Source organism: Arachis hypogaea, chromosome 9 (assembly GCF_003086295.3).
Source record: "Arachis hypogaea cultivar Tifrunner chromosome 9, arahy.Tifrunner.gnm2.J5K5, whole genome shotgun sequence".
NCBI lineage: Eukaryota > Viridiplantae > Streptophyta > Magnoliopsida > Fabales > Fabaceae > Arachis > Arachis hypogaea.
The window spans coordinates 717,313-771,097 of NC_092044.1; the positions used below are offsets into that span (position 1 = coordinate 717,313).

General features: G+C 30.7%; 6 protein-coding genes and 1 pseudogene across 12 annotated transcripts; 4 read left to right on the plus strand and 3 right to left on the minus strand.

The window, feature by feature from the left end:
* Positions 1-8,709: 8,709 nt before the first annotated feature.
* On the minus strand, positions 8,710-16,165 carry LOC112709744 (sister chromatid cohesion protein PDS5 homolog D). Of its 5 annotated transcripts, none has more exons than XR_003156527.3 (15): positions 15,882-16,165; positions 15,391-15,542; positions 14,462-14,665; positions 14,152-14,333; positions 13,923-14,049; positions 13,627-13,824; positions 13,107-13,412; positions 11,852-12,973; positions 11,268-11,357; positions 10,814-10,887; positions 10,330-10,381; positions 10,046-10,117; positions 9,910-9,953; positions 9,384-9,474; positions 8,710-9,306 (listed from the first exon to the last, which is right to left on the minus strand). XR_003156527.3 is itself a non-coding variant. In XM_025761653.3 (15 exons), exons 1-15 carry the CDS (start codon positions 15,982-15,984, stop codon positions 9,126-9,128), a joined length of 2,982 nt encoding a protein of 993 aa, XP_025617438.1. In that variant the 5' UTR covers positions 15,985-16,165; the 3' UTR covers positions 8,710-9,125. The 5 variants fall into 5 exon arrangements, 1 of the variants encoding a protein (XP_025617438.1); XR_011866169.1 differs by having other exon boundaries at positions 9,384-9,458; positions 10,275-10,381; XR_011866170.1 differs by having other exon boundaries at positions 10,275-10,381.
* Positions 16,166-18,598: 2,433 nt separating this feature from the next.
* LOC112709745 (small ribosomal subunit protein eS12) lies at positions 18,599-20,571 on the minus strand. 2 transcript variants are annotated; one of them, XM_025761656.2, is made up of 5 exons: positions 20,293-20,571; positions 19,999-20,042; positions 19,172-19,463; positions 18,977-19,042; positions 18,599-18,891 (listed from the first exon to the last, which is right to left on the minus strand). In XM_025761656.2, the coding sequence occupies exons 2-5, from the start codon at positions 20,004-20,006 to the stop codon at positions 18,832-18,834; spliced, it is 426 nt and encodes a 141-aa protein (XP_025617441.1). In that variant the 5' UTR covers positions 20,007-20,042; positions 20,293-20,571; the 3' UTR covers positions 18,599-18,831. The 2 variants fall into 2 exon arrangements, with proteins under 2 accessions (XP_025617441.1, XP_025617442.1); XM_025761657.3 differs by having other exon boundaries at positions 20,215-20,314.
* Positions 20,572-21,406: 835 nt separating this feature from the next.
* Positions 21,407-23,204, plus strand: LOC112709747 (probable CCR4-associated factor 1 homolog 7). The gene has a single exon (XM_025761661.3). The coding sequence runs from the start codon at positions 22,086-22,088 to the stop codon at positions 22,941-22,943; it is 858 nt and encodes a 285-aa protein (XP_025617446.1). The 5' UTR covers positions 21,407-22,085; the 3' UTR covers positions 22,944-23,204.
* A 1,106-nt stretch (positions 23,205-24,310) lies between these two features.
* Positions 24,311-29,967, minus strand: LOC112709746 (factor of DNA methylation 1). The gene is made up of 8 exons (XM_025761659.3): positions 29,574-29,967; positions 28,253-29,140; positions 27,854-28,035; positions 26,902-26,991; positions 26,160-26,447; positions 25,658-25,882; positions 25,183-25,423; positions 24,311-24,594 (listed from the first exon to the last, which is right to left on the minus strand). The coding sequence occupies exons 2-7, from the start codon at positions 29,133-29,135 to the stop codon at positions 25,190-25,192; spliced, it is 1,902 nt and encodes a 633-aa protein (XP_025617444.1). The 5' UTR covers positions 29,136-29,140; positions 29,574-29,967; the 3' UTR covers positions 24,311-24,594; positions 25,183-25,189.
* A 1,165-nt stretch (positions 29,968-31,132) lies between these two features.
* LOC112709749 (peptide deformylase 1B, chloroplastic-like) lies at positions 31,133-36,973 on the plus strand (annotated as a pseudogene).
* Positions 36,573-41,930, plus strand: LOC112709748 (cysteine-rich receptor-like protein kinase 46). 2 transcript variants are annotated; one of them, XM_029288813.2, is made up of 9 exons: positions 36,573-36,709; positions 37,453-38,061; positions 39,083-39,410; positions 39,612-39,737; positions 39,841-39,977; positions 40,379-40,589; positions 40,664-40,886; positions 41,048-41,201; positions 41,461-41,930. In XM_029288813.2, the coding sequence occupies exons 2-9, from the start codon at positions 37,612-37,614 to the stop codon at positions 41,776-41,778; spliced, it is 1,947 nt and encodes a 648-aa protein (XP_029144646.2). In that variant the 5' UTR covers positions 36,573-36,709; positions 37,453-37,611; the 3' UTR covers positions 41,779-41,930. The 2 variants fall into 2 exon arrangements, with proteins under 2 accessions (XP_029144646.2, XP_072059881.1); XM_072203780.1 differs by lacking the exon at positions 41,048-41,201.
* Positions 41,931-42,690: 760 nt separating this feature from the next.
* On the plus strand, positions 42,691-44,389 carry LOC112712822 (uncharacterized). The gene is made up of 4 exons (XM_025765734.3): positions 42,691-42,907; positions 42,984-43,043; positions 43,576-43,776; positions 44,215-44,389. Exons 1-4 carry the CDS (start codon positions 42,839-42,841, stop codon positions 44,254-44,256), a joined length of 372 nt encoding a protein of 123 aa, XP_025621519.1. The 5' UTR covers positions 42,691-42,838; the 3' UTR covers positions 44,257-44,389.
* Positions 44,390-53,785: the final 9,396 nt, after the last annotated feature.

Sequence of the window (53,785 nt, forward strand, 5' to 3'; positions counted from 1 at the left end):
GTATTAATACCTATATATATTTTATATTTGAGAAAAAGATATATCGATCCTGATTTTTCGGTTCTTGGATATTTAAGTTTTTTAAGATTTAAAAATATATTTAAGTCTTTAATCTTTTTAAAATCTGAATATATTGATTCTTAAGTCTAATTTGTCAAATTTTAAAAATTCTCACATGTGCATTCAAATCAACTAAGTTAGTATAATAGTGAGAGTTATATTTAATTTTTTTATTGAGTCTGACAGATTCAAGTAAACACGAAGAATCAATATGTCTGAATTTTAAAAAGGTCAAGAACTTAAATGTGTTTTTAAATTATCAAAAATTTAAATATCTACGAATTAAAAAATCAAAAACCTATTTATCATTTTTTTTATATTTTAGACTAACTACTCAAAATGCTTATTTATCTGACAAATTTTAGCTCAAATGTTTTCTTCTTTAATATATATATTTTTTTCTTCCAATTCTTCTATGTCTACATAATTTGTAGTAAATACTGTTTTTTGATATCAATATATTTTTTATAATTAATCATAGCTTTTCTTTGTTTTATTAATTAAAAGTTAATTTAATTACACAATTAATTAGTAATGATTATTTTTTTATACAAGTACCAAAAGTGTTTAATATATTAATAGTATTTTTTTTATTTTTATTATTCTAAAAATTCTGCAAATTATTATTCTTTTCAAATAAATTGCTTTATTTGTAGTTTTCACTAAAATTTTTAATATACAATATTGAAAAAATAAATCTTTAGATGAATTTATTATAACAAAGTAAGTATAAAAAAATATTATTATAATACAAATTAATAGCAATTCATCTCAAAAGACTTTTAAATAATAAAAATTTATTAAAAATAAAAAATATTTTATATTTTATTTTTTGTTGCTGTTTATTCAAGGAAAAAAGACTTATTGACAACGCAGAGTGGCGGCTAAACTCTAAATTATCAGATTAAGCTTAATTAGTGTTAAATAAATAATTTTTTGTTTTAATAATTAACAATAATTGATTAATTATTGAATAAGGGCCGGGGCCGCCCTACCGTGTTTGTGGAGAGAATATATGAATCTCGTGATTTAAAATTAAAGTATTTGTATTTCAAATTCAGAGTCTTATGAATCCACTTTTGAAATTTGAGTCAACCTACGCGTTGTGATAAATAGTAAGATCAAAAATAAAATAAAAAGATTAAATTGATTCAACTAGTAAGATTGTTTCCAAAAATAGTAATGATTATTAATTACTACGGATTATTTCCATAGACCATAGAAGAATCTACGGTAAGTCATGATTATTTCTATAATAAAAAAGGGTTTGACTATAACACATAGTTAAGGTTACATACTTACATCTAAAAAAATGGTGAAAGGTAAAAAAAATTTAGATAAATTCTAATGTATCCTTTATCAACCAGCTAGAGATCATGTTACTTATTTTTTTTTTTTAGTAAAGTATCGTTTTCGGCTCCAACATTTGAGAGTTTTAAAGTTATTCTTAATGTTTTAATTATTCTATTTAAGTATCTAATGTTTCAAAATTGACTCAATGTTGTCCTGCCGTTAGGAATCCGTTAATAGAATTGACGGCGGGACAAAATTGACACGATTTTAAAACTAGGGACTTAAATAGGACAAAAACATTACATAAAAATAAATTTTAATTTTATCCCTCAATAATATCAATTTTTTACTATACATAGTATTCAATTATTTTTTAATTATATCACTTTCATTTTAAATAAATTAATTTTTTTTTATGATTTTACTCTTAAAGATTTTTAGTCATCATGAAATGTTTGTAGAATGACTAGTATATAAATTTGTGAAAAAGAAAAAAATAATATATATACAATAAAATATAAATTATGCCTTTTGTCTCTAATGTATTAAAATTCTTTAAAATTATAAAAAAATAAATTTATTTAAAATGAAAGTAATGTGATTAAGTACACTTTACTTAGATATAATTAAAAAATAATTGAATACTATATACATTAAAAAATTGATATTATTAAAAGATAAAATTAAATTAAAATTTATTTTTATATATCATTTTTGTCTCCAACGTTTTCGTCCTATTTAAATTCCTAACGTTTCAAAATCGTCTCAATTTTATCCCACCGTCAATTCTGTTAACGGATTCCTAACAACTGGACAACATTGACTCAATTTTAAAACGTTAGAGACTTAAATAAGACGATTGAAACGTTAGGGATAACTTTAAAACTTACCCAAAACGTTAAAGACAAAAATGATATTTTACTCTTTTTTTTAATGCTATTTGTATATTAAAATTAGTCACTAAAATCAGTTACTAATATATTTATGTATAAATACATATATACACAATTTAATTTATTTTTAAATATATTTATATTTTAGCATATATTTTATACAAATAACTGACTTTTAGTAACTAATTTTAATATATACGTAGCATCACTCTTTGTTTTTAGCAACTCTCAATTTGATAAATTAAAAAATATACAATTCCCTTTGTTTTTTTCTTCTCTTTTATCATGCAATTGCCACGTCCCACGTTCTTTCTTATATTTAATAATAAACATATTTTCATAAGACGAACAATAATGTCTCTTAGACACAACACATGCATGATGAATCCAAAAATATCTAAGTACATTGATTTTAACATGAACAATATATTTAATTTGCTATTATTATCAGTTGAAAGTTGTTACAGAATATTGTCATCATCCTGGCTGCTAATTAAATATATAGTTAATTGGATTTAAAAGGAAAGCAGCCTTAACGGCTTAATTAATCAATCAATTATTATTATTATTTATCATTCTATAATAAAATAAATTATCATTTTTGGCCGCCTTATATAAATGCTAATATTTAAGAGCAAAATTAACATATATATGTACTTTAAAAACTAAATCTTAGTTGGAGACTACACCCAACAACTAGACATTTTTCTTCATTTTGAAGACATATAGTCAACAAATTTTCTGCACTTAATTACTTGATGAAGAGCTTGGATTATTAAACAAATTAAATTTTTCTTCTTTTTGAAGACTTTGTCAACAAAGTTTTATAAAGTTGAAAGAAATTATATTAGAATAATATTGAAGTAGTTGTTTTTATTAAAGAAAAACAATAATAAATATATAGAATAATATAATATTAAATGCAGTTATTGTTTGAACTATTGATGTTGAGAATTTTTTTTATATATCAAATTATATTGAGAAATTATTGTGCTACACAAGAATTAATTTTTAAATTTTAATATTAAAAAAATCATATTTGAGTAGAGGATGAATGAGATAGATGGGCTAATGGATGTTTGAAAATTACAAATAAATTTAAAATCATAAGTTTTGAAAGTTTAAAATTCTCATAAAATAGTTAATTTTTGTTATTAAACTGAAAATTTAGTTTGTGAAAATTTTAAATTATCGTAAAAATATGTAAAATTGCCACAAAAGGCAAAAAAAAAAAAATTATAAAAGAGCTCATATTTTTCTTAATTAATAACCGAAAGAATTGATTATAAAGGTTAATTTGATAGTATATGTAAATTGTTGGAATAGATACCTACAAATATGAAAATTGATTATTATAAAAATGTTATGTGTATATTAAAATTAATCACATTAAAAACAGTTAATTAATAAATATATATATTATTTAACTCAATTTTAATATATATTTTATATTTATGATTGATTTTAATAATTAATTTTAATATAAACCTAAAATAATTAGTTGATTATAAAGGGGGGATCAATGTATAGTATTAGATTTTTTTTGTCAAATGTAATAATAAATATTAGAATAATATAAGCTGAAATAAATGAATGTAATATTAAAATAAAATATTAAATGGAATTAATGCAAGTTACATATATATTTTTAGTATATCTTAGATCATATGATTAACCAAAAAAAAATGAAGAGAAGATGTAGGTATATCGTTTATAATAAATTGAAAAGAAGAGAAGCCTTGATGACATAATTACTATTGAGCACCTAATTATTTTAAACATTATAACTAGCTAATTTTCTTAAAATAAATATAGGTTAATTATTTGTTGAAGAAATCACATGAATCTTTCTATATCATATATTTAACATTCTTTCAGGCGGGATAATTAAAATTCTAAAGTACTCAAAAAAAAAAAAAGAAAGAAAAGAAAAAAGAAAAAATCTAATATCAAGTCAACCCTCTTAAAAAGTTATATATCCACCCAAACAAGTTAAAAACTCATACATGCTGCATGCTTAATAGCTAATACATCGAAATCTTTTTAACAACGTGAAAAGCATTTTTTATTTTATTTTAGGATGTTAATTGTTGAGCATGCATATATATATACATTCAACATTTTTGTGCCACAAAACTTTTCACACTCGTTTCCCATAAACAATAACTAATTAATTAGCATGTATATAATTTCAATTTGTCCCTTTTCAACTATACTTTAATAAACTTCAAAGGGGTGAATTTTTAATCATTTTTAAACGAAAATGGTTATAAAAATTCAATTTTTTTTATATATAACTGAAACGTGCTTTTCAAAAAAAAAAGGTAGCTTTTGGATAATAAAAAATAAAAACTTTCACATATTTATCATAGCATTTTCCCAAAATAAAAGTTAAAAAAATAGCTTTTCCACCTCCACCACCAAACCTTTTTCTTTATTGTTAATTTATTTATTGTTACTAGGGCTGACAATTTATATTCTATTCACGGGTATTTAATCTGAACTAACTCATTCAGATAGGGTTGTTTACTCTACCCGCTACAGATAGGGTAGGGTGCAGTATGAGTTAGCCTGCAAATAGGGTAGGATACGAGTTTAGGGTTTAGGGTATACCCTAACCTAACCTATCCTACCCGCACCCCTAATTATATATATATATATATATATATATATATATATATATATATATATATATATATATATATAAAAGTTATGTATATAGTGAAGAGAGTAATTGTTGAACTCACAATCTTTTTTCTTATAAAAACTTAAAATAACTACTAAACTATTTAATGATCATATTATTTGTAATTTTATGTTAGATTTTTTTAAGATTTTATATTTTTAATTTTAATTTAAACTTAGTTTTTTATTTTCTATTTTATTAATATGTATGAAATTTGAAATGGTTGAATTTTATATTTGTTTAAAATTTTTTTATTTTTCTGCGGGTAGGATCGGATAAGGTAGGATTTAAAACTTTAGAATGCGAGTAGATTTAGGGTTGAAAAATTCTCAATCTGCAGATAGAATAAAGTAAAATTTTAAAAAAAAAATTCAACCTATTTATAAAATTAGAGAGTAAAATCCAAACTCTAGCCTACGCTACTCGCTACTCATTACCAGGCCTAATTGTTACACTATAAACCACACACAATTTGTCATTAGGAAGAAAGAACCAAAAAACACAACTACTTGTCATTTGACTCATTTCTGTGTCTATAACAACCTCATATTCAATGAAGGGCTTAGATTTACCAAAAACAATGTCCATTGATCTAAATGTTTGTGATGGTGTACATGGGAAAGGAATCATGAGTTCTTGATTATTCTCTTTCACTCAAGTGGGAAACTACAAATATGCTTGGGTTTGGTGTATGGTGCATTAAAATTGAAGTTGAAATTCAACACAAAAAGTACAAGTGTACAACCATATATATACTAATTAAGATTCAAGTATTCAACCACCACAAACCATTCATTAGGAAGCTTCTTTCCTTCTTTCAATTAAGTCCACATCAACATTATATTATTTACATGAGTGTGTAAAAAGGAAGAAAAAATTAAAGAAAAGCATCTAGAATATCCATATATCACACCACTACAAGATGGAAAAACCACTATCGTTAATTGCTTTCGGAAAGTTAGTGAAAGACACTTTAATTTGAGAAATCTTTTTATGATTGTTTATTTCATCTGTGTTTATTTAATAGCACTTGAAATAATGCTATATATTTAAGATTTTTTTTTAAAACCAAGTTCAATTAAATTTAATATCAACAAAAATCAGGTAGGATAGCATTATTTTAAATTTTACTATATAATTTGATTAAATTTGATGGTGAAAATTCAGGTACAGTCGACTTCAGTCAAATTAGTCAATCAGTCAAATTATTTAACGTGAAGTTGATAGCTGAAAGCCGTTAGATGAAAATTTAGTCAATCAGTCAAATTATTTAACAACTCTCAAATATCAACTTTACGTGAAGTCAACTGCACCTGAGTTTCCACCAAACTTGATTAATAGAAAAACTTAAATGATGAAGTAGTGTAGCTATCACTTCAAATGTAATTTATATTTTATATACTAAGGTGATGTTACTGTTAGTCTTAGTCTTATATGACACCATTATATCAACAAAAGAAACATATATTATGTATATGGCTTAATCATATATTATAGATGACTTAATTTTTTGTGTGTTGGGTCACAACGGACCCACTTTAATTGAAAGACATATTTCAATTTACTCTTTTTTGTCTAAAATAGTTAACTATCAGTTTTCAAAATTCAATTTGGTATAAAATATAAAAAATGTTTAGTAACAAAAAATATTAGCTAAAATTTATTATTTTTGGCTTTATTTAATATAGCATATAATAAATAAATACTAAATAAAATAAGTGTGTTTTTTTCTAATAGTATTGATTTAAAAACATTAGGCAATAATAATGTTAATTAATTTCCCCTCCACTAATAACCTTATTTAATGAAAAAGAAAGTGAGTGAGTGAAAAGAGAAATAATTAAAATAATATATAATAAAAACATAACAATAATTAATAATAATAATAATAATATAAGTGTCAACAAACTATAATTTAAATAACAATTTTTTAATATTTATTTAAAAATTACGAATTTAAATTTCATCCTTAACTTAAAAAAAAATTAGTAACATAAGTATGATGGGAAAGTAACAAGTCAACCAATAAAAGAGAGACAACAACGACCGCCGTACAAAAATAGTGTTGCCTTAAATTCAAAGATTTCATTAGTGATCAGAATTCAACCTTCTTAAACATGATGATATAAGGTACAATATACATGGCGAGACTTCATTTGTAGCACATAACATTATTGTCAAAGTGTTGGTAAAGTTTAGTTTTATACAAATATGTATCACGAGATTATTTCAAAAAATCTAAGACTTCAATTCTTCTCTTGGCACTATCATTATCATTTTTAGAAACTAATGATATGATGGGTTGAATTATATTTCACCTAACACCGACACAAGTTTTATTCAATCCAAGCGAAATTGGAATTTCCTTGCATTGCATTGAAACTTTCATTATGTTTTCAAAGAATTTCTTTTCTATTTTTAAATAATGTGTATAGACACTAAAATAGATATAGTAATATCAATTTAAACAAAATTACGTGTGTTTTCAATTTATACTTATTTAATTATATAATATTAACTAGGAAGGGATTTACTCTATCAGTAAGTAAAGCTAATATGTTAATAAAAAATGTTATTTGTACATTAAAATTATTCATTAAAATTAGTTACTAATATATTTATATATATATATATATAATTTAATTTATTTTCAATGTGTATTTATATTTTAACATATATTTTATATTAGTGGCTGACTTTAGTAATTAATTTTGATATACACGTAACATAGTCGTATATTAATTCATCATCAACACACTTATTTAAACTGTAATAATCATTAGGTGTCTCAATCTAAGCATATTTAAAATTATATATACTTTAATTTTAATACACTATCAGTGTAATATAATTTTACACATATATTCAGTTATATAACACCATATTTACAAAAATAATTATCTTTTATATTAATCATATTAGTAGTTATTTAAAAAAATAAATATAATTATATAATTGTGTAAACTATTTTACACTATTAATATATCAAAATTAATATATATATAATTGATGTACTTAAAGAGTCATATGTATAATTTTTCAAAGTTGGTTGGGGAGTGGTTTGTTGTCATATGAGACCATTATGTTTGCCTTTGTAACTATAGATACCTTCCAAATTTTCAGTTTCTAATCTATAGTAGGAGTTGACTAAGGTCAAATTCCCATTTTATTTTATTTATTTATTTTAAAAGAAGATGACAATTTTACAAATGACAACCCTTACTCAAGAAAGTAATTTTTTCATCCATTATTTAAGAAACGTTTAATAATGATTATGCAAAAGATTTAATTATTCTACAAATTCCTATATTTTGAGTCATTAAACTCCTATAATATTTTTAATTTTTAATTATAACCTATATCAACTTTTAATTCATTAAACTTTCACATCAACCAATCCCTGCATAATACTACAATGTCAAACACAACAATTTATTCAATTCAATTAAAAAAGAGACACTTTACTATACAGATTGAAGTGGTATAGAGAAAGAAAATAAATTCTTTTTATAATTATTTTTTATTATTTTATTGTTATTTAAAGTGTGAATCCTACCTTTTTTCAATTTCTCTTTCATTCCATAAGAAGAGAGATCTGTAAACTTACTTCTTTACCATATAATTCACCTTAAAAAAAACTTCATTATTATTTGTCCTAGTAAGACTAGGATTAAAAAATTTTAAATAAAAAAAATCTAGCTGAAAAAATAGATCAAAATATAAATATTTCCAAACTAATTAACCTAATTAACCTTTAAGAAATAAGGCTATACTTCCTTCCAAAACAAACCCTTGAAGCATAAATTTCATGGCATGCTCAATTATCTATTAACTTAGCTATATTAGGCTCTTTGACTATTGTTGTAGCTCACCATATGTATTCTATGCCTCCTTATCCATACCTAGCTACCGACTATGGGACCCAACTATCATTGTTCACACATCACATGTGGATTGGTGGATTTCTCATAGTTGGTGCTGCTGCGCACGCAGCCATTTAGACATCATCATACTATACACATAAAAACATGTTTACATAAACCTCCCTCAAAATATGCTTAAACTATCTAGTTAGCAAGGTTAGTTCTTGAGATTGAATAAGAAGCAAAAAGAGACTTAACTTACAAATTTTACATAAACACTACATTATATCACATTAAGGCTTGTAACATTTTCTTGGCACATTTCCTACTTCAAAATTCAAGCATCTTGCGCTTCTTCCTGAGCTCAGAACCCATCTTTGATCGCTTGGCTTTTGTGTTCCCGGCAGGCGGATGGTCCGGGGCATCATCAGCCGAACTCGACTTGTCGAGTGCAGACAGAATCACTGATTTTACAGATTTCGATTTCGAGGTGCCGGCACAAGGTCTTCCCCTATTTGATCCATTAGAGTATTTCAGTAAGGATACAAATGAAGGAATGCTCCTTTTGTTAATCCCAAGTTGACTAACCTGGATTTTTTAGAGTTGACTTTTACACCCTTTGCCAACTCCAACTTTGATATTTCATTGTTGTTCATTTGTGTTCTGCACATTACGATAACTTCAACAGAATATGCTTAAGATATCAAGATTCAAATAACATAATGAAGAGATGGTAAATCAACAATAATCACAAAGCATCTAAGTTCACAAAGTCGTAGGCGCAAGAGCGCAACCGCATTATGCTAGCTTCCCTTCCGGAAACAGTATACCAGATATGAAGCACGGACACTGACACGAGATACATAGACGATACCAAGAAACAAAAACATTAAGAACATACCATATATCTATACAAATATTCTAAAATAATTAACATAAAACACAACTTATAACCAAAAGAGAAATGTAATCATGTGATACTCTAAATAAGTTTAAAAACAAGTATGAAAAATAATAAAGTGTAGCTAGAAATATGTAAAAGTATCTATGAAGTATCTTTTTTACACGACGAGTCTCTACTACAGATTCAACAGACAGACCGGATTATACTTACGTATCCGATGCCTCGGCGAGTCTCTGAAGCGCAAGTCCTTGTACCTGGTAGCATAATGTAACTATGCATGTATTAAATTGATGAAATCAAACATGTCGAAAAATAACTGAAAAAGGCACTGAAGCTTTATACACACCTCTGCAGAAGCAGCCACCCATTTCTCCTTTTTAAGGTTTAATCTTTCGGTTTCTCCATCGGTATACAAAACCTATTTAAAAGTCATAGCAACAATATAATCATGTCATCGAGCGCTAATCGCATACAAAATCTATCAATTTCAGTGAACATTCATTGAGGTTTAAAGAATAACAAGCATAGTGGATTCCAAACAAGCACATGGAAAATTGACAATGTATAAAGCTCACATCTGCAAAGAAGATGCATCAACAAAGAAAATAAGACCAATCGCAACCATCTCACCGTGTGCCTTTTTTTGACAGGATCATAAGATTCAACAACCCCCTCATAAAACCTGAAGAAAAGAATTTTATAAGAGCATCAATTATATGTATGGAAAATAAGAGAGCTTAGTGAAGAAGCTAAGACCTAGTAAGAAAAGGAATGAGATTGCACACAACAATTACACCCTACTTTTGTATAGTGTCTTCTTTTTCCATCAACAATAAACTGTATTTTTTCACTATCCATAGGAACTCCATGCCGAAGCCTTCGACAATTAATAGCATTTTTTGCTCTAAGTATTAGCATTATCCTAAATTGATAGTTCACAAGCATGGACATACTACAGCATCATAACTGTTGAGATGGAAGAGAGGATAGAGATTGCATGAATTTCATGTTTTCCCAAATTCTAACTCAAATTAACATAATTACATAGTATCTATTCAGATTCTAAAAAAACAGAAATAAAGGCCACAGTTGGTAAGAAGACTGAAATACGTACGTTTTGTCCGCTGGCCACCAGACCATGATCTTACTACCAGGCAATGGTTCGACAAGGTCAACTGTTTTCGATTCCTGAAGTAAAAAAGAATATAACAGCAATTGAAAGGAGATGAATAAGGAAACTTTGTTTTTTGTTAACACTGAAAATAAGTTTATGATTCAAACTATGATGACTAATATCATTAACTAATGGTATGGAGCCAGGAAGAAATTTTCGTTGCTGGTATTCAGCAATGTTAGTAATATAAAGGCAGTTTATATTAATTGTTGGAACTGGCACATATCCTTAACGAGTGTCGCTTTTTAAGGATCTTCCAGGACCAGGTTATGGCAAAAAAGAATATCAGGGTATAAAAGTTGAAGGAAATGGGACACCTCAAGACTTTTTAATGGAAAAAAAAAAGAAACTGAAATTTCGATTACTCCACTAGATTTCAATTACATGCATTTACCTTTCCTTTGGCATGCCTTCTTGTCAGCCTTGTTTGAGGGGTTTTTTCAACTCCATTTAATGTTTTACTTGCAAATCCTGTAATTAGCTCCTATAAAGTGGAGACAAGATGATCCCCCGAAAAGACAAAATATCTTAGGTTGGATATTATACTAGAATATTGTATTTTGTTATACAAGAATGTAAAAAAAGGCTAAGGCTATATTAGTGAAAGTCTTTATAGCTTCACTGTCACTCATTTTTTAATTAGGTCTTTATAGTTAAAAATCGTAATCGGATTAGTATATTTTATACGTGTTACATATATCTAATCAAGTGCCTATATCATAGAAGCATATCTTAACAAGATCCTTGAGTTTAAAATTTTGTAATCAAGCTCATGTAATGGTCATGGATGATAAATTACCATTTTCCTGAAAATTTTTGTACAGCATAAGATCTTGATTACGAAATTTTTACAAGAGAAGGATTTGGTTGAAAAATATTAGCATAGTATAAAGACTTTAGTCCAATATAAGATCTTACTTAAAAATGTTTAAACTGTAAGCATCACATCGAAAAAATGTTTAAAAATACTAGCAATACCTCATCAGCAGACGATTTGTCGAGATCCTTATTAGCAGTAGATTTAAGCTTCTTCCTTTTCTTAGCTTCTTTTTGGGATGGGGGTTTGTCCTCTTCTCTATTTTCCACCTCAACATTTACAGCAGACTTTTGTTTCTGATCATCTTCACAAGGAACCTTAGGTTCCATCCCAACAACTACTGATTTGGGAGCCGCAGCATTTTTCTTATCACTCTTCATAGTAAATTTGATTTTCCTAATTGAAGTATGAGGTTTTACTTCAGAATCTTTCCTTACTTTAGATTCCTTTTTCAAGTTATCATTAGGAGATTCTGAAGAATTTCCCTCGGGCTGAGGACTTGAATTGTCTTTCATTGACTTTGACAAACAATTTGGATCAACATCTTGATTCCCTGTGCTAACTTTTTTCCTTGGTCGGCCCCTTTTCCGGCGGCTTCCATCAGGAAAGTTAGGATTTGGTGAAGGAGCACTAACATCAGTATTATTATCAGTTTTTGTTTCGGAAGCTAAAACTTTATGTTCTTCACAGGTATCTTTGTGCTTCGATGGCACATTTTCCTTGCCGGAGGCAGGGTTCTCATTCGGTGAAGAATCTCGGCTAACATTGCGAGTCTTTTTGGATTGAACAGGTTGTGGAGTGTTCTCTTTTTCCAGCTGAGAAGCTTGAGCTTCGCTTGCAGTTTCAGGCTTTGACTGCATTTCATCATTTTGGGATGTATGATCCTCAGGAAGCAGAGAAACAGAGCTGCTATTACCATTCTTCTTAGATGAAGTCAGTTTTCGAGTTTTCTTTCCTGAACGAATCCAGGAATGGTCATAGCCTTCCTCAGCATTCATTAAAGAATTAGGCTTACGACCCCTCTTAATCGACCTGGTATTTGGATGAGTTTCTGTTCTTGATTCCTTAACAGCATCTAAATTTCCTGCTTCTGAATTGGCTTGTGTGTCACTACTTTTGGAGTTTTTAGTATGAGCAGGATGTGGTTTCCTTTTTGAACCGGACTCTATGATAATTTGATCATCCATGGTAGAACCATGGGCACTTATTATATTTAAATTTGTTTCTTCTATAATCTCGGCACCTCTCTCACAGGTAATATCTGGTTTGAGCCCCTTGTTCACCTGATTAAGAATAAGGTTTCATGCTTTCATTATTTAGTATTGAATTAATGTTGATTGATTAACGAATCAAGTGCTGGTAGAAAACAAAAATTCAAGAATTGAATAATTTATTGAAAAGGGAAAGGATAATTACGTCGGAGAGCTGTTCGACCGCATCTTTGGCTGCATCAATCTTAGTTGTTGTGGTTGCTGGTTGTTCTTCTGCATCAATCTGAGCTGTTACAGTTGTTGGCTGTTCTTCTGCATCAATCTGAGCTGTTACTGTTGTTGGTTGTTCTTCTGCATCAATCTGACTTGTTACCGTTGTTGGTTGTTCTTCTGCATCAATCTGACTTGTTACCGTTGTTGGTTGTTCCTCTGCATCAATCCGAGTTGTTGCCGTTGTTGCTTGTTCGTCTGCATCTTTGGGTACATCAGGCTCATTCTCGACAGCTTGAACCTGAAGCATGCAACAAAACCAATTCCAACTTCAATTTACCTCAACTTGTTGCACCAAGAGGACAAATATGAACAGTGCCAATGAGTTTCAAGCATATGCTTTTTGAGAAAGAAAATGACTCTTCTTATGTTTCCAATACATTGCATCACAAACACAGTTCATATTGTAAATTTTAGTTTATTGGGGAGTATTGCATGGAACAAGAAAGACACACCACTTCCTTATTGTATTCGTTTGAGTGATCGTGTTGGGAGGATTCAGATTCATTCTGGCAAATAGAAGTTACAATTTGCGCATACTCATTGAGAGCTCTGCCTGAGGACTCCACTGCTCTCAAAAGATAAGGCTTAAGCTTAACCGAACTGTTGGTAACTACTTTCTCTGCCAGTGTCCAAGAAGTAGGAGAAATTGTCTGGGAAAAATAAAATAAATCTCATTTGTCAAGTTAAATAAAAGAGTGAAAATAAAAAAATTATACTAGATGAAATTGACAGATTGCACTAATATTACCTGATTTTCCTTTCTTAAACTATCTAATAGAGGTCTAAGAAGGTCTGCCGAAACTTCATCACTTTCATCCAATACCAGAGTCATTATTAATTCCATGGAATCAATTACATCTTGCAGATGGTTCGACCTTTAAATTAAGCAAACAATATCTTGAGTTAGTAATAATCCAATTGCAAAGGAACCCTTAAAGGTGTGACAGGAATAGGTTGTGAAGGTTCTAACATCTAACCTTACAATTCTCAAGAAATGTTGAAACATCTCAATAATCAAGTTATCACACTCAAGGTCCAGCATGACCAAGCATAGTCTGATCTTTGCGACATTATCGAGTATCGAGAGCACCTTTTCATAATAATGGCCAGATATATCAGATAATTTATCGAAAGCTGCCACCATTAAGTTGAATATTTCCTGCTCACACGAAAAGGAAAGATTTCGTGTGGTTACAAAAAAAGTCTTGATATAGTTTATAGTATTCAGCATGCCTGAGTTGTTTGAATGAAAAATGACAATTGCATCAGACTAAAATCAATCAGTACCTTCATCTGTTCATCGTCGTAAGGGGTATCCGGGGCTGTAATTCTTGTAATCTCAGCAATGCAAGATGTAACCGAAATCTTAACATCCTCATCTGTGTGCCTTAGAAGTTCATCAGAAATCAATGCTTTCATGGAAGGTACAAGTGCTTCCTGCATTGGCTCACTTGGTAATTGATTGACTGTTGATAGTATCAGGTCCAGATTCTGAATGTTACAAAGCCAAAAACCAATAATGAAATCAGTTTACATGGCAATGGAACACTTTTTGTGATGGTGTTGTCTAAATTTGTTCTGAACTTGGGAAAAAAATCATTGTGATCAATGACTATATTCCGAATTCGCATCATTACTCGAATCCACTTGGTTTTTCCAACAAGCCTAAATTAAACCTTTGCTATTAAGCATCTACATTTCGGTTCATAGTGAGTCATTTGAAATCTCAAAGTTCAAACATTGAACCTCCAAAGGAGTTTTCCAAGATGGAAGTTTCCCTCTATTCATAATGAGATAAAAATGCAAAAAAGAATTTTGGAAGAAGAAAACACCCAGTTTGGGTTAACCCATTACAGATTAACCCCATCAAATCCTAAGGGCAAATGCTAGTTAAATAAAAACCAATCATACTAATTATGATTTTCAATTTCTTCTGTAAACTATCAAGAATTTGCATGTTCTAATCCTTTTGATGTTAGAACTCCCAAACACACACACACACACACAAAATGTTCAAATTGTGAGCAAGACAGAGATAATTACAACAAAAACAAGAACTCACACCAGAAACTAAAATTCCAATCAACAAGCAATCATTCAGCTGAACAAGGAATCCATGATCAATTAAGAAAACAAAATAAAACTCATGACACAAAAACCAACCAGAAACAGAACCATATATAGATATTTCAGGAAAAGGGAAGAGAAGACATTACATCAAGCAGTTCAAGAAGCTCATCAACAGGAACATTGCATCTGAGAAGCTTCCTCCCAACATGTTTAAGCTTCATCAGAGTATCACTCTCACCCAGATTTTCAGTCTCATTAGTGGATGCCATTCTCTTTGTGATCACAAAACACAAAGTCACTGAAAAACAGTAACTGGGGTGGTCAAAATTTATAGCCCTAAGCTATCAAATCAAATTAACACAGCTCAGGGGTTTGTAGCAAAGTGTTTGACATGCAATCGAAAACAAAAAACACAAACACAAACACGTAAACATAACAAGCAAAAAAGAAACAGTTTTTGATTCCGCCCATGTCTTCATATGTGTTTAGAGTTTCTGGGTTTGAAATCCCATAAACTACAGTTTACAAGGATTTGAAAAAAAAAAAAAACAAACTTTTTATTGTGGTTAGTGGTTACTTCAAAAAAAAATCAATAAAAGGGTCATTTTCTTTTCGTATATAAATCCATAATTGCAACCTTTTAATGCTTTTATTGAATCTCTTTTTGGGGGGTAATTGACTATTGAGGCTAGTGATGACTGGTGAGTTGATGAACCATGAAAGTCTTGAACTTGAACCATGGTTTGGTCATTATCATGGAATTACAACTTTGCCCTTATTGTTAGTTTCAACACCTGTTGAGCATAACAGTTGCTTTTAGTTGATGCAATCTGTTGTGCTGACACAACTACAATTTTGGAACTAATGTGTGCAACATGGATTGGTTTTGTCTTTTGTGCAATGATTCAAACTCAAAATATGAAGAAATTGTTACATTTTAGCTTCAGAAAACACTTCTGAGGATATGATGCAACTATGTATCATTGATAGGCAAATGCAGAAGGGTAAATATGTCAATGAACATAAGCTTTTGCTAGTGAAAAATCACAAGTATTCTTTTATCCAAAGTAATTTTGTTTGAGTTAGATAGGATCAATCGTACTTCAAAGTTCTAGATTCTAATAGGACTTTAACCTGAAACTTTTAGTTAAACTAGGAGTCACAATCGTTGATTAACTGAACTGTGCTTGCAAGTAGGGATGGCAGCGGGGTAGAGTGGGGCGGAGACGGGTATGTCTTTTTGCTCCCTGTTTTTGTCTCTAAATTTGTTTTTCATTCTCGCTCGATATTCGTCCAAAAAATTAGGGGTGTACGCGATTCGGATCGGGTATGGTTAAAAATTTGATTTGATCCGTATAATTTCTATCAGATCGGATTGAATATAATATCCGTATTTTTTACTTTCGGATCGGATATCAAATATATCCGTATAATTAAATCATCTCTTTTTAATCATATTTTTATATAAAAAATTCAATAAAAATATTTCTTTCACATTTTTAAACTTATTTATTCCTAAAATATTTTTAATCAAATTTTTTTAAATAATAAAAATAAAATAATACAATATATGAATAATAATTACTAACTAAAATATACAAACAAGTAAATATAATACCAAACATATATATATTTATTTATTTTTAATTATTATTGTGCGGATCTGCAGATGTAGAGCAGATATCCGCGATCCGATCCGTAAAGGGTGCGGATCGGATGATCCGATCCGATCAATGTGCGGATCAGATCGTATCCGCAATTTTCGGATCGGATGCAGATATTTATCGCGGATCTGCATATACGATCCGATGTATGAACACCCCTAAAAAAAATGTTGTTTCCTATCTTTATTTTCGTAGGACCCCATTTATTTAGGAATTTCATTTTCTGTCTCTTTATATTAATAATTTATATTAAAATTCTAATAAAAAATTTAAAAAATCATAATATTATTATAACATATAAATAGAGTATTATTCAAGATTAAAGGTAAAAAAATATAAAATAATACATTATACTCATGGAGAAAAAAGACTGGAAATATAAGACAGTACAATGTTAGTGTTATAGAAAGAAAAAAAGACATTTTTTAAATTAGCATTAGGTTTTTTAATATATATTATATAAAATAACTAAAAAATCTACATTAAAAATAAATTATTAAAAATTTTTAAATAAATTTAATAATTCGATATTAGCAGGGACGGGACGGAAATTCCCGCTTGAATTCCTGCATATGTTTTGGGAGAATTTTATCCATCATCATTCCCGTAAAAAAAATTTTCGTCTTTGTATCTCCATTTGGAATAGCTCTTATAAGGATTCCAAGTTTCAAAAACTTTTGCCATCCCTACTTGCAAGTGTCAATAAACAGGATGATAAAAACTACCAAATTTTCTGAATTAACATTGTGATGAAATAACATTGTACAAATCAAAAAGAGAAATATTTTATAGAAAAGAAAAATTACGAGCATTTTATAGACAATATTTAGATTTGATAACAAGAAGTTGTTAGTCAACTTATTAGTTATAATAATAAATAACTAATAATTTGTGTATGAAACTTAATAGTTGTTTCAATTTTTTAAGTTGTAATTCAATTCTTAAGACTTCCAATATAAATTTTATTTTATGTTATCAGTTAATACTTATATTGTTATTATAATTTAACACTTTAATAGTTTAATTCTACCAATACAAGTAGTAAGTAAGAACAACATAAAAAACAATTTTAATTGCAATGTCAAGATTAATCTCAGCCTAAATTTTTCTTCACCAAAAGAAAAATAATACAACATATGTTACAATGTTACATTACATTATATGTATTGTTTGGGCTATCGATCGTCTATATAAGCTTTTTTACATTATGTGTATATAATATTTTTTGTAAATAATAATTATTAATCATAAAGGTTAAAACAGATACAACCATAACTTCATATGCATAGATATTTTCAATTCAAAATAAAAATGACCATATGCTTATGAGACCAGGGTTGGAGTGTGAGACCACCCACACGACACCAACTAGATTGGGCGTCCAATTAACACTATCATTCACATACATGAAGGGGAAAAAAACAAAAAGAATTAAGAACATCTATATAAAAGAAATTTATCAGGACTAGCAGGTGATTCGGAATTAATAAAGAATTCAATACCGATTTAGTGATTTGCTTTTGTTTTTGCTTTATATACCTTACAATTTGGAAACATTGACAGTTCATTACGTACTTGTTGAGTGACTGAAAATAACTTTAGACTACAAAAATATCGTTCAATCTAAGTGTTAAAAATTAGTCTATCCAAAACTTAGTACCGTAGGCGAAAAAAAAAGGACATTATAAAATTATATTTTTAAAGGATTACCCTCTAATATTAATTTCCCTTGATCGATTCATTAACTGCAAGTGCAAAAGAAGTATGTAAATAAATTAAAAGTAAAAGCAATGGGTAATGCAACATAGTCAAACTTAAATAATCAAAACCCCTAAAATAGATACTCCAGCTACATTGCAAAATTCATTATCATGAAACAAGTCCCAAATGAAGCCAAACACAAAACTATGTATCATGTGCAACTCATTGAGCTTTCACATGCTGAAGGACAACGTTATAAGCTTCATGTTCCTCGCCAAAGTCCTGCGGAGATTATAGACAAACAATTATTAAATCAAAGCAAACCCAAACATGATATCAAACATTGAAATTTCTATGATGTTCATACCTTCACAACAACACAAGAGCAGCCAGTCACCTTCCTGGCTTTTCCTTCTGAATCAATCTTGCACAACTGCATGGAGGACCAACAGAATTAATCAAGAGAAGACTTGAAAAGAGTGTAGAAAAATAAAAGAACTGACAGAATTTAGTGTTGTACAAAATAATGAAAGTAAAACAATTTTGCATCGGTGACACTTACACCAGCCCACTCTCCAAGGGTCTTTGCACTTGGAACTGTCAGCAGGCTAACATTGTGCTCAGCACAAAGGGCCTTGACAAGTTTGACATAGTCAGGTTGGTCGCAGTCCTCTGCGAGAACAACAAGCTGTGCGGTGCGCTTCTCAATAACCTTGGCACCCTCATGAAGGCCACGTGCAAGACCACCATAAGCAAGTGACTTCCTGAGCACAAGCTGTAAGGCAGTCATAATATCCATTGGCTCACCAATGGCGGGAGCCACTGGCTCGGCTGCCACAACTGGGGCTTCCTCACTGCAAATAAAAAATACCATAAGAATGGGTATAAGCAGTATAATTACTATGTTGCTCAAGAAATACAAAATCTACAACCTACAACTATCATCAATAAACATCAAACTACATAAGACTAGCATAATAATGTGGGGATTTCAAGACAATTCTCTATAAGGGATCTAGCTAAATTGATAGAACTACAGAATCATGAAACTTAATGATAAAAAAAACCCTTAACTACGTAAATTCTTAATTTGAACCAAATAACTATGCTTCCTTGTTAATGCAATCATTATAATGTAATGCATATAATCGTCAAAATATCCGGAGATCTTTCAAGCCAATTCACTAAGTTGGATTGACAGAAATACAGTGATAATAACATAATGAATACCTAGTTCATCCTATATTCAATATTGACAATGTAATTCGTAAGCGAAACAAAATTATTATAGCTATTTTCCTAAACGAATCTGTAGTCCTATAAAATCATGTCATAACGAATAATCATACTTTTTATTTTGAAAAATTGAAAGTAAAAAGTAGAACATACCCTGACATCTTTGATGATAGCTAAAAAGAACAAGCTCTCCTTCACTGCACAGAAGGGGAAAAAAAAAGACAAACACAATATACAGTAAATCAGATCTCGTGCTATGAAGCATCATTCAGAAACTCAAAATAGAAAATAACAAATATATTTTGGTAATTTCGGTATTAACATTGAAACTAGAAGCAAGTGAATCGAACCCTAGCAAAAAGCTCATACCAAAAAAAGAAACTACAGAACAGAATGCGAATGAGAGAGAGAAAGAGAGAGAGAGAGAGGGAGAGAGAAGAGGAATACATATAAGACGATGAAGCCGCCGAAAAGGGTCGCAGAGAGTGTGAGATAACTTAACGAGGCATAGAGCAGAGAGAAGGGTTCTTATATTCCAAAAACCCTAATCACTCACTACTCTTATTTTATTTTTAACTACTGGGCTGTGTTGGGCCTATTATTGGGCTTTTACATTCTACAATTTGGACTTTAATATGCATCGGCCCAACAAAACCTTGTCTCGTGTTTTTTCCAAATTCATTCATTAACAAGGCCCAAAAATAAATGTTTGGTGATCTGAACGGTGAGATGTAAAGCCACGAAGGTCCAATACATATATGGACCACTCAAAAATGAATTTTACATGTACTAATTTGGAAAACATAGGTCATGCATAGGATTTGGTAAGTAATTTTCAAATTCGAGCTTGAATAACGAATAATTAAAGACTGTGGTATAAAAATGAAATAGGATATTGTTGTTGTTTGTACTTATGCCTTCAATCGATGAAATTCAACATTTTGTACTAAAAAACAAAGTGACAAAAAACATATAAGTGAAAAATTAATCAATGGATGGTCAATAGTATTCCAATTCTTAAATGGAATATTTGATGTCGTTGTAAGCCTTAGGTCAAACTTTTTCATAATAGGTTATTACTTTATTATTGCAAAGATAAATGCATGAGGTGGATGTTCTAAAATTCCTCTTTGTATGAACTATGAAATGTCGACGTCAATGAGAAAAAGGGGGAGGAGAAGAGATTTGTTATGAAATGTGAATAAAATAGTAGAATTTAATCCTAAGTTTTGTTCACAAGGTCATAAAAGGAACTTTACTATGCAAATATCTTTTCTCCAACTTGCCTGTAACAACCAAAGAACATATAAATATCTCTATTTTCTTAAAATAAAATGCACAAAACCAATCTTTTTGCACATAAAATAACATTCATAATTGTCAAAACTAATAAATTTATTATTAGTTAAAAATATATTATTAAATTATTAAACTAAAAATAATTGTCAAAACTAATAAATTTTAATTACTTTCTAATATTTTTTTATATTATTTTATTTGTTGTAGCTTTCTAGTTTCTAGTGGTAAAGAAGAAACACGAGAAGAGAAGGAGAGCAAAACAGCGTGTTCAACTTGAAAACCTCATACCACAACTAGTGATTACTGAACGAGCAAGGCCCCATTTTCTCTCCTAACTTTCTTTTTCCTTCTGTCCACATTTTCGTTTTCTCAGGAAACAAACAAAACAGATTCTTCCCCCATTATAATACTTCCACCAAAATAATAAATAAAAATTAACAAAATTAACTAAACTACTGAAAAGCCAAAAACAATTTTTATTAAAAAAAAAAAAAGCGATCCCACCACTAAAATTGATCAAAGTATCCTTCCCCTACCCTTATCTCTTCTCATAAATTCAAACCTAAGCAATCAAAAATCCAAAAAAGAAAAAAAGAAACCCTAGAACGGGGAGAGATTTCACCATCCAACAAATCTCTTCCTTCTTAATCTTCCCTCCTTCCCCGAATTCCTTCCACCTATTATTCTCACACACACACAAAATTCCCAATTTCCCCTCTTTCAATTTTCCCTAAAAATCCCCCAATTTTTCAATCATTTCTCCCAAATTTTCCCCCAATTCCGAAACCACAATCCAGAGAAAACAAAAGATTGAAAATTGAAAACCTATTCGCAAATCGGAAGAAGAAAAATCCATTCAAGCTAACCTTGCCGCTCCTGCCGTCAAATATCCCAAATCTTTGTTTCATGCCCAATTCCTCCGCCGCAGCCGCCACCATCCGATGCCGCTTCTTCCGAAGAGCGAGACAATCCAGATCCGGGAGGTTTGGGACTCTAATCTTGAAGAAGAATTCGCCCTAATCCGCGACATCGTCGATGACTACCCTTACGTGGCAATGGACACAGAGTTCCCCGGAATCGTTCTCCGCCCCGTCGGAAACTTCAAGAACAGCCACGACTACCATTACCAAACCCTAAAGGACAACGTGGACATGCTCAAACTCATCCAATTAGGTCTCACATTCTCCGATGAATTCGGCAACCTTCCCGCCACCGATGCCTCCGGCGAAGACCAGCGCAGCTGCATATGGCAGTTCAACTTCCGGGAATTCAACGTCAACGAGGACGTTTTCGCGAACGACTCAATCGAGCTTCTTCGCCAGAGCGGAATCGATTTCAGCAAGAACAACCGAGACGGCATTGACGCTCGTCGTTTCGGTGAGCTTCTAATGTCTTCTGGAATAGTCCTAAACGACGCCATTCACTGGGTTACGTTCCACAGCGGTTACGATTTCGGTTACCTCTTGAAGCTTCTCACGTGCCAGAACCTTCCAGAAACACAAGCTGGTTTCTTTAATTTGATCAACATGTATTTCCCTAGGGTTTATGATATTAAGCATTTGATGAAGTTTTGCAATTCATTGCACGGTGGTTTGAATAAGCTTGCGGAGTTGTTGGAGGTTGAGAGGGTTGGGATTTGCCACCAGGCCGGTTCCGATAGCTTGCTTACGTCAAGCACTTTTCTGAAGCTGAAGGAGAATTTCTTCAGTGGGTCGCTGGAGAAGTATGCCGGTGTTTTGTTTGGGTTGGGCAACGACGGCGGCAGTGGCGGTTATAGCTCTAATTCTTATGTTCATTGAGAGGGATTAGGAAGAAAAAAAAATTGAAAAATTTAAGAAAAGAAGGAAATGGAAGAGTGAGAGATTAAGGTTAGAGTGAGGTAAAGAAGAAAAGAGGGAATGTGAAAGGAAAAGTGTTAAGAATCAAGGTTAAGGTTTAGAGAAGATGTTAATTTTTGTTTGTGATTGAGGATATGTGTGTATATGTTACTACTTCCAACAACTTAACATCTTGTGTTGTAGAAAAACTTTTGCAATTAATAAGTGGTGTTGTTATGGATATATATACCTTTGGTTTTTTAACTTGTTATTTCTCTACCTTTTGATTAGTTTGATTCATCTTTCATGTTTACTAGCTGAGATCTATTAAGTTTTTTACCCAAGCTCCATAAGAATAGGTGAGCTCAAGTTTGATTTACCTTACCTTGATTAAATGGATACTTAGAACTCTTTTCTGTTAGTTGCTCTGCTGGTGTATTACTGAAAACCAACTTGATCTTTTCCTTTTAGTTTGTTTCTGTTTTCAAGGTGTAAGAAATTATGCTACATTTCGTATGATGATTTATTGTTAATTGACTTCAATTGGATAACGGTTATTGGTGTATATCTTAGTCATAAGGATAATTGGTGGATATTTGTTGAAGAGTTTGCATTTGACAAGAACCGCAGGTAAGGCAATGTTTGATGGTTGGAATCACTCCTTTCTGGTTCTATTGCTTGAGATTTCAAACCTCGGAAAGGTTCATAGTAACACAAGTTTGTTATGGATGCCTTATATTAATATTCTCTCTTCCTTTTTTTTGGTGAGAATTATTCTCTTTTCTACTCGTTATAAAGTATAAACTATATGTTTGATAAAGAAGTCAGTGCATTGGTTTGCACTATTATCTTATGTTTTATGGTTCAAGTCAACCCTTGGTTGCAAGGGTTTCCATTACATAGCATTTTGCTGGATTGGTCTTTATACATTATTAACTGGGTTGGTAAAGTAGAAGTGTAGAACTGGTGTGATCCCTCTTGGGTGATCATCTTGCTGTCAAGTCAATTTTTCTGATGACGACTGTTTTCAATATTAAGTTTTTAAGATTCATCTGCAGAATAGAAAAAAGGATGGAAATAATGGGACATTAGAGATGAACATTTGGCATTGGTTTAGAAAACTAAAAAACTCGTCGCCGTAAATAATCTGTCCTTTTAATTTTTAGCAATACAGAAATTAGTTTAGAAAATTTCCAAGAAATGGACAATTTTGTGTCCTCGATATCTGTATCTTTTTTCTGGCGACAACTACCAATTTCTACCCAAGAGATAGAGTGTCTCGCCAATTTTAGAAGAAAATCACAACTTGATGCTCTGTTGATGTTGGTTTCAATACAGTCCCAGCTATCTCTGCTAAAACAAGGCGATGGACTTTTGATTTTTCGCATCATTTTGGAATTCTATTTGTCTACACTTTCATAAAATAAGACCGATAAGAAAAGAAAAGAATACAGTGCCTCCAGGATAGTACCGAGTGAAGTCTATAAATAAAGTTTATCAGATACAAATGTAAAATCCATCGTTGGTAACACTTGTATCAACTTATACGTCCAGTTCTTTTTTCCTTATTGCAAGCACAAAGGCATAAATTCACAAGCTCTTGATATATCATTGATTTCTCAGCTGCCTTACCCTGAAATTTCAAGATTATACATTTGTTCAGAACTGAAACATATTAATGGCAGTGACAAATTTCAAATGCAATGGCCAATAATCATTTTGTTTTACTTCAGAATTTTTTTGTTTGAAATAAACCAAAGGCATATTGATGCAGAGATGGAATATATGACAGTAACATTCAACATATGGAACAAAGCTTAGGGAATAGGGTTTGTTTCTGTATATAACTCTATCAGGGTCACCAACTCAACCAAGTTACAGGCTTGGTCACCTCAAATAAAAACTTTCGGATAGAAAGATCCTTCAAATTTAGTAATGCTTCATGTTATTGAATCAGAAAAAAGCTCATTATAGTATAGCTTAAAAAACGTTCAAATAGACCAAATTAAAACATAATTCCATCAACAAAATCACTTTCAAGATTCAACACACCGACACTGGTAAGAGTCTAAAAATTGGTATATGCACATATAGATGACACCACTTCTTATCCATCCATTCTCTTTCTAAATTCCATAACATGGGAAATCATGAATTGCATTTAAAAACTTAAAAACATAAATTAACCATGCAAACGCAGCTAGAAGTCCGGAAAACTAACCTTTGGTTTATGTTCTCTTGCGCTTAAGATGCTTGATATGATTAACTACAATGTAGCTGATCACCTCCTTTAAGGTAGCCTTCCTTTTTTCCTTGAAGTTCCATAGCTCCTTAACAATATATCTACCGCTTGGATTGTACTCATTGAGTTCTTTGAAGGAAGTAATAACAGCTGCATATACCTCATCTCCCCATTCCTGCTTGAGACTTTTTAACTTCTCATCATCCTCATTCAGAATTTCCTGTATCAATACAACATCATTTGGTATGTACATGGGCTAGAAAGATGCTGACACTACAATACAGGACATTTACAAATGGCATGCCATGTCCATAACTTAGTGAATATGACACTGACAAGAAAGCAACATATAGAAATAACCCTCTCAATTGGCCCATCCAATTGAATTTCATGAATATGATATGAACACACAAAGCATGTCTTGATAGTATATTTTGAGGACTTGAGGACATGCCTGTGGATTATCATCAACTGTGATCACTTTGAATGGATGCCAGTTCGAATCTTTCAAGTTCTCCTGCCACAAAGAGCAAAGCTCCATACCCTTTGTCTGAGCTTCTTCTTCACGAATACCTTTTTGTTTCATGAAGACATTGAGAAAAGGCTTCTCATCAAGTTCTCCCATTTTCTTGATCCCAATATTAGTTCGTGAAGAAGAATTCAGAATATCTTCTAACCCCTAAAATAAAAGACAGAAAAAACCTTAGTCTCCACAATCTACCCAGGTCACATTTACAGAATATCTAAAGAGATTTCAAACAGAAAGGGGAAGAAAAACTTCTTGCAAATAGCTTATCATGACTAGATGCAAGCATAGTAGTAGATACTTGGTTAGCTTCAAGAATCCCTGAAGAGTTAGTCAGCTTTAAGAAAAAGCACTAAATGTATAAATCATGTTGCAAGTAAATTTCTAGATGGGCAAAATATTGCTAGAGGGTAAGTAGATAAGATCATACATTTATCAATGCTTTACGAGCTTGTTGCAGCTCATCATTGCTCTGGCGCTCCTTGATAATGAGTGTTTGGTTCATGGACTCCATACTGTCCAAATTTTCTACTTTCTCTTGCAATTCATCACTCATTTCCTTCATCTTTTTCTGAATTGCTGCATCATCTGCATCTCCAAGATGCCTCATGACCTGCAACTTCCCTTTTAACTCTTCAATATCCATTTCCAACTTCTGTTTGGCATCTAGTTGTTTTTTCAACAGAAGTATCTTATTCAATGCCTCCTCTTTCTCTCTCTGGAAAATTTGAGAACCGCATCAACAAAAGGGCATTCACAATTTAGGGTCTGTTTGGGAAGCTTCAAAAGTAACTTTTTTTAGTTTTTGACTTATAAAAAGTAGTAATATTAATGTCTGGTGCAATTTTCAAAACTAAATTGCTATTTTCTAAGAAGCTATTTAGAAGCTTATAGAAAAGTTAAAAAAAATAACTTCTCTCATAATTATATTACTTTTTATCACATTTCTATAAAATAAGCACTTTTAGAGTTAAAAACCCAAACACAAAATAACTTATTTATAAGCTACTTTTAATATAATCATTTGCTGTTTAAACTATTTTGTCAAAAGGAGCTTTAATTAAGTTGTTTGCCCAAACTGGGCCTTAGTAGAATAAAATACTCGGCAATTAACAAAATATGCAACAATGTCTTTCATCTTTTCATAACCAAGGCACAATAAAGAAGGAAACCTTTTGCTCCTCAACAAGTGTGTAAACTTTCTCATCAGCTATCTTCTGCTCCTTTGATGCCATCATAAGTGATTCATTCCTCAAATCTTTCTAGAAGGACAAAGAGATTACATTAGAATCCTGTAACAGACATTATAAATGCTGGTGCTTTGGAGTAAAATGGCACAAAGATGAAAACAACAGAAATTGAGACATCAGATCATGCATCTTATGGGAATTGTTTACAGAAGGAGAACAATCCTGTTTGAAAAGATTAATATTTGGCTGTACTCTCATCAATGTTTAATACTTCACGTAACAAATGAATATGAATATACCAATGCTTTTTACTAAACTCGAACTAAGCAAATGGTGCCAGCTCACTGGACCAGCTGATCCTTAGACTGATATTACTGGATCAGCATCTAGCCCAAGATGATCAGACCTACCTAAAGGTCAAAGTAGGACAGACTAAAAACATATTTTTAAAGAAATACTGGAGCTTGATAGTTGTGTTACAATTACTCAATTAGTATCTTCACTATGGATCTATCCAACTATTTTTATTCCTAACTAGAATCCAAGGAAATTCTAGTTTTATGAACTTGGTCACTGGGGTGCCTCCTCAACTCAACTCAAATACTAAAGGAAATAAAAAACAAAGACTCTCTCTTTTCATATAGTCAGCCAAAACAGAGATATTACAGATTCTGAACAAAAGCTGCAATTTGGCAATCTCTGCTTAAGGTCCAATCACAAATGGTGGAGGACCACAATCACATGAATAAGGTTCATTACCAAATAAAATACTCAACCAAAATCAATAGAAACCAATAATATTAGTAAGAGATCAAAGAAAAAAACAAACAATGAACTTTTGCAAGGATAATTATCAATAATTGAGGAAGACCCAACCAACAAGAACAAGCTTTGCCCCAAACAACTAATAGCCTAAAAAAGTCATATATAGTACCTTCTTCTTTTCCTCTTCGAGTTTCTGCCTCTCTTGATCAGTCAGTACCTCACGTTTGTTTAGATCTCTGCTCCAGGAATCTAGCTTTCGTTTTTTTGCCTCCAACTCACTGCTCAACTTTTCTTGTTCTTCCAATATCCTCCTTACCTCAATCCGGGCAAGACGTTGCATTTTCCTTGATTCTATCAAAGAAATGGGACAATTTTGTAATATTAACCTTCAATGCAGTTTTGTTTTTGTGTTCATTAACATACACCGATGTATTCCGCATAATAATAATAATAATAATAATAATAATAATAATAATAATAATAATAATGAGACAACGTGCCAAACACATTAATTAACGTGCAAACAGGAAAGAATTAATTAGATGCTACAGATAGAATGTAGTAACACCTTCAACAAAAGCATTGTGAAGTTGGTCTTTCTCCACAAGCATCCTGCTCAAGGACAAATTCTTCTCATTGAATTTGTATACCATTTTGTTGATGTTTTCATTTGTAATATCAAGCTCATTGGCCAGGTTTGCCACAATACTATTTCTGCTTTCAGATGCTTCTTGAACAATATCTGAAACTGTCCTCAACCTTCCTTTATTGCGTAGGTAATCCCCTATCAGTCCTTCACAACCATAATCATCTTCCCGTGCTACCCATCCATAAATGTTTGTGTCTGCTTGCAACTTGTTTGAACTCCAATCCTTTTTACCACGACGTGCAGTTTCAAATGATTTCTCAAATGCACTTGCATTCATGAAACCATTCCAGTCATTATTGAAGTCCACTACAGCTTGAGAAACCGTATCACCTTCATTCAAGAATATTTGAACATTTAATGGTCTGTATTTTGCAAATTCCTTCAACCAATATCCAGAATCCTGTGCTTTACTCTTTATGTTAACAAGAATACCCGTCCAGGGCCAAACATACAACTCATCTTGCTGCGGAGGTTGATTGACAGCTTGAGGTGCAGGTGGACGCTGGACTTCGTCTGCCTCGCTGGCTAGCTCATTGTCCATGTACTTCCACAGAGCAAGGTGGTTCGCCTTCTGTTTCGCACTTCTGTTAGCAGAACCCTTAGCCACGCCTGATGCGTGTTGGTACAATTCCTTGTATTTATACTCTTGTTTCTTCTTCCCAGCACAGAAAGGACATCTAAGAGTCCCATTTAAGGCTTTAACCTTGTACTTTCCACTCCTTATCTGTTCATATGGTTTCTCTGAATAGTCGTCAATCTCAGACTCACTAATATCCGATTCATCCTCAGAGCTGTAGTCCATTGGAGCTGTGCATAATTTTACACAACATTTAGTTCAGGACATAAACTTCAAGTAAAATTTCCTCCAGAAATCATCAAAATAAGGAAGGAAAAAAATTTGTATAAACTACCATAAGAATAATTTCTCATTCAAAATGTTGCTAACAGGAATAACTGTACAACAATGTAAACATAAAAACATAGAGTTCTATTGAAACAAAATTTCACATCGCAAATGCACAAGCATAATGTCACAAATTGAGTTTCCCGCATTGTAAAATTAATACATAATTATATATATAAATTACGTCAACGGATAGCATATGAAGATATTATGCATCAATTCGCAGTGATAATAGCACATGCATGCACGAATAGAATCACGGAAATTGAGAGTGTGGAAACAAATTAAGAAGAAAACCAAAATTGAGAAAAGAGAAAAAGACAAATTGGAACTAACCACTCAGTCACTGTTGACACTAGCGATGTGGAAGAAGACTACAACCACCGCCACGGCCACCACCACCACCGGCGTTAACGTGAAGATCAACGAGAAGAGAAGAGTGAAAGGATACGAATTACGAAATGATTTGACTTGAAAATGAGAGAAGAAATTGAAGAGTGAGTGAAACCCTAGTGGCCAGTGTAGTGTACTGTATAGTAGATGACTCGTGAACTCTTTCTCTTAATTGCATCCCATAACCCTGAAGTTACTTCATATGCATTTTAAACCCCTTTATTCTTGAAATATGTGAAATCATCTTCCTTTAAAAAAATTTTTGAATATTGATATGACCTTTGGACTTTTCTAAATTTGCATTCTTCGATATTATAACTTGTTTCAGTGTTCGTTTAGTTTTAGATATGGTAGGAAATTATTTTTAATATCTAAAAGAATTGGATACATTTATTTTATTATAAAAATTTCTGTAATTAGATTTTAAATTTCTAAAATAATTCCAATATTAATATCAAGGAATGTACTAATAATTTTATATTTAATTTTTACTACCAATATCAAATACCTATTCTTTTAGATGTGAATAAAATTTTATATTTTATGCAAGAGAATATTCTTAGAAATCTTAGTAATGAACAAAACTAGAATTAAATATTTTAATCTAGTTAAAATTTCACAGACATTGAGCTAAGCTAACTGAACAGATTTTGAATACCAAGATATTCTATTTACAGGACAATGATTTGATGGATGACGAGTGAAATGACTGTTGTGTTTTTTTTTTTTTGGTCAGAAATAACTGTTGTTTTTTTTATCAAGGAAACTGGTAGGGAGTTGTCAAGTTAAGTTTAATCCACAAATTTGTCCAAATTAAAAGTAAGTCCATTGATCAGATATGGGCCTCGAGAAACAAAAAAATGAAATAAATGGGTTTTTAAAATTGTTTTGAATTTTTTTTCCTCCAGGTCAGTTTCACGTGCTGAAATATTTGGCTTCATCACTTTGGCATTGGCCTAAGAACTATGAAGACACTTTGTTGAGTTACTCTGTCTACATGTCGGATACCTACATTTTAGATACAATACTTACAGACACTCGTTTAACACGTGTGTCTGCTGTGTTCAAATCGTGTCTTAATAAAAGATAAAAACAAATTTTCGGACACATTTAGATACACCTAAATATTATTACGTATCAGCGTCTCCGGTCTTATTCATAATATATATTATTAAAATAAATTTAAATATAGTATATATTATTATTTATTAAAACAAAAAATATTTTAAATACTTGATATAATTAAAATAAGACATTAAAAATAATTTAAAAAATTAATTTATATTTTAATATTTATAAAATATTAAAATATCATTACGGTTTGTCTAAAAAATATTTTATATTTTATATATATATGTGTGTTTTATATCATATAAAATTTTAAAATTTGCATATCGACATGTCTCATATCGTATCGTATCCCGTGTTTTATCGTATCCGTGTCCGTGTCCGTGACCGTGTCCGTCTCAGTGTTGGTGCACTGTCGGTGCATCGTAACCTAAAAGGAAACCTTGCAATCTTGTAACCAAACCTTGTCCGACTATGGCTTCAGCGTGGTTTCTCCACTCAAGTCACATTCATATTCATGGTGGCTTTACCTCTGCGCTTCCCGCCATTCCACCCTTCTCACGCAACCGTCTCACATCGCTCGACCGGGTTTACTTCTCTACGAACCGGTCCTTGCCTCCTCTGTGTGCAGTGTCCAAGATTGGTTTCTCAGCAGCAAAAGATGAAGCCGCTTCTCGTAAGTTTCTCTACTCAGCTCCACCGAACCCCATCCCCACGCCACCACTTTTTCTAATACTTTCACTTTGAGTTCAAACCTCATTCCTTATGTGATTGTGCGCTTTTTTTTTTAGCTGGTGATATTGAATTCGAGGCGCCATTGAAAATTGTGGAATATCCAGACCCGAAATTGAGGGCAAAAAAATAAACGCATAGTTAGCTTCGATGATAATCTGAAGATTCTTGCCCGCGAGATGTTTGATGTAATGTACAAGTAAGCACTGTTCCAATACTATCCTCCCTTAGTACTAAGTCTTTGTTTGAATGGTTTGCTTCATTATTATAACAAAACTTTGATTTTCTTTCATTTGGGAGATATTTTAGGGGAACAAGAAATTCTATTTGCACATCAAAGTCAACCACAAAAATCAACCACTAGTATAAGGTAAAGTATATTTTGGTCCTTAAAGTTTATTAAAAATTTTAAAAATACCCTTAAGTTTTATTTTGTTTTAATTTTGTCCCGAAAGCTTTTTATTTGCATCAAATATACTCCTGGTTACTAATCTTTCAAAAACCCCAGAACCAATTCAGTAACAATTTTACAAGAATAACCTTTAACACAAGTAAACAAGACATAGTTGTCATGAATTATTGCTGGATTGATTCTAAATTTAGCTGTCAGTGGTTTATTTGATGCAAATCGATTACTGGGATAAAATTAAAACAAAATAAAATCTAGGAGTATTTTTGAAACTTTTGACAAGCTTTAAGAACTAAAAATATACTATAAAATACATGTTAGAATATAAATACACATTGAAAATGAGTTAAACAACGCATGTATTTTATACACAAATGCAAGGTTGCTAATTTTGGTGTGCACTTAGCTTGGATGGGATGGAAATTATACTTTTTCAGATACCAAAAATGGTGGTTTAGGTGGAATCATAATTTTAAAGTAGCATCAGTGACTTGTGTTGAGATGGTTGTATTGAGTAATTCTTAACTCCATTGTCTAGAAAAACAGTTGTTTTTTACTGTTTTTAAGCAAAGGATCTATATTTTAACTTAACGGCAAGTTTGACAGTTCAAAAGCTATATTTTATTTGGGAGTTGGGACTTTTGGAGAATGTCCCAACACACACAATAGTGATTTTAGACAACGATACATTATTCCCTACTTGCTATAGAAAGTTGGGGGAAAAAATGAAGAAAAACAGTGGTATATACAAATATATAACATAGGTTGGTGGATGATGTATTGGAGCCTAGCTTATTGTTGTTATTTGGCCATTGCATGTATGCCACATCAATCAAATTACACTTTTCAAGTCCTTGTCCACTCGTGTGTGTGAGGGGGTGCATTAACAGTGCCAAAATTTCTAGAGTCTAGAGATAAGCTCTGGAAGCCTACCTTGGGCAACCCTCTACTCCATCTAGCTAGCTTATGCAGTGGAGTTAGACCCACTCTATAATACCTTCTGATACCCCAGATTTGTTTTTTTTCTTTTTTTAAAAAAATCCATAATCAACCAAGAAAATAAGAGAGAAAAGAGTAATTCAGCAAATGAGAGAAAGAATACACTCTTATGTGATGTTGTGTCTTACATGGGAGGAATACTAGCATCTATTAATAATAACAGTAAAACCCCAATACTAATAAGGAAAAAATGATAAATATCAATACTAATCCTAAGAGATCATATTTAATACTCTGATATGATAGATTCTATCCTGATTTCTAACAGTTTTGTCCTCTGCATTTCCTTGTTCTGTCTTTGGTTAGGTCTTATTCTCTCTTTCCATCAAATTCTGGTTCTCTGAGTCTGTCAAACTCATTGATGCCTTTGTAACCTTTTTAAGTCTTGAAATAAACTAACAGTAAAAACTTCCTAGGGCTACTGTAATCTTACAAATGATAACAGCATTCATTTCCACAGAACCGATGGTATTGGTCTCTCAGCACCCCAAGTTGGAATTAATGTTCAACTTATGGTATTCAATCCAGTGGGTGAACCTGTGGAAGGAGAGGAAATTGTTCTTGTAAATCCAAGAGTTAGCAAATACTCAAAGAAACTGTCAATTTTTAATGAAGGGTGTCTATCATTTCCTGGAATCTATGCTGATGTGAAGGTAGAAAACACTCTTTCTCTTTCTCTCTGGTTTTAGAATAGTTTGTTATATGGAGTTGCCCCCGTTTTTTTATTTTGCCTGCCCAAAATGATTCCTTTCATAAAACTTTATATTTTCACCTCCCTTTTAAACACTTTTCTCTTATGAACTTTGAAACTTGTTTCTTATTCCTCTTTCATCTACTTATAGTTATTCTCTCACTCTCACCAAACAAAAATTCATTTGTTATTTTCTTTTGATAAATGAATGTCATTTCCATTTTCCTGATTATGGAAATAAAATTCATTATGTGTGTTCAGCTTTTGTATAATTAATTGTAAAGGACAAGTAGAAAGTTGATTTTATCTATGGCCCTTTTTGTTATAACAATAATTCTAAATTTGCTGAATCTGCATTGTGCTTTTCTGGTGACTTGGCTCCAGAAAGGATTTCTTTTTTGTATCCCTTTTGGTTATCTACTTGGATATTTAGTGGTGTTCCTTTATTGATCATACAAAAGGATCAGCATAGTTTGTTGCATGGTTTATCCACCTAGGAATATTTTCCTTCTTTTATTTTATGATACCTTGTTCTCTTTCAATAAAATATCTTCTGTCTACATATTTGTTTATCGTTGTGTTCCTTTCTTCTTGCCATGACAAACAACAAAGGAATGAGACTGTTTTAGAATTTTTCTTGTGCTGAAATGAAAGAATTTTTCCCAGTAATTGATATAAAATATATAATCAAGCTTTTCCCATGAAAGCTAAGCACCAAGCTTTTATGTTGTAGTGATTTCTTTGAGCTCCTCCTTGAATGAATTGTTACATCAGTGCACTCGAGTGATCATTCTAGTGAGCTTCAATGTTGACATGTGGGATTTATTTTCCCCTTGAGAAAGTTATTAGCACAAAATGTGTCCTTAAATTTCTTATTCCATTTAGTTCAAGTGTTATCTATACTTAAGTCATGACTTCTGTAGATGAAGTCTGTCTGCTGTTTTGAGGACTGTCAACTTGTGCTCAACTGAGACAACATAACCCACTTGTCAGTTGTCATACTCATTTGTTTGATGATTATCCCACTGATGGTCTGAAGTATTTATTCACTCTTTCACCTCCTTAAAATTTCTTATTTTTGTGGTTTAGCGTCCTGAATCAGTGAAGATTGATGCACGTGATGTAAATGGAAATAGATTTTCATTCTCGTTGGATGGGCTTCCTGCTCGAGTATTCCAGCATGAGTTTGATCATCTGCAGGTTAGTTCAACTTTATTAGTTAAATGGTTTCACATGAATGGTTTTTCCTCTATTTATTATTTTCAACTAACCTATGATGTTTCATCAATGGACAAGGAACATGAAACCCAAAACACTTAGGTTTTGTTTAGTCAATGTTCTTCACTTCAATTGGCTGTATTATATGGAACACAAAACGCTTAGGGTGTGTGTAGAATGCCAAAAAAAGAAAAACAAAACGATGGAATTAATTTGAAATGAAACTGAATTAAATTACAATCAAATATAATTTAGAACCCATAATTTATAAAGTGAGAATTGAATTAAATTATATTCAAATATAATTTAGAACTCATAATTTATAAAGTGAGAATTGAATTGAATTACAACCAATTATTGTGTTTCAAACTTAATCAACTATTGCATCACGCATACAATTATCGTTGTCCCCCCAAAATAGCGGCCATTCTGCTATAATGTTTTGGGGTCAACCACTTAGCAATAGAATCCATGATTGACTTGTATGGTTTAGCACTCAGGGGTCAAGTTTCCCTAATTCTTTTCCAACCAATTTTAAAGTGCAACTCCCCGTAAGACCCATCATATGTGTGGTTGAAATGTCAAATTGTCAATTTATTAATAGCATTAGCACAATCCAGCTGAGTCCTCTGTCATCACTTAATAATTCCACATTATATGGCTCACCAATCCCACCAAATCACCCACTCTCATATTTCTCATGCTAGCTGAGAACAGGGCTGTTAGGCACCTTGTAAGTGAACTACTGGCTTGTTGCTTTTGGTTTACTGACAAGATTTCATGTCCCTACCTGCTGGTTAACATGTGGGTACTGCTTACCTGTAATAATCTGTGCAGGGGATTCTTTTCTTTGAGAGAATGACTGAAGAAGTTCTTGGTAATATCCGTGAACAGCTACAGGTTAGAACAACTGAACTCTTTTTTTGTATTCTGTCTCTAGTTGATTTTCCCATGACCTGAGAATACATCATGATGACATAGATAATACTAATATTTCAAAGATATAGTAAATGAGGCAAAGGTATGCCGTTATTTGAAAAATGTAATCATGTCATGTATTTGCTCTGGTGGACGTGACTAAGACTACCATAGCTTCTCTTTCATTTAAAATTTTTTTTTTTACACAGTTTTTTGTATATATACATCGATATCTATAACTATAATTGTCCAGCCTATGTCTCCCATTGTACATATGTGAACTTAATGCTTGATGGCAGTCTTCTAGGGAAGTTTATTTCCATATATTTGTTATTTCTATATTTTCTTCAAATAAGCTAATGTTTTGAAGCTTTTCATTGCTTCAAATACAAACAAATGTTTCATAGTTTATTACGTTTTTAGTGCTTAAACTGTGTAAGATCTTCCATGTCTACACTAAGTTATAATATAACATCCTAAAATTGTCTTAGACATTATCCTAAATACCAAGCAAAGTACAATGCGGATATTCCTAATGCGTTGGAATCGTAAAAAAAAATATTCAGTTCTTTTTTTATTTGGTAATTTAGGATGATTGTAAGGAGAATATAATAGAAGCATAAATCATTCATCTTCAGATACAAATGTTTTTAATGATTGGGTATAATCATTACAGGCCTTGGAAATGAAGTATGAACAACTGACTGGAGTACCAAGCCCTGAAAAGATACAAAACAGGAGGGAAAGAAGGAATGCTGTCGGTTTTGGGAAATCATGATCAAACCTGACTCAGGTCTCTGCTTCATGGTTTTCGTGATAATAAATTCCATTTTCCCTATCTGTATACTTTATGCTTCTTGTTGAAAAATGATTGGTTCCAATTTTACCTGTCAATATCAGGTACAACCGTAAGCTCAACACGTACGAAGATTTCGAATTCGAAACGTTTCGAGTTTACACAAGTAGTAGCAGGAGGGGACTGCTCTGCGAAGAGAAAGCTGGCTGAAACATTCCTTTTGACGCAAGTCCATCTGGCCCAGAAAAGTGAGATTTCTAATGGATCCTATTAGTTTCTTAGCTATGAAAGAAAATACAACGAAAATCAGAGTGTAGAAGAAACAAGAGTGCTAAAAATGCAATCATTATCTACGTGTTCATTCATCATATTCTATTCAAAAATACTCTTCTGAAAATATTATTTGTTAGTTGTTATTAAATTTAATTCCTTTTGTCATGCATCTAGAAAAAACAATATATTATGAGTGTTTCAATAACATTAAATATAATGGAAAATCAGGTTTCTGAATCTCTGATAGGTTATTAAAGGGTATTTTTGGTAAAAGTACAATTTAATAAATAAAAAATAATTTATTAAAGAGTATTTTGGTAAGCAAAATTTAATGATAAAAAATAAAAATTTTGCTAATGGGTAATTTTTCAAAAAATAATTTATTTTTTTCTAAAAAAATATAGTTCTGGAAAATGTACATTTGTAAAATAGAGAAGAAGGAAGTGTCATTTTAGCATCTCACAGGAGAGAGGAGTAGAATTTTCTCTTTTTTTTTATTTCAATATATATTTCTATGGTCGATTTTTTCTACATAATTGTTTAGAAAATTTATTATAATGGTTGAGGTGATGAGGAAATGTATCGGATATAGTCGATTATAGCATTATGAAAAACAAATCTTGGTATGTTATTACTAAAAACAAATCTTGGTATGTTATTACTAAAAACAAATGAGGTCACCGCTGGATACGATTAACAACATCCATATCTATAACAGAAAAATGAAGATGGAGAAACTAGAAAATTCGATATTCATTAAAACAAGGAGAAACGAACGTGAATAGAATGAAAAGAGAATCATCATCATCAGCATTTGCAAATTCAGAATCAGCGTTCTATCGTTCTGGTAGTTCCTCCTTGTCATCGTCATGGATGCATGGCCAACAAGTTTCTGCCATTAATAACAACAACAACAATCATCATTATTCTTTCATGGCTTTGTGGAATCCATTGCGAATATGATAGGTCCCGCAAGGGTGACATCATACATCGATCATGCAGCTACACCAACATGACAGACCAATATTTGTTATTCAAATATCAAGAGAATTATTGGAATATGGTGAATGAGATGAAAAATGACATGGGTCGATCCAAGTTTTCGGTTAGGGAAGTTGGTGACCCACCAAATCGCATATACATGTTCTCGCAATGTAGGTTTGATCTTTCTGCTTCTGAATGCGTGCAGTGCTTCAAATCCCTTCAAAGCGTTTTTCCCAGTTGCATGCCTGCCAAGGGTGCTCGAACCTTTTCAAGTGATGGCTGTTTTATGCGATATGATAATTATAGTTTTTTTCGAGAGAGTGTTACCCCTTATTATTTGAGGGTACTTTCTTAGCTTCCTCTTTCTTTCTTGCTTATCCTTTTAATTAGTTGTGTTTTTGCTTTCTAATGATGATTATTTTCCTTAGCAACATGAAGATCTTAAGGGAGTTGCCATTTGACATTAAATTCAGGCTTAATGATGGGATTGTTTAAGTAACAATGCATGTGATGTTACTGTCATGTTAGATGTACACTAAAAATTAACTGTGTATATCAAAATATATGTTAAAAATAAGTTAAACATGTATTCATACATAAAAAATGTAATGTGTACACAGTATATTAAAATCAGCTATCATATATTTATGTATAAATATGTGTAGTTTATCTTATTTAATGCGATTTATATTTCAATGTGTATTTTATATTGGCTAATTTTAGTATATACATAGTATGGTTAATTTATACACAAATATAATAGTTGATTTTTGGTATACACATAGCATATTTGGTGATCTAAACTCAAAAGAATTGCACCGAAAATGTTACTTGTGTTTATAAATTGATTCGTGTGATATTAATGTAAATTTTTGTTATTTTAACAATTGCATGAAGGTAAAAACTCAGGTATAGTCAACTTCACGTGAAGTTGATAACTAAGAGTCGTTAGATAAAAATTTAGTCAAATCATCTAACAGCTGAATGAAGCAATTTGTAAATTTGGTCTCTGATCCCTTAACTGAACATTGTCATAAGGACTATTTGCAATGCTCAATGCCTCAATTTCACCAGATATAACATTGTCTAAATTTGTGATGAGTTATGTGTGGATACTCTAATGTGCAATAATTTTTAGATGGAAATTCAAGTGCAGACAACTTCACGTGAAGTTGATAGTTGAGAATCGTTAGATAAAACTTTCGTCAAATCAATCAATTCATTTAACGGCTCTCAACTATTAATTTTACGTCAAGACGACTGCACCTGAGTTTTCACCTAACTTTTAGCTTGAAGTAATGTTGAAACGATTTTTCTTTCGCTCCGAACACATTTAATTTGTGTTGGGGAATGAATGGAAACAGGGATGTAGTGGTGAGAAAGCAAAAGATGAAAAAGGATTTGTTGGTTTGGCAGTAAATGTAATAAATAAAATGGCATTCGAGGCACCCAAAACGGATGGCTACACAGCTATGGAAGGACGACGTCAAGGTTCGAATCTCGTCATCTATGGTACCGCCACTTGCTGGAAAACATTGAGCGAGGATATGTGTGCTGCTTGCCTATCAAATGCTGCTAGCACCGCCATATCATGTTTGCCATCAACACAGGTCCATGTTATCAACACTGGATGCATTTTGCGTTATGCTGATTATGACTTCATTATTGTTGACTTAAAAAACAAACAAAGAGGTTAGTTACAAATATCTTTCACTTGAGGTAAACTTTCAATGTTTTCTCTTTGGTGAAAACTCAGTGCAGTCGACTTCATATGAAGTTGATAGCTGAGAGTCGTTAGATGAAACTTATCAATTTCACGTGAAGTCGATTGCACTTGAGTTCCACCCTTCTCCTTATGCATAATAATTTAGTTGCTTATTCATCTCCCTGCAGAAATTTTGATGAAATGCACAGCAATTCTTCTTGGTGCAATTGCTATTTGTTCATTGCTTATTGTAGTTGCACACCATGGGACTAAAAATGTTGACACACTCTGGGGTATTCCAATTTTACGAACAGGTAATCCTCAATAGTAACAATAACTTGTTTTTTCTTTCTAACAGTTAATAATTTTATGCTTCTAATCAAGCTTTTCTTGTGAATTCAATGTCACTTTATTAAGGACTAGAGATGAACCCAGGTAGAGTAAAATTAAGCTCATGGTTCATGCAGTTTGAGTACTCGACATTAGAGAGAGCAACCAATGTTTTCAATGAATTCCATAAACTTGGCGAAGGGGGATACGGTGAAGTTTACAAGGTGTGTATGTGTATACATTGCATTTGTTTCTAGAGATAAGACACTGAAAAAGAATAGAGACACAAAATCGTGTTTGTTTGATAGATGAGATATAAACTGAGACATTATATCTAGAGATACTTAATATAATTTGTGTCTATTCTAAGGACACAGATACACTACAAAGAACACGGTTTATTTTTTATTTTTTTTATTATTCTTATTAATTTTTCATAATTACATTTTTTTATTGTTATATTTTTCTTCTCAATTTTTTTATGAAAAAAAAAGTGAATAAATTATATTTTCATAATTAATTTTTTATGTCTCTGTTCTTTGTGTCTAGTCTTGTACTGTTCTCAAAAACATTTTTCTTTCTTTCTAGAAGTTTGTAAGAAGTTTCCATGTCCTCTACATGATAGGGAACCTTACAAGACGGAAGAGAAATAGCGATAAAGCGATTCTTTTTGAGTGGAATGCAGGGAAAACAACAAGTTTTCAATGAAATTGATGTATACAGCAAAGCTCAACACAAGAATCTAGTTCGGTTCCTTGGTTGCTGCTTCACCTCCACAGAAAGCTATCTGGTTTTTGAATTCCTTGCAAACAAAAGCCTTAACTGCATCTTGTTTGGTAAGTTAGCTATATATAGATTCCAAAAATTGTTCTATATGGTTATTAATTTGTTTATTACTGGTGGAAGGAAGATCCGGAGAAGAAGAAACAGTTGGATTGGCCAAAGAGGCAGGGTATAATCCTTGGCGTAGCTGATGGATTGGAACATCTGCATAGCAATTCTGAAGGGCCAATAATTCATAGAGACATCAAAGCCGGAAACATTTTATTAGACTTGAAATATAGACCAAAGATCTCTGATTTTGGCTTAGCAAAGTTGAAGTCCTATGACTCTACATCTATTGTAGGCACATTGTGAGTACATATCAACTGAGATCCGTTAGATGAAAATTTAATTAAATAATTCAAATCATTTAACGACTATCAGCTATCAACTTCACGTAAAGTTGACTCCACTTGAGTTTTCACCAATATAATTTCTATGTTTTAACTATATCTTTCCTATATCATAATAGGGGGTATATGGCACCAGAATATCTTGCTGGTTGTCCCATAACAGAGAAAGTAGACGTTTACAGCTTTGGAATATTAGTGCTTGAAATTATCAGTGGAGTGGAGAATGCAAAATTTGAGTCTAGTGAAGAAACATTTGAGACTCTTGTTTCTCATGTAAATATTTTTATCAATTTTTATCGGAAATCATGGTGGTGGAAACTCAGATGCAATCGACTTTACGTGAAGTTAATAGCTGAGAGTCATTAGATGATTTGACTAAATTTTCATCTAACGACTCTCAAGTTATCAACTCCACGTAAAGTCGATTGCACCTAAGTTTTTACTGTAGAAAAATTTGGTCTCATTCTAACAAAATTTCTAACTGCCTCATACTTAAGTTCCATATTTTTTGTTTTTCCCCTAATATTTGTAGGCATGGAAGCATTTCAAATCAAACACAACGTCAAAAATTATTGATGAAAGCATGGAAAATCAAGATGTTGAAGAAATTGCAAGAGTTATCCATGTGGGACTTCTGTGCACACAAGAGTTGTCGTATCTGAGTCCCAGCATGACAGAGGTGGTAGCAATGCTTAGACAGAAGGATGTTGTAATGCCATTACCTTCCAAACCTCCTTTCATTGTTGATTCTTTGGAATTTCCACAAGAAACAGAATCTAGTTGGGAATCCAAAGGTTCAGATGATTCAGAATCCACAGTACCTTTAAATTTTGGAGAAAGAAGTGTGTAACAATTCTTAATTTTTAATTATCTTAGGCTTTTCCTATTTTGTTTGATTATTCTAACTCTAATACATGTATAGTTCGACAGGAATCTTTTATTTATTATTTTTCTTTTCTTTTTATATATACCTTATTAACAAGAACTTAAGAATTTTCTCTACTCTTCTCTATTTTCTGTTTTTATTTCCTATTTAATTTATTTTATTCTATTCAATAGAAGCCGTCTTTCTCTTTAGCTTTAAGTATTTATACGGAACATTTCAATTTTAAAATCCAAAAAAAAAAAAGAGAGAGAGAGAAAGCTTCATCTGAGTTCCTTTGAATTTGAGTGATAATAACAAATCATGGCAGGATGAGTGAGTGGACGAACCAAATCCTTAGAAATCAGTAGTATGCACCAAACATGCATTATAAAGTTGGTGAGAAAAATGATATGATATTGTCCAAGAAGAATCATACCATATAATTAATTTGTTTTGCTCTCTTATATGATTCATTATTATTAGTCTACAAAATTAGATGATCAATCCCTGCCACATATTCTTTCTTATGCTTATTTTTCTTTGCTAATCAATTACAACTTCCAACAAACACAACATACAAGCAAAGTATATATTAATCTAAGGGTTGAATCATATGTATTATTCTTTTTTTTTTATTACGGTAAAAATTTAGATACAATTATTTTTATATAAAATTAATAATTGAAAGTCATTTGATAATTTAATAAATTTGATTAAAAATATGAGCTTAAATATATTGAATAATAGTTTTTAATTAAATAAATTTTAGTATAAGCCCAACAAGCAGATTCAGAATGTTGAAGGTACCCAATAAAAAGCCCAACGTATAAGCCCAATAAACAACACTTCCCTCCGTGAATTCAACGTTGAAGGCACCAGTAAAAAATAATAAAAACCCTAACCCCAATTCACCAGAATCAGAATCAGAATCTTCGACCGGTGATTGTCGTAAACTCTCAGCCTTCTCTTCTCCGATTCTGCGCATCATTGAATTGAAACTCCGTGTGCTTCTCTCCTGAAATCAGGTTGACAGTTAGAGAGAGATATGGCTTCTGCCGGAGATAAACCGAATAAAACGATGAAAGTAACTTCTTCTGAGGATTACAACAGTGAGGTGCTTTAAAATTCACCACACGCTTTATTTTTTTTTTCTTTTTAATATCATATCATAATTGAACTCTTGTTTACAGGGATTCGATGCTCCGGAGGATGGGCCTTCAATACCTGGCGGAATTCGACCCTATGAGATAGTAAATGAGTCTCGCGAACGACTTCTGTTCCGTTTGGCTACGGCATGCTTGGACATCTTCAATTCCTTAAGGTTGCGTTTGGTGGAGAGACAGAGACAGAAAGATTGAGACTGAGAGACTGAGATTAAGAGACAGGGATTGAAACAAATCTCAGTATTCTGTTTGGTGTAAAATGGGAGACAGGAATTGAAACAAGAATTAAACTCTAATTTAATTTGCACAAAGGATAAAATTGGAATTAATTAATTGAAATGAAAGTATTTTAGGTATAAAATGTTATTAAAGTTTCAGTCTCCATCTCTAAAAATTTCAGTTTCCTGTGTCCCTACTTTTTGGAGGTACTGAAATACTGAAATTTTAGAAACAGAAACAGAAATTTAACACGATACTAAGTCTCAGTCTCTCAGTCTCTATCTCAAAACAAACGCTACCTAAATGTTGTGTCTATGATGGTTTTTGCTTTATTGAGTTTTATTTATGTCTATAATCTCATTCACTAATCATTATTTTTATTCTTGTTAATACTATCTAGAAGGTGGAAAGTGAGCCTCGTAAGATTGTCAAGGTTAATGTCCAATGTGTTCCCGGTGCTCCCCGTGTTGCCGGCCTAATGTATTACATTACTTTTATTGGACACATTCGTCTCTGTGGTTCAGCGACATTTCGTGGCAAAATATTGAAAATGGTGGATGGTTTCTTGGATGTCAAGTTCTGTGACATGGTTCTGGAGGAGGTACATTTTAATTTGTTTATTTTAGTTATGACTTTGTTGTTGTGTGTATGGATGCATTTTTACTTTGATAATCTGGTTTTGCTTTGTGATTACTTTATCATAATGTTTGCTTATATTCTGGCTCATAATTATTTGTGATCGTTAAGTTCCTTGCATGAGTAATCATAGCTACTGTCTATCATAAATCATCAAAACCATTAATGATATTGCTTCTATTCTGTTCTGTTCAAGATATCTCATTTGATTTTTGCTTCATGTTCTTTGTATATATATATTGATAATTGGCATCAACTATTTCATAGGTTTGATTAAGTACTGTGTTTAAACATTTCCCCTCTATCTTTCATGTGGTTAGGCTTTTTTTTCATTGATTATTTGCATTGGAGTTAATGTAACATGGTGACTTGCTGAGATTCTCTTTTCAATGTATTTATTCAGGAATCTGGTACATCTCAGGAACCTGGGACATCTAAGGCCTAAGTTAGATTAGGGTATAATTTATGCTTTAGCATTTTGTGATTTGTGTATAATGTGTGATCTAATTGAATTTTACAGGGATCTCATTAATTTATACGATAACAATGTTATAATTAGTATACGGATATTGGTGAAATATTGTGCTTTGGTAAAATTTATTTTCGTTATTGACCACACATTTAAACTTTCAAGATACATCATGGGAGGTCGGAAGTGCTGTTTTCATGGAAAAAAAAAATTCAGGTTGGGAAAACAGGACAGGAAACACTGATGAACAGAGACATATTCTTGTATTCTGTTTGGTTATAAATTAGAACAAATTATGAAAATCTAATTTATTCTCATTTTTTTTCATTAAAAAAATTTGAGATGAAAAATATAATAATAAAAATATATAATTATAAAAAATTAACAAAATAAGCTGTGTCCCTTGTTAGTATCCCTGTGTCTTTTCTGTCAGAATGGACACAAAATACACTAATTCAGTATCTCTTTTTTTTTGGTGACTAATTCAGTATTTCTGGACACACTGTCTCTGTCCATATTTCTTGTGTCAAACATTTTATGTCTCAGTGTCCTGTCTCTATAAACAAATGCAGCATTTATTTCTTCCATTATCAATATTAACATTCCTATTCATCATTATTTCAATCTCATCTGCTTCTAGGGACAAACCCCTAACTTATACCAATGGGCTACAAGCACAACAACTTGGTATACAAATTTCTTTAGCATCTTGTTTTTTTTTTTTAATTATTATTATTATTATTATTTAAATCCACTAAAATGTTCAAAATAAACTTGAAATTGGCATGTTGATAATTGATAATTTCGTATACATTGCTCATTGTAAGTTCATAATTTGTTAGATTATAGATACATACATGTATGAGGTCATGTTTATTTTGAACATTGCAGTTGTAGAACACTTTTATCTGCCTCTAGATTTTGGATCTTTATACTAATTATATACGTAAGCTTCGATATAATGACGGTCGTTTTCCTTGTTAATACTGGTTTAATTAGAAAAAAAATTGGATCATTTGATTTGTTTAGTAATCAATAATTTAGTAATTAATTTCAATTATTTTTGTGTGTATGTTCGTATTTGAAACTTTATTGTTATTATTAGCTTAATAAAAAAAGTGGTATGCTCATTTCCTTTATCAAAATTAAAAAAAAAAATAATTCAAAGGCTCAAACACATTTAAAAATTATAGAAAGTTTTAAGAAATAATATAAGATGATTTTTTCCCTCTAAATTAATAATAAAAGGATATTTGAGTACAAATTAATAAAATAATAAATTAAAGTAATGAGAAGAGTTTTTACGTTTTCATAATAAATAATATGCGTTAAATAATTAAGAAGATATGTGTCGTTTTATTCTTTTATTTTAAATTATTTTTCTCAATATATAATCAACTTAAAAATTTCAGTGGGTAAATCAGTAAATGCACTCTTCTCTTCTATTTTTCCTTTTTTTTCCAGAGAAATTATCCCTTCTTAAGCATTGGATCATGTATGCACACGAGTGAATTATCAATCTGATCTTTGACCATTTTGTAGTTTGTACAATGACAAAGCAATCAAGCAATATCTAACAAATATTGTAATCCATTTTGGTCCTTATCTCATAATTCTGTCACACAAAACGATTTTTTGGGTGAATCTCCTATAAAGTCAGATTTTATAGAATAAATCTAACTATATTCACTTATAAAATTAATTTTTTTATTATATTACATTTTAATTACTTCTGTGTGACACGTGTTTAATTTAAAGGTAGAGAAAAAAATAAAATAAAATATACCTTGTTAACAAGGACTTAAGAATTTTCTCTATTCTTTTCTATTTTCTATTTTTATTCCCTATATTTTTTTATTTTATTCTATTCAATAGAAGCCGTCTTTCTCTTTAGCTTTAAGTATTTATACGGAACATTTCAATTTTAAAATCCAAAGAAAAAAAGAAAAAAGAAAAGAGAAAAAGCTTCATCTGAGTTCCTTTGAATTTGAGTGATAATAACAAATCATGGCACGATGAGTGAGTGGACGAACCAAATCCTTAGAAATCAGTGGTATGCACCAAATATGCATTATAAAGTTGGTGAGAAACATGATATTGTCCAAGAACAATCATACCATATAATTATTTTGTTTTACTCTCTTATATGATTCATTATTATTAGTCTAAAAAATTAGATGATCAATCTCTGCTACATATTTTTGCTTATGCTTATTTTTCTTTGCTAATCATATCATATGCATTATTCTTTTTATTCTTCTGTTTTTTATTATGGTAAAAATTTAAATACAGTTAATTTTATATGAAGTTAATAATTAAGAGTCATTTGATAATTTAATAAATTTAATACAGTTCTTAACTATAACTTTACATAAAAATAATTATATGTGAATTTTTATTTTGTTATTGAAGTCTAACCAATAAAATAGAAAACAAACACTACCAAATAATTAGACTAGTTGTCAAATTCAATTCACTATTAATGTTTATCGAAGAGTTTAATTTCATTGCAATAAAAAAATATATTATTATTTATTGAAAAAAAATTTTAAATACTTTATATAATAAAAAATAAAAAAATTTTAATAAACAATAAAAAATAAAAAATACCGTGTTTATTGTGTTTAATCGTGTCTTAATAAAAAATAAAAATTTTTCTCAAAATATGCTTAAACACACTTAAATATTATCACATGTCAGCATATCTAATTTTATTTTTAATATATATTTTTGAAATAAATTTATAAATAGTATATATTATTATTATTTATTAAAATAAAAAATATTTTAAATAATTAAAATAAAACATTAAAAATAATTAAAAAATTAATTTATATTTTAATATTAATAAAATATTAAATTATCATTATAATTTATGTTTTAGCATATTTCGTGTCGTGTCCTGTCCTATATCAGGTCAATATTCATATATCATAGATCTGAATTTGGATCTTCTAAAGTTTGAATTTCATTTTAGAGAGTAAAGTGTGATCTCTCACCATTTATTTTATAGGTGGGGCCAAGAGTAACTATGAAAGAAAAATCATTCAAGAATAGAAGATCACACTTTATCCTCTAAAGTAAAAATTCAAAATTTAGAAAATCCAAATTTCATAGATCTTAACTGGCTTAATCGTTAGATTCCCTTACAAATATCAACCTGTCTAATTGAAAGTCTCCATCCCCTGGAAGAATCAGTAAGGTAGTTATTGTTGAATAGGTTGTTTCATCTAGATCAAATAATTATTATCCGATCCCATTATGGCATTATGATCGATCTCTTAGAATTTTAGGAAGCCATTATTGATCACCATTCACGAGCTAAGCGTCCATGTTAGAAAATTACAACCTGGCAAGTAATAATGGTATTGAATCTCCATTATAATTTGTGGTTCATATGGTTGGCATACACTTGCACTGCATTGCACCATGTACTTTAACTTTTCCATCTTCATCATAATATATATACTTTCATATGGGGAACGAGCGTCAAACAAATCACAACCATTCCTTTTTCCCTCATCATTTCAAAGTCTTCTAATTATATATTAAACTCATAATTAGTTGGTAGGTAATGTCATTCTTCTAGAGCAAAAAATAAAGAATCATCTTGGCCAATATATATGGGCCATTATTATTGATAGAAGCTAAGATATCAAATGATGAAAATAAATGTAAATCTTTATTTTTTGAATTATATTATGAATTTAATTTTGATATATTGTCGGTATAAAACTATTTTATATATATATCCAATCACATAATATTACATTAATAAAAATAACTACTTTTTATATTAATCGCACGAATAATCATAAAAAAAATTATAATTATACGACTGTTTAAAAATATTTTTACACTGTCAGTATATCAAAATTAAATTCTCATATTATGTATAAGACTCGATTTTTCCTAAAAAAACTACACACATCTCTTATTAGATAAAATATATAATTTATATAGAATAATATAATAAGCTACAACTCCTAAATTAGGTTTAAAATTGTAATCAATCAAAAAATACTCTTCCAAAAAAACGTATGGTTTATAATAACGAAATTAAGATAATATCCACATAAATTTTTTTTTCAGATTCTTTTACAAGACACTATAAATAAAAAGGCTAATTGTATATTTAAAATAGATTATTACCTTATCCTAATTTTTATATATTATCTTAAATTATTACTAACTTAAATATTAAAGTCTCTTATAATAAATATATATATTCAATCTTATTGAAATACCAACCCGAAACAAAAAGATATGTCACATATTCCTCGTGTCTCGATTTTATAAATTTATGTTTCACACGTACAAAAAATAATCCTAAATTTAATTCGAAAGACTTATTTTTTACATATATAAAAATATTGGTATTTTTTTGAAATAGAATTATTTGGTGTAATTATAAATGGGTAAATTTTATAGGTGAGAAATTAACACGTAAGAAACGTATTACAATACGTGAAAGATGTATTAGACACGTTGCAGCATCCTGACCAACACGTGAAGGACATGTTAAACATGTGGCAACATATTGATCAATACGTGAAAAATGTGTTGAAACACGTAAAAAATATGTTAAAATTTTTATAATACTATAATACACTTCAAATATCAATATTCAATCAAAACATCATCTTCATTTTCATATTAAAAATAATTTCTGGCTTCGAAACAATATGATGTATAAAAAAAAGAGAAAAAAATATATCAAATTTTTACCTCTTTAAAATGAAGGATAAATGTTGCTAATAATCTTCTCTTATAATATTACCTAAATAATGAAGATATACAAGAAATAATTTTCATCGCTATAAAGTGTATATGATATTAGTATATTACTACAGATACATTGAATGAAATCGAACTTTAATTTGATATATAATAATGTAACATGCTGCGTCATCAAACATTATTTTTCGCTTATGTAATGCACTATACTAGTATAGCAATGTAGATATATTCTCTTTGTATGTAAAACGTTTTTTTCATAATCTCCAAAGTGATAGTATGTATTTGTCGTTTTCCTAAACCTAAGACTAGATTATTGGACCCAATTTGCTTTTGGATTATAAAAATAGATCTAGTTTAAATATAATAACAATGTATAATACTTTACACTATCATCATCATCATAAAAAAAATGCGTATATACATACACAAATAATTAAACTCTTATAAAAATACAATTAATTAGATAAAAGTAATCAACATGATTGATCAATTGAAATCATGAGTGAAGTAAAAAAAGAAAAAGAAAAAGGAGTGGCATACACAAAAACAATAAGAACCTAGTATTTAATAAGTTATGTGGAAGGAGAATTCTATATTTGGGAGTGGGTTGACCAATTGATGTATGTAAGAGTAATAGTGCACTAAGTGGAGGACAATATGATACACAATGCCAACTAACATTGACCCTTTAATTTTAATTTTAATTTCATTATTTGCTTGGAATCTTACCTTTCAACATCCAAATGCTTTGCATCACAATTCTAATTCTCTTCATTATTTCTTTAGATGGCATCTCCCACTTACCTACCTTTAAAGCAAGCTTCTTCTGTGTGGCTACAATCTCTTTCCCACCGTACCCTCAAATTATCAAAACAGGAATGTTACGTAATCAGTAAATATTATTATTTTTATTAATATTTAATTAATAATAATTTGTATTTATATATATAAAAATTTTGTACATAAAAAATATATAGTTTGTATTTATATTTATTAGAATTTATACATATAAATTAATACAGTTTGTATTTATTATATATTTTAGAATTTACACCCATGAATTAGTAAAATTTATTTATTAACTAAAGATCATTTAGTATTTATGTTGTTTAAATAATGACAAAAAAATTAAAAATTGTTAACTCCAAAAATTTCTAATTATTAAAGATAAATAATTAGTTCGTTCCGATTCACATCTATACACTATTAAACTATCGCTAAATCAGAACACATAACTAATACTTTTAAAATTGGCACAAAAATAGTAAAATGGCGATTTTAAAACCGTCGCTATTTGCGATTTTCATTCTAGTTATATGTATACAAATTTAGCGACGGTATATCATAACAAAATAACAAATTACCATAATATATATGAAAGATAATAATTCTCAATGAATAATAGAACTACTACTCATCCTTCGTTAGTTGTCTCATTCCATCACGTTTGGCATATATCATACCAATTAAGAACCATCAAGTGTTGGATGCACTTGTCATTTCACTCATTTGTCAACTTTTTTAGAAGAGGACAAAGAACAGTGATTTTCCTATATGCATGAGATGTATTGTTCTACCTCATTATAATCCAAAACCTAAGAGTCAAAAGAAGCTGATGAGGAAGAAAACACAGCCTCAGATGTTTAAATCACAAAGAATTTAATGGTACCTACATACCATCCTTCGTTTGAAGACACTTTTAGGGTCTCCTCCTCCATCTTATATCATATGATATGATATGCTTCACTCAGCTAGCAAGGATGGAAAAAAAAAATTATGTGACGATCTTTTCTTTATATATGTTGTTTCAATAATTGTCTCATAGTGCTTCAATTCGTGTACAAAAATAAATAATAAATAAAGGTAATATATTTTTATAAATTTAATTTTAATGTATTATCAGTATAAAATAATTTTATACGTACATTTAATTACGTAATGCCACATCAGTAAAAATAATTATCTTTTATATTAATCGCATAAATAATCATTTAAAAGAATTGATGTAATTGCATTGTCGATTTATCAAATTAAAATTAAACTTATTTTTATTTGTAAGACTTTTACAATGTGTAATTCATGCTTCAATCAAAGATTTTTTATTGCCATAGTGAGATATAATTATGTGTATCCAAATTTGTCATGTAATTAGCAAATGATATTTTTTATTACGAATAAATTGACTACCTAATATTTATCTATAAATTAATTCTCTAACCTAGTCATTATTAGGCATAAATTGCTATTGATAAATAATTGTTAGTAGAGGTATATGAATTAATAGTTATAGAAAAAGTATATGGAACAAGAGGTTAGCAGCAAAAAATTAAACAAAATCACATTAATTTATATTTTATTTTTAATTAATTTAATTTTTTTTAATTTATAATACTTGTTATTAATTGTTGTTTAATTAAAATCAACTTTTGAGTAATATATTTTCAAAACTGCTCCTAGGATCACGGCGCAAAATCAAGCCCGTTTCTTCACACCTCACACTCGAAGTTCTTTGGCTGTTACGCTAATACAAAAAAATTCAAAAAATATATAAAAGAACATCCATTTAGTATAAAAAAGAAACATTCTGATATTTAGTAGAAAAAACATCCTAATACCTAGTATAAGCACCATCCACATAGAAATTTTGGATTCACTCGAGACATGTGACTGATTTTTTGTTAATACCCTATTGGTTCTTAGCATTGTTGATAGTTATATAACACATTTCTTTACGCAATATTCTTGTTTTTGGGTTTGAAGCGTAATTATGTATGTACTTAACTTCTTTAACAAAAATCAAATTCAAAACTTTTTATTAGTTATAAAAATCCTAGCAATATATTGCTTAATCAGTTAGTTAGATAAAAATATAAACATAATTATATAACTAATACAAAGACCCGTCAAATTAAAATATTATTCTCATATATGTAATCTCAATATATGCTAGACCATTGGCTTATTTTTCTCCACTTGGAAAGTTACTTATCTAATTAGGAAAAAGGATCGTTTAGAATATCATATAAAGGCAATTACACTGATATGGCTAGTTAGCTAGGGTGAGATTTAAGAGATTCTTTAGCACGTAACAATAACCCCATAGCGTCTATGCCATTCGTGATATGAATAAATAAATAAATTGCACAAATTGCGTTTCATAATCAGTGGTAGAACCCTTTATTCCTTTTTTCCCTTTACCTTTTAATTTGTCTAAACAAAAAAGGTGAACTTTTGGAATTATGCACTGTTAATAACAAAATAAAGTAGTATATATATATATATATATATATATATATATATATATATATATATATATAATACTATTCATATATTAAAATCAATCACCAAAATATTTATAGATAAATATATATAGAATTTAATTTAATTTTGTTCATTACCTGATGATCTCGGGTACTCGACGAGTCGGGTAATGTTGAGTAGGTGAACGGGTGAGACCCTGAGCTGACGTGGAACGAGGACAAAGATGTGAGCTGGAGACGCCGGAGGTGATGTGACATCCGGGAGGTGGCCACCTGCAAGAACACTCCGACGATCAAGTCAGTATCCGTACGACGTGGTAGCCGAATTAGGTAAGAATGTGACGTACCTCGGGGGAGAGCTGACCTCTCCCCTTATGTACTTGTGTTGAGCGGGTCCATAAATGACCTAGCCCACTGGGCAGGAAGCTTCTATGAACTGTCCCGGTCCATGTGGGAGGTGCAGGTCATTCTGGACGTCGGGTCGAGGCTTCGGATGCTGCTCCGAGGATGCCCACTCGATCGGTGACCTGGCTTGAGCGGATGACAAGTTGGGCGTGCCCCGGGTCGGGTGCTAGGGCCCGACCCGTCGGACTCTTTCTGTCGTGAATGGTTTGGGCCTAGGTCAAGGGTGGTGCCCTGACCTGACAGCTAGTTGGACTAGACCTTTAATCGGTCCGTAACAAATTTTAATGTATATTTATATTTTAATATATATTTTATATTGATAACTAATTTTGGTGATTTATTTTAGTATACACGTAGCATATATATATATATATATATATATATATATCGAAAAAGCCAACTAGAATATAACCAATTTGAAGCTAACTAATTAAAAAATAGTTTTTGATCCCTTCTAATTTTTTAAATTTTAAAATAAAAAATAAAAATTATTTTTTAATTAGTTAATTTTAAATTCGCTATATCCTAGTTGATCCTCTAGATTTTATATATATTATTGGTGTTGTGCACTCATCCATTACAATATAAATAGATAACGTTTAATATACTTATATGAACAAGCATTACGTAGTGTCTCACTGTCTCCCATGATCATTCACTAGGTATAACATGGGTTATTGAGCATATTCTTTTTTTTAATATATAATAATCCCCAGCAGCAATGTATAATTGTATATAAGAACATAATTAATCCTACGTACCGCAATATATGTATGTAGAAATCAAACTCTTTTTGGCTAAACTCGTTATTATTGATGCTCTTTTTACCTAAGAGATTGGAAAATTATCTTGATGGTGGGGAAAAAGTAGGCAGCATTGTCATTAATTAAAGTGTTAATTGCACTTTATGTATGCATGAATGTTAGATAATGTATAGGAGTACTACTTTAGTCTCTACTCTCTAAGCTTTAAAAGTATACAAATCAATCCCTTTACAATTAAATTATTTTATTGAAGAGTTTTGCTATAAGGACAATTGTTAAAATTATCGATGGAAAAACACTACAAAAAATCGGTAGATAGCGACAGATATTTAGTGG

Excerpts from the sequence above, each read along its gene's own strand:
- LOC112709748 (XM_029288813.2), top strand. The coding sequence starts at position 37,612 with ATGGCCAACAAGTTTCTGCCATTAATAACAACAACAACAATCATCATT. Across the intron at positions 39,978-40,378 it reads GATACGGTGAAGTTTACAAG|GGAACCTTACAAGACGGAAG; the intron begins GTGTGTATGTGT and ends TCTACATGATAG. Across the intron at positions 41,202-41,460 it reads TTGAGACTCTTGTTTCTCAT|GCATGGAAGCATTTCAAATC; the intron begins GTAAATATTTTT and ends TAATATTTGTAG.
- LOC112712822 (XM_025765734.3), top strand. The coding sequence starts at position 42,839 with ATGGCTTCTGCCGGAGATAAACCGAATAAAACGATGAAAGTAACTTCT. Across the intron at positions 43,044-43,575 it reads GAATTCGACCCTATGAGATA|AAGGTGGAAAGTGAGCCTCG; the intron begins GTAAATGAGTCT and ends AATACTATCTAG. Across the intron at positions 43,777-44,214 it reads GTGACATGGTTCTGGAGGAG|GAATCTGGTACATCTCAGGA; the intron begins GTACATTTTAAT and ends GTATTTATTCAG.
- LOC112709747 (XM_025761661.3), top strand. The coding sequence starts at position 22,086 with ATGCCGCTTCTTCCGAAGAGCGAGACAATCCAGATCCGGGAGGTTTGG.
- LOC112709746 (XM_025761659.3), bottom strand. The coding sequence starts at position 29,135 with ATGGACTACAGCTCTGAGGATGAATCGGATATTAGTGAGTCTGAGATT. Across the intron at positions 28,036-28,252 it reads TCACAATGCTTTTGTTGAAG|AATCAAGGAAAATGCAACGT; the intron begins GTGTTACTACAT and ends TTTCTTTGATAG. Across the intron at positions 26,448-26,901 it reads CACTTGTTGAGGAGCAAAAG|AGAGAGAAAGAGGAGGCATT; the intron begins GTTTCCTTCTTT and ends CAAATTTTCCAG.
- LOC112709745 (XM_025761656.2), bottom strand. Across the intron at positions 19,043-19,171 it reads CCCTTGGAGAGTGGGCTGGT|TTGTGCAAGATTGATTCAGA; the intron begins GTAAGTGTCACC and ends TCCTCCATGCAG. Across the intron at positions 18,892-18,976 it reads GCTCTTGTGTTGTTGTGAAG|GACTTTGGCGAGGAACATGA; the intron begins GTATGAACATCA and ends TAATCTCCGCAG.
- LOC112709744 (XM_025761653.3), bottom strand. The coding sequence starts at position 15,984 with ATGGTTCAAGTTCAAGACTTTCATGGTTCATCAACTCACCAGTCATCA. Across the intron at positions 10,118-10,329 it reads CTGTCAAAAAAAGGCACACG|GTTTTGTATACCGATGGAGA; the intron begins GTGAGATGGTTG and ends ACTTTTAAATAG. Across the intron at positions 9,954-10,045 it reads GGGTGGCTGCTTCTGCAGAG|GTACAAGGACTTGCGCTTCA; the intron begins GTGTGTATAAAG and ends TTATGCTACCAG.